At 42.6% G+C, this 71,542-nt stretch overlaps 3 protein-coding genes across 6 annotated transcripts; all 3 read right to left on the bottom strand.

Moving 5' to 3' along the window:
* Positions 1–6,237: 6,237 nt before the first annotated feature.
* On the bottom strand, positions 6,238–35,581 carry dpysl2b (dihydropyrimidinase like 2b). Of its 3 annotated transcripts, XM_076757505.1 has the most exons (15): positions 35,350–35,581; positions 34,598–35,006; positions 23,362–23,450; positions 22,556–22,740; positions 20,733–20,897; positions 19,899–19,960; positions 18,032–18,112; positions 17,758–17,826; positions 16,216–16,336; positions 15,898–16,054; positions 15,626–15,767; positions 14,555–14,725; positions 11,645–11,824; positions 11,234–11,399; positions 6,238–9,970 (listed from the first exon to the last, which is right to left on the bottom strand). In XM_076757505.1, the coding sequence occupies exons 2-15, from the start codon at positions 34,862–34,864 to the stop codon at positions 9,879–9,881; spliced, it is 1,947 nt and encodes a 648-aa protein (XP_076613620.1). In that variant the 5' UTR covers positions 34,865–35,006; positions 35,350–35,581; the 3' UTR covers positions 6,238–9,878. The 3 variants fall into 3 exon arrangements, with proteins under 3 accessions (XP_076613620.1, XP_076613619.1, XP_076613621.1); XM_076757504.1 differs by lacking the exon at positions 35,350–35,581 and having other exon boundaries at positions 34,598–35,326; XM_076757506.1 differs by lacking the exons at positions 34,598–35,006; positions 35,350–35,581 and adding an exon at positions 31,894–32,232.
* A 6,420-nt stretch (positions 35,582–42,001) lies between these two features.
* bnip3lb (BCL2 interacting protein 3 like b) lies at positions 42,002–55,178 on the bottom strand. Of its 2 annotated transcripts, XM_076757924.1 has the most exons (7): positions 54,770–54,914; positions 54,608–54,673; positions 50,738–50,969; positions 47,738–47,816; positions 47,392–47,495; positions 46,382–46,531; positions 42,002–44,477 (listed from the first exon to the last, which is right to left on the bottom strand). In XM_076757924.1, the coding sequence occupies exons 2-7, from the start codon at positions 54,663–54,665 to the stop codon at positions 44,429–44,431; spliced, it is 672 nt and encodes a 223-aa protein (XP_076614039.1). In that variant the 5' UTR covers positions 54,666–54,673; positions 54,770–54,914; the 3' UTR covers positions 42,002–44,428. The 2 variants fall into 2 exon arrangements, with proteins under 2 accessions (XP_076614039.1, XP_076614036.1); XM_076757921.1 differs by having other exon boundaries at positions 54,608–55,178.
* Positions 55,179–55,558: 380 nt separating this feature from the next.
* ppp2r2ab (protein phosphatase 2, regulatory subunit B, alpha b) lies at positions 55,559–70,634 on the bottom strand. Its single transcript, XM_076758393.1, has 10 exons — positions 70,355–70,634; positions 67,641–67,709; positions 64,279–64,376; positions 63,771–63,936; positions 62,493–62,605; positions 61,066–61,243; positions 60,733–60,897; positions 58,373–58,542; positions 57,364–57,455; positions 55,559–57,231 (listed from the first exon to the last, which is right to left on the bottom strand). Exons 1-10 carry the CDS (start codon positions 70,359–70,361, stop codon positions 56,952–56,954), a joined length of 1,338 nt encoding a protein of 445 aa, XP_076614508.1. The 5' UTR covers positions 70,362–70,634; the 3' UTR covers positions 55,559–56,951.
* Positions 70,635–71,542: the final 908 nt, after the last annotated feature.

Below are 71,542 nucleotides of genomic sequence, written 5' to 3'. Positions count from 1 at the left end.
CACATATAATTATCACTAACTGCAGCTTTTAGTTCATTGTTTCAGTTTTACACAAACAGCAACCTCTGGGGCTGAAGCCAACACTGAAGTGCCAAAAAAACTGCAGTTCTTGGAATGGCCACTTGGGTCTGGCTCCAAACTAAGTCAATCCCCATACACCCCCATTTTAAAATGCCCAAATTTACAGCAGAAATAAACATGTTTAGAGACTGGTACAAAAAACAATAGTGTTGTCTAAGCTAATTTCCCCATTAATGACAACTGTACTGTGGTGTTAGGGCAGGATTTGGACCCAATAGCAGACACGCAGACAGGGAACAAGAAGGAAAAATTGAATTTATTGTGTTGAGAATGAAGGAAAAGGGGCGAAGGGAGATATGGATTGAAGTCCAGAGAGCCTGGGGGTCGAGGCTAGTGGATAGATGGTCAACAGCCATGGACGGAGGTAGGCTGGAGACTCCAGGCATACAGGAAACGCATAGCTAGGAAGTCCAGGAATAGCAGGTGAGGCACAAGGCACTGAGGTGAAGAGCAGCTCAGGTGTGAGTACAGTGCTGAAGGCACGTGGTGGCAGAGGCACAGATGAAACTAGACAGTGATGGCTGTGGACTAGAGGGTTGAGGCAGGCGGAAGCAAGAGGCTGGAGCTGGAGATCAGTACCCGAGAACTCACTGAGCACAAAGAAAAAGACACAAGATCAAGCACTAGTAATCAACATGAGAGAAACAAAGACTAACTATAAACTTCTACTTACAGGTAGCACTAGTAAAGCAACCAGCTCTACCACAAGGCAGCAGAAACAATCTGGCAACGAGTCCTCTGCAGTCCAGAGTCTTTCTGCTGTGCTTGATTGTGATGAGTCCCAGCTGTGTGGGAACCAGCTCCCAAGCCACCTGGAGAACCACGCCCAGCCTCTGCCATGGAAGGACACACGGGAACCAAGCCCCACACCTCTCCACAGTACGCAAGAAAGCACCAGAATTTCTCACATCGCCACATGTACAGGGGATGAATTTTTATAGAACTCACTTGTTTACATGGTGGCCCATTTTATTTCTTATGGGTGCAACTGCTGACCCTCTGCGAGATAGAGGTCCCCTCCCTTTTCTCTGTCCCTCAGTCTTAAAGAGGTGGGAGGACAACCAAGAAAAGTGGCCTCACGTTGTAGTAACAAACTAAGTTAGCTTCATGTTAGCTAAAATGATACATGAATCAGTTGTGGGGCAAGTTAAGCTCTTCATGACTGCACAATTTATCAAGCTAAACTAATGCAGCAAGGGAAACGACAAGAAAAAGAGTCGACTTAAGACAGTTCAGACTGACTTTAATGAGCGCTTTACACCAAACGGTCGAGATGACGGGAGTGCCCTACAACTCTAAATCTCTCATGATGTTATTCCCACACTGGAAATTTGTCTGAGACGGTGAAATTGCTCGAAAGTCGTTTGGTGTGAGGCCAGCATAAACTTTTGGCTTAAAAAACAGCGTGTCAGAAATGAACTTGAAACCAAAAAGAGATAGTTCCAAGAGAGAAGTGACAACTTCTCAAACTATTTTCATAAACTACATGATTTTATTTTGTTGAGGAGTTGATATGTACATCAGCATATGTGGCCAAATTTACATGGATTGGCTAATTTGTGAACATACAGTACGCTGACATCGAGTTACATCTACACAGGCCTTTTCACTTTTCACACAGCTACAGATATTGTGCTAAACGACCAGTTTTCCTTTGCTTTGGGCCTCTTGTTAACATGCAGATGGATTTTTAGATCCTTCTCAAGTGCAGATTTTTCAAAACTGTGGTTTCTGTGTATCCTTGTGCGAATGTAAAACAGAGCCTTTGGCAAACAATGATGACATCACCTTAATTCATGCACGCTTATTGCTTTGTGTAATGAGCCCGACAACAACAACAATGGTGGACTCCTCTTTAGTTTATGTTTGATTAGCACTACAAGTTCTGCACCAGAAAGGTGTAAAATAACTACAAATAATGAATAATTGGCTATTATTCTTTGTGTTTTTAAGTTACGGCTGCCAAAGATAGATAAGCTCACCACACATACTCAGAATGTTCTTGTCTGCTATTTGATACTGTTGATGTAGACTTTAAAAATATCCTTATAACTGTGGTCAAGGCCTTCAATTCAATAGTCCTTTATTAGACCCGCAAGGGGAAATTCCAGTAAATTCATGCATCTTTGTCACTAAAACTTCAACATGAGCGAAGATCTAATCAGCCTGAATAACTGAAACACCTGTGTGGGCGTGCAGGTCCTCGAAGCAGAGCAAATCCTGCTGCTGTTCCACTGATAGTGAAGCGGACTCTGGATCTGGACTGATCAATACATGTGGAATGGTGTTATTGCAGAGGCTCAAGAAAATTAAGCTCCCTTAGGCTTTCTCCCATTTCTGTATTATTTCTGAGCAAATTAAAGCACACAATGAAAATTTTCCAAAAAAAACAACAAAAAAGAAGCATTTGAACGACTTTACACACTGACTCAATAAACGATTAGAATAATTAACCTCTTGCTTTCAGTGTTGGCATGTGGAGTAATTAAAGCTCACTGTGTGTGTGTGCATGGACTCGAAATAACTGATTTGAATGTTGACAGCCGTGAATGCAAATTAATTAGAAAAGACTTAAAGCCGCTGCGTGTAGGAAAGAGGTAATACCATGTAAGATGCATTTGATACTCATGCCACCGAACATTTGTTTTAAAAGCAGTCAGCTGCCATCTGGCATACTGAGTTCTCTTCCCTGGTTCATTCAAGTTGCCCTGGACTTCATTAGAATAGCTTTTACATTTTGGATATTCATGTAGTGCCTGGGCATAAAATCCCTTTATTTTGCCACAAATTCTGTCTCTGTCAAATTTGAAATGACATTTCACAGTAACTGAGCTGTGAGATGGACTCATAGGTTTGGAGTTTCTTCAGCAGTGAAGTGATGGTCCTCTCATAAAAGCATATGGAGGTAAAGAATGAGCCTGTGGTCTGTACTGTAGCCGTGGTTTGACCTCAAGCACCAAATAAAGCGCAAGTCATTTTGGTGCTCATTTCTAAAAGCCAGCCTGAGCTTGAAAAGGTCAGTACACTTGTCCAAAGGTCTGTGCACTCGTCTGGTGGGTTGTCCCATTCCATTTTATTGTGTGCACAGAATCAGGACAGCTTAAGTGTTCCACTTAAATAAATATTGAACTAACGTAAAGGTAGCAGATTTATATATAAAGCTCATGTCAGCTTTGACATTGTGTCAAAAAGGTTTGCGCTTCATGCAGACCTTTTCAGACCTTGGAAAATCAAAGGAAAAAGAAGAAAACATTGCCAAACTAGCAAACTTTTACCAACAGTCTAAATATTTCATGTAAACAAAACAATGTTAAGGGCCCACGAAAGCTTAAAAGAATGTGGGAGGCTTGGATTAAATTGTAGAAACTTTTCTCAAGTACACCGGTTATCAGACCGGCAGGTATGTAAAGGCTTAACCTTGATTCTAATGTATTAATATATTTAAAATCAGAAAATCTCATTAATTTAGTTAACACTGTAAAGCAGTTTGTTTTGATCCAATGTGCCCTAAAAAAAAGTCAGACCAGTAACTGTCTTCACAGTTTATTCATGTATTTATCGCCCTCACAAGATTAGTTTTTGCACAGCAAAGGAGGCCATTTAATTTAAGCAAAAATCAACGTAATCCCTACCGTCATACAGTCATGACAGTGGAAACAAAAGCAGTGTATTTAGCCAGACTTAGTTTACAGCGTACTGAACAGATGAAGTGGATTATGCTGCTTGAGTAGTTTAAGAACTTTCTTTTCTTTTAATCTACACTGAAAGCATGAACCAAATCTGTTGTAACAACCACAAATCTGATAGCATTCTCCCAAAATGACCAAACAGCAGATTCTTTATAACCACCTTTCATACTCAAACCAGAGTCAGGGTGACCATACCTGAATTTCCATGTGCATTAGCAGCTACATTTCCTCATAAATCCCTGCAGTTGCACTTGAATGTAATTCATAGCAGATGTGATCAGCCATGCAAGAGTCCTCTGTTGTATCTTTTTTTAGACTGCAGTTCAAACCTGAGCTGGCCGGGGCCTTTCTGTGCAGAGGCTTCAGCCCCCTCATGAGCAGGGTAAGTGTGTATAGAAAATGGGAAGATGGATGGAAGCCTTTCAGATGATAGCCAGATGATAGAAACAGTGTGGGGAAAAAGCTTTGACTTGCAACTAGTGCACCTTATTGTGTCATGACTAGACCTGGAGCAGCCACTAGAGGGCTCTGTATGGCATTACTGTGAACAAGAAGGACTGAAATATGTTGTGGCTCCTGTGGAGCACAAACACAGGATCCTCTTTGTGAAAATCTGCTTGTGGGCAGAGAACACACCTGATAAATGTGATAATATACATCATATTCAGTAATTTCACGGATGACAAATAAGACTGATCTCTCTGGAGTTTGGCTTTTTTCACCGCTTTCATTTTAAAAAGCAAGCAAGGATTAAACCCAAAGAGAAAATCCTTGGCAAATGAGAAAAAACAAATTAAACAATTCATTGAAATCTCAAACAGTTCATTCGCTCAGTCTATACTTTATCAATTTCTCTCACAATTTTTCATGTGCCTCTGAGGAAGGAACATGAAAGTGCCTCTGAAGTCAAAGAACACTTTTATGTTGGAAATAGTTTTGATTCATTACAGTGCAGGAAATTGTGGATTTCCACTTTAATGCTCTTGGGAACAGGCCTGGCAGGTAGATAGTTGATTACCACTTACAATTCCACATTTTAATTCCAGCCAATTTCAGTGTCAGTCTAACATGAATATGACTGTAATTGATTAGTGTATCTTATTATTTAGTCAATTAATGCACTAACACGAGTTATAATAAAAGCAGCAGAAGATGTGTCACAGACCATGTAACTAGTTAAATAATAAGGAAATCCCACATAGACAGGGGCGGAGGAAGTAGCGAGTGAACCAGATGACAGCACTGCCACCTAGTGTAGAAACATATAATGCATCTATTTAAGAGGGATTTACTGCATGCAGTAACAAAGAAGTTCATGATGTCTGTGATGTTACCACACTGCTGAACTATGCTTGTTAAGATAACCAGTCATTTGTGACCTGGTTTTTCTGTCAATCTGGAAACTATCCCAGCATGCAGAAGGCGGACTCCATTACGAGGCTAACAGACACGGACACGTTCACACCTACATGCAATTCAGCCTTTCCAGGTCAGCTAACCTCGATGTTTTAGGCTGTCAAAGGAAACACACTGGAACACTAAGAGAACATAAAACCTTCACACAGAAAGTCTCAGTCATGAGATGACAGCGTAGCCATTCAGCTACCATGCTGCCAACTGCACCAGAGGTGGAACTTACCATTCAACGATGTTCAAAGATTCATTGTTATTGAACTTTGTAGTTCATTTTTTTTCTAATCTTAGCGATTGTGTTACCTTGCACAGTCATCCGTTCTGTAGTTAGTTGTTTGCTGCTAGTTCAAAGTATTTCATTCAGTTCAGAGCAAAAACAAAGGCCTCAGCATGCTCCAAATGATGTGTGTAGAGTTTCTACTAGTTTCTAGTCTTACTCGAGTTTGCCTTTACATCCAGTTGGGACAATCTAATTCCTTTGAAGCACACTAAAGCCTTAAACCTTATAAGCACTGTTCTTAAGGTTAGTTTTGCAACCACCTATTGAGTACAGAGATATCCTATCATGGTTGTTTCAACCATGAAGAAAAACACTTCATAATATTTGAGCTGATATCTGTTTTCACTCACCAGAAAGTGGAGATCCAGTGAAAACACCTACTGATTCAGTCAGTGTGATAAATGATGACTCAGTATACTCACTTCACATTGAGGACTCAGTGTTAAAACATTCATCTGTACATGTGCTGAACACCTCTAAACACCCGACTACACTACACTTCCTTGAACGAGTACATGGTCCAAACTGGTTGTGATAGAACTGGGACCTCTGGGTGTCCCAGTTATCTTGTCTGATGCATCATTGATACCATCTACAGGAAAAACTAAGCAAGAAGTCATTCTGAAAAGTGGCAGATTTTGTTTGTGGTAGTTCACTACAAATGTCCTCCAAGAGTTTGTCTGTTTTGCGCTTGTTTCATTTTCAGTCTATATTTAATGACTTACAGACAGCTTCTAACATGAAACATGAAAGTCGACAAACAGAAGAAACAGATTTCATTCCTTTTTCCCTCATTTTTTAATTCTTTGAAGTCCTTGGTTTTCTTTTTTTTTTCGTTTTCTTTTTTTTCTTTTACATTACCTTCCATGGGATTTGACACTTTTTCCATATTGAGTAAGCATCCCAGAAACCCCACAGCCACCAAGACAAATACCATCACACAGTTTCACTTTCACAAAGGGGAAAGGCTTACAGAGAGGGACGGAAGGGTGCAGGGGGGCAATAAGGTGTTCAACAGCATCGACAACCTCAGAACAGAAGGAAGCTCCTCTCAGTCTGCAGCACGTTGCGTACATACATATCACTCATATATCATTAGCATAATATGGCATAGAAAAGCATCCAAGCTGACAGAGCGTTGAAGGAGTATAAGTGTGTGTTTTAGTGTGTGTAAATCGAGGAGGCATGGGACACGGCGAGGATGCCAGCATTGACAGCTGGTATTTAATATCCAAGTCAATTCTTCAGGCATGGGTGCTGCATCACAGCAACGGCTGTCTGATGTGTGTGTTTCTGGCATGGGCTACTTCTGGGGACACATTTCAGACTAAAGACCAGTTAATTGGGGACGGCTTGTCCAAATGGGGACAAAAGCCGTGTCCCCAAGTGTGAAAAAGCTGATTTTTGGATCAGCGCTTAACGTTAGGGTTAGGGTAAGTCTGCAGGACATGAATGTGAGTCTCTGTAATGTCCCCCAAAGTGATTGAAGTAGCTGTGTGTGTGTGTGTGTGTGTGTGTGTGTGTGTGTGTTTCTACAGTATTCTGTGGTGTGCTTTGGACTCTAATAGATTCTTTTCAGCAGCAAAGGACTCTGGATTCCACACAACTCAGTACAGGATCATGTAGAAATGGTGCAGCACTGTCACAGAATAATTATAAAAACGTGTGTGGGTGTGTTTGTGTGTGTGTGTGTATGTGTGTGTGCAGGCGCAAAGCTGTACTAAATAGCACCAGGTCAGGACAGGTTGCCAATGGCAACCTCCAATCTGACAAGCGTTGCCATGACAAACAAAAAGCAGAACCCTGTGAGAGCGGAGGGGTCTGTCTCCACGGCAACAGCCAGAAACAACAAATGAGCCATGGAGGGAGGGAGGGAGGGGGGGAGAAGAATGAAAGACAGATATAGACGAACTGAGAGGAAGGAGTGACACAGAAAACACAAGAATACAAGAAGCATACTATTCCTCTCACAAGAGCCACACTGTACTGAGGACTACACCTCCTTTGCTTCACCCACATGCTCTTTAGTGTGGTGGTAGTGAGTAACAGAGTGTAGACTGTGCCAATGAGAATGAAGGGAAGCTCAAATAAGTAGAAATACAATGTTTATGTCTCACCTTTGAATGCTTCAGAGACATGTTTTGGATTCTTTAAATATATCCCATTGGTAATGCTGACAGCCTTTGCCTTCTATAGGCCTGCAGCCAGATCAGAGGGGAGGGGGCATGAAAAACTGGGGTTGAAAGCACAAACACAGAGGTGGTGTAAGTTTCAATATCTACATTATGTATGTTTGTGAATGTATTCATATGTGTGAGCGAGTCAGGGGCCATTTCTAGTTCAAATGACTTCATCAAATGACAAACCAAAGACTTGTGACACCGTTTAACGTGTCCAATTATTCGCTAAAGCTAGAGCTATCTCTCAAGTGTTGCAGCAAGTAGGTCTATGAAGGAAAAGGTCTTCATCAGACTATTTAAGACCAGTCTAAAGCACAGGCTAGTCTTAATCTGCGTGTATGTAGCTGGACCCTGGTTGCGTCCATGTCAGTCTGAGCTTGTTGCTCAGTGTTGAGTTACGGAGAAGAACTGGTTGCCAAGACCTCGTTGACATAAGAACACAGGAAATCAGTTGCTTGGCCTAATGAAAACCAGATCATGCAAAAAAAACAAAAGAAGAAGAAAAAAAGAAACATATGAGCGCTCAGCACGGCCCGGAGCGACGTCACGTTCACAACAGTAAGGTGTGCTGTACAGGAGCCTGCTGTGCGTGTCCCATCCCTCACACATCAACACTGCACACTAGTCAGAAGTACATTAGCTCATGTCTACTTTCAAGCGTAAATCAATAGTGCTCAGCCCTTAGGCACCTAGTTACAGAATGACACTAAAAAGCAGTTTGACAACAAGTTAAAAACTCTAAAACATTAGAACATTTCAAGATATCGAGCATTTTTCGTCTTTACAGGGGCTCTACCGACAGAATAGGCCCCGTGAAAGCACAAAATCTGGCACCTTTGAATCGGTTAATCCTGGCTATTTTACATCTTTTTATCTTACATCCTTCACTTACCTCAATAAGAATAACAAAACAAGAAAAATCAAACTATCAGTACAACTTCTGTGGGTTCAGGCACATAAAGAGTAGAACGGAAAGAGGGATTCTGATGAGTATAAAACAGTCACATGTGGAGGAGGAGGAGGAGAAACATTCTGTATGTGAATGCACTGGTTGGTGATGGACGGTTGGACAGCTGTCAATCAAAAATTTGGACCTTTATGATTCACTGGAATGCAAACAAGCTGGGAAAATTGTAGCTGCATAGTGAATGGCACCTTCCGTGCACTACTTAAAGTTCTCTAAAAGGACGGCATTGAGAAACAATAAGGCAAGGAAAGGTTGAGGTTGAAGCGACAGCGAATACAACTTTCTCTTCCCTCTCTAAATCTTTCCTTCAATTCTCACACTCAACGACGCTCTAGTGCTCCGAGATGAGGCATAAAGCTCTACTTACTACCTGCCAAGGTTCCTCCTGCTTCATAAGAATCACAAGCTGTAAGGCAGCTGCCAAATATGGAATACGTTTTTTTCACTCATGCACCTGAGCAAAGCCACAGGTGGGAAAACATGAGGTGAAAGCCAGTGCAGGAAGAGTTAATAACCCTAATAAAAGATCAATTTTTCAAATCTTAAGGCCGTCCTCATTGTGAATATAATCAGTTGGATATTGATAGTACTGGACAGTGAAGCAATTGAAATGCAACGTAATATAAATCACAGATAATCAACAGCTTGAAGGACGCATTAGATTCTTGTCTGCTAAAGAAAGTGTAAGACTGTTCAATTTCACGCAACCTACTATTTGGCCTATCTAAGGAAAGCAAGAAAAACAGTACTGGTTTTGTACCATTTGAACTACTCCCAGAAATGAAAAGAAAGAATGAAAATACAACAGTCATCCTGCATGAAAATGATCCTCTTTTCTTAACTGCTTCAATTCAGTTTCGCCTCGCTTGATCCCTCTATTAAAACAATAGTAAAACAAATATCAAAAGGATACATGGCAGGGAGAAAGTACGGTATAAAAAAACTAAACAATGTCGTCAAAAGTGCTCAAATAAGGAGTGTTTTCATTTTTTTCATTCTTTTCTCTTTTTTCATCATATGAGGCAGACCTTTTTTTATGGTTTTTGTTTCTGACTGTGTCCTCTAGGATCAGGGTTTGGGGAGGAGGAGAGTGGGTATGTGAAACGCAGCGAAGGAGGAGGTGAAAGATCGAGGCTGACGGACAGCCCAGTCAGGTGCTGTGAAGGGTTCTGCCCCCGATGTCGTGACGTGGTTTCTTGACCCCTCAGCTCCTGTTGGCCGTCCCTCCTCAGATCTTCTTGTCCTCCTCGGCGGCCACGGCCGGAGCTCTAACCCAGGCTGGTGATGTTGGCCCTGCCACCTGGTGGCGCCACGATGCGCTGGGTGTTCCGGCGGGGAACGTTGTCGTCAATCTGAGCGCCTGTGAGATCAAGAGGAAAGCTGGCTATTCAAGGTTGTGTTTATATTCTGCAAAAATACAAAGATAACAGTTTATTGGGGGTCATTCTATAATTTTTCCAACTGGGGATTTTCCTGTTGGGCCTTGTCAACTGTACCAGAAGAGAAAAAATATTTTGTTGTTGCAATCAAAGGCGGTAACAGATGCTTGTTAGCGTGCTTGTGACCCAAACTAGCCAGCTTGCTAACTAAAAACAGAGCACATTTCAGAGCGCACGGTTGCACAACATATCATGATCTCACCACAAAACTGCAATTAACTGAAAGATAGTGTATGAAACAGCATTAGCTAAAACAATAGCTTCCTCCATTGTGGACCACAGCAGCCTGCAAGGCAACAGTCATGTGAAACACGACGTGAAAGGCTAAGTTTCAGAATTCTTACCTACTGTACGGTAAGGAAATACTCTGCTAGTCTATTTCTGTAGTCGATATTCTACTATTCTTCTTTTTTCAAAGCAAAAACTGTTCACCATGTGGGGCCTGGGGAAAGAGAAACTAACGGACTTGTACACGGGGCTGCACAAACCAAAAGGTTTTTTGGAGTATGCGCCGTGTGAGCAGCTTTCATTGTAATGAATGGGCGCCATCTTGGAGTCCAGCACCCGTGTTGTCGCCGGCACAGAGGCGTAAAAACTGTTTGCAAGTGGTCAGCAATGTGAATTCAGTTGTCAAAGTTGGATGGATTTCACATTTCTGTGCCATGAGAGAGTCTGTTTGTTTGCACTGACTCGAATCGAATCGAATTTGGTCCACACTTTCACTAACTGATGCTGCCGTGACCAGGCCCTTTGACCAGTTTCATGAATGGTGCTCTTTATGGTGACCTGAGCATAGCTTAACTCAATTCATGGATGTTTAAGGCATCAAGCAGAAGCACTACTCAAGAGTGGAGAAATACATCCTCTCCAATAAGGATGACTTAATGCTTTGTACATATAAGCCTTGAATTAAAGTTTTTTTTACTAGCCATGTATCTATAGATGAGTAAAAATGTATTTCTCTACTTTTGAGAGGACCTGCAACTTGATTCCATAACTCACATAACTAAACATTGAAAATAAATGCTCACTGTTCAGAAGACATTCATTCGAAAATGAACAGGCTCAATGAGTTTCCTTGATTTTGGGTATACGTAATAGAAAATAGAGGCATTCCTTTAATGTGTTGTCAGAATGAAGTCAGAAAAGAGAAGCAACAAAGAAAAAATGATGTCTGCACTGACCCGATAGGCTGAATCCAGACTGATGCAGGTTACGGACGGGCTGGTTGGGCTGCTTGGCAGGCGAGGTCTTGGCAGAGGACGCAGGAGTCATGGCTTTAGGTGTGACCGACACCTCGCAGACCGGACCGTCGTACAGCCCTCTGGGTACACCCCTCAGCTCAGCCAGCTGCAGTTGAAGGAAGCAGATAGAACTGTCACTGCAGTGAAAAGGAACCAGGAAATATTCCATCCTCTAAGAGGGTTGCAGGCACGTCCTGGGTCAGTCTGTAACAAGCTGCGTCACCCCTCCAGTTTCCACAAAACAATCATCAGTCATTATAAAAATTGCTAAAATGTCTGACTCTGTGTCCGCCCCTCCCTCCATCAACAACCACAGCCTCAAGAGACAAGGTTTGAAAAGCAGCATTGTACCCTGCTGCGAGCTTTTATCCTCTTGTAGACGTAGTCAGGGAAAGGTTTTCGGGCAACATAGCGTCCCGAGCCCTCGGTGGTGTGAAGGTTTCCTTCCTCCAAGACGATCTTGCCCTGGCTGATCACCACCAGAGGCCCGCCACGCACCTCCGTGCCTTCAAAGATATTGTACTCCACAGTCTGCAGAGGAGAGCAATGACGGAAAAGTACATGAAAGAAAGTATGAACATCTGGAAATAATGTTTCAAGTCAAACATCCACAAGTCTATACAAAAACAAATGCACATAACTAACTATATAGATCTTTTGGTCTGTAGTCATCATGGGTGGCTGCGCTGCTGGATAAGAGCAATGAGTTGGAAAAAGAGGGCAACACAGTACAGCCGTGTTCTAAATACTCTCATAGACTGCCTAAATTATGGATGTTACACAGGCCAAAATGCTCTCATTCTGCCTTTTCAGTCCCAAAGGGCTACTGCTTAAGTGAGGCTTACTCCTGAACTTGTATCTCAACACATTGATGACTCTGCTTCTCAAAAGCTAAATGAGCTGTCATTCTTGGTTGTAACCCCTCATTATGTGTTGTTATTATGAGGATCTAAGGACTTCCTCTGTTTTGTATTGTTGTGATGTTTTTTGTAAACTATTAATATTCTACTATTACTAGTGCTATTCTACAAATAACCTTGGGTATCCTGAAGCAGATAACGTGGAATACATCCATATTTAAAGCAAATAAGAGACTTTAAGAATCAAACCAACAGCAGCACTCCTTGGCTTCTTTGCACATTTTGCAACGTTATCCATGACATGGTGCTATGGATGTGGCATGTGTTAAAGATAGAAGTGATTTTCAGGGAGGTTTTTTTTGGATTTGAGGCAGGCTGACGTTCTGACAGCCGACAGCTGAGCTGCTGTGATGGTTTATTACAGCTGCTCGTTTCTCAAAACACAAACGCAGATATAATAAATCATCCCAATAATACCTTCAAAGCAGTGTTGCAGTGATTCACCTTCTCCTGCTGTTATAAGGTTTATGTAACCTCCCTGCAGCACATGTTGTATCTGGGAATGTTGCTGCTTTAGTTTAGTAGATTTATGGAAATCCCACTCAGGCTTTATCTGAAAAATTGCCAGAGCGACGCTGATGGACTTCCAGTTTGTGTTCACACATCATGCCACCATGTGAAATTGCCATAGTGTTTATGGATTAAAGCACACTTGTGAAAGGAGCTTAACTGATTTAACTTGAGTTAAAAGCGTTCCCTCTGACTTCTAATGCTAATAAAGAAAGCAAAGCTAATCGTTGAGGAATACCAGCTGATGTGGCACAGAGGCCTCAGTTCTACGGCCAGAGGAGGAAGCGAGGGTCGTATGGGTGGTGCGGGTGTTTGGGTGTGTGTGTGTGTGTGTGTGTGTGTGTGTGTGTGTGGAGGGTGGAGAGGTTGCTGTGTGACGAATTTGGAAGCTGGATGACTGCTCTCTCCTAAAAGCTACCGGAGCTAAGTCTGAGGTCATGGCAATCTGGTGGACTCTGAGAGCTTGAAATGAGATCACCATTAGGCCGGGCTATACTGTGACACACACACACACACACACACACACACACACTATAAATGAGCAGTTTCTCCCATGAGCACAAGCTGGTCATTTTCTGACTAAGCGGAATAAAAAGAAACCAAAGAACATGACGAGTTTCAGCAAACAGATTCCAAGAACATATATGGCAATAGTCTGTATTTCTTTCACTTACACACACACACACACACACTCACACACACACACACACACACACACACAGCAATCTGCCTGCTAACAATCAGAAACGATGTGTTCCAGTTCTCTGGCAGATTTTGAGGATGACATCACTCCCCTGACGCTGTGTGAGGCCCACACCCTGTTCAACAGTCAGAGTCAAACAGCAGAAAGTGGACTAATAAACTAGTTGCTCTGGCTGTTATCAATTACAATAACTGCATTCTTATTATGAATCATTACCACACAGTAGATGTTTTTTGTATGACTCTAAAATGTACATAATTCAGAATAATGTTGCCTTTGTGGCTTCTATGTTTGCATTACATGGCAAAAGAATGTGGACACCCCTGTTCACATGCGTTTTGTGTCTTATGGTCTAGGGCTGTTATTCATCGGGGTCTCTTAGTTTCAATGGAGGGAAGTCTTGATGGCACACACAATGTCTGTAATGGAGTTCTGAAAATTTTATTTCCTTGAAATAAGTGGAACACCAGTGGAGACTTCAACCCATTTCTAATGTAAATCAGCTGGTTTCTAGAAACAGGCTGTTTGTTGAGTGAAAATCATTTTTTGGCTGATTTTCGCTCAACAATCAACCTGTTTCTTACCTCTTCCAAGACAGTGACTTCTAGGAAGGCCTTGTTAAAACGATCAGCAGTTTCTAATTATTAAAATTGTTTCATTTGTTACATAAAAAACAACATTTTTAGGACTTAGTTATAGAAAGGATTTGATAGGATGGACATTTCTTCACTGTACTGTATAAACTGTTTCCATTACCGCTGACTGATCAAAAACATTTCATGCGTTCTTGTTGTTAATCATTTAGTATTCTGCTGAACCTTCTTTCCTCATTTAAATCCTGTTTTGTGAGGCTCTTTCAGCTCCTGCTCTGCATGAAACATGCTGACATGTTATTATCATTATCATTTCAGCTGCTCACACATTCTTAGAGCTATTACTGTTTGCATTCACAACACTGGTAACCTGAGCGACTTAGGGAGGGCAGTTGGTCTGATTGGCCACAGTCACAGAGCGTTTTACGGCTTCTGCCTCCACCTGGAGAAGTTTGCGATCACATAGAAAGGATACACCTAGTAACTTTAACATCTGACATAGAGAGGCCTCACTCTTATGGTGTGAAGTTCATACCGAGTTGTGGCTCTTGGCAGAGATAATCTTTGTTAAGTCTGGGTCCCACAGCACCAGGTCGGCGTCTGAACCCACGGCGATACGACCCTTGCGGGGGTACAGGTTGAAGATCTTGGCAGCATTGGTGCTGGTCACTGCCACAAACTGGTTTTCGTCCATCTTTCCTGTCACCTGAAATGAATCAGAGCTGAGAGTGAGAACAGTACAAGGGGAACTGTCCTAGGAGGACAGACCATCATGGAGGGACAAGCCCATTCGCGGCATGTACCACTGCCAGATAGAAGTGGCTGATATCAAGAAATCCTACCAGTGGCTTGAAAAGGCTGGACTGAAAGACAGCACAGAAGCACTAATCATGGCTGCACAAGAACAAGCCCTCAGTACAAGATCAATAGAGGCAGGGGTCTACCACACCAGACAGGACCCCAGGTGCAGCCTGTGCAAACGAGCTCCTGAAACAATTCAGCACATAGTAGCAGTGTGTAAGATGCTCGCAGGAAAGCCGACATGGAACACCATAACCAAGTGACAGGCATAGTGTACAGGAACATCTGTACTGAGTGTGAGCTGGAAGGCCGAAGGTCAAAATGGGAGACAACTCCTAAAGTGGTGGAGAATGACGGAGCCAAGATCCTGGAGGACCTCCAGATCCAGAATGACAAGATGGTAGTGGCTAACCAACCAGTCATCGTCTTGATAGACAAAGAACAGAAGAAGGCAGTAGTGATAGACGAAGCGATCCCAAGCAACAGCAACATCAAGAAGAAGGAACACAAGAAGCTTGAAAAATACCAAGGACTGAAAGAGGAGCTGGAGAAGATGTAGGGAGTAAAGGCAACAGTGGTCCCAGTGGTAATCGGAGCACTGGGGCCAGTGACCCACAAACTGGGAGAGAGGCTTCAACAGATTCCAGGAACAACATCTGAGGTCTCTGTCCCAAAGAGCGCAGTCCTAGGAACAGCTAAGATACTGCGCAGAACCCTCAAACTCTGGTAGAGGGTTTGAGTATGGGGGTGAGAGGGATTTTTTTTTTTTTTCTTAATTTATATACACATAATAGGATATACGTACCACACACTTGTCCCAGATGATAGACATCCTTTCCTCAGTGCCGTTGACGCCTTCGGGAATCAAGCTGAAGTCGTCTTTGCCCACAGCACGCTGGGCAGTGTTGAAGGGACAATGTGCACTTCCTGTCACCTGCAGGTCACCACTTGACCACAGATGGTCAAAGTACAGAAAGAGGACAGAAGAGACATTGTGTTCATTGTACAGAAAATGAAGTTGTAACAGTCCAGTATTTCACTGTATGTCCAGTTTGAATGATTGGCTCATCCTCTTACCAGGACAGCAGGGAGGTGAGATAGTCTGGTGTGGTTGGGTCGGGGCTCAGGGGAGGGGAGGTGACGTAGGCAGCTGCTTTGGCCCAGTTCTTGCTCCAATAGTGAGAGCCGTCTGTTCCCAGGCTTGCAGTGATTGGCTCTCCGTAGACCACAGTGCCTGAAAGTCCGGTCCCATTATAACACCAGACACTAACCTCCTGGAGTTTGTTTCATGTGTGTCAATGTTTGGAACTGTGCACTGAAAGTAAGTAGTCTAAAATCTAAACAGAATTTAGTTTTTATGTCAATGTTAGTGGAGTAGACAATAATGAGTCTCACCCTTCTTCCTGGCTTGAGCGATGACATCGGCAGCGCTCTTGCTCATCACTTTGGTGACATAGAGAGGACAGTTGGTCTGATTGGCCACAGTCACAGAGCGGTTTACAGCTTCTGCCTCCACCTGGAGAAGAGAGAGGTTTTCATGTGAGTGTGAGGCGGGACAACAGGAAGTGGAGGGATGACATTAGTTTGACCCTCTGTCTTTGTCCACAGTCACTGAGAATCACTGCTTCATGCTTTTCTTAAAAAAAAAATCAGCCTTTTCAAAATTCATATGATCATACGAAGAGTTAAAACTTGGGGTAGGGGTTGAAAATTATATGTCTGATAAATATAGTCCGATAAAATAAGTTAAGTGAGCTGAAAATGAGTGGAACAACTTAAATACAGTCCTTAATATTCTTTATTGTTAGACTCTATATTCTTAACAGAGTAGGTGTATACTGACAACAGGTACTCATTTTGGGCATCATACGTGCTTATTTGCCTTCTTGACAAGAATTAAGTGAGAAAATTAATACCATTCTCATCCGTACGGTTATTTTAGCTTAGCATTAAAACAGGAAACAGGGGGAAATACTTTGGTTTTTTTAGTACAAATTAAAAAGCATTAGGGGTGCTGGCAGGTGGACTTTTGTTAACTTCAGACAGAGTCAGACGAGCTCTTCCCCCCTGATTCCAGTCTTTGTGCTAAGCTAAGCTAGTGGCTGCAGATTCATATTTACTGTGGAGACAAATGAGGATCAACCTTCTCTCGGCAAGGAAGCCAAGAAGGATATTTCCCCAAATGTTAAACTGATGCATTTGTTTCCTGAAAATCTGTTTTCTACCCATAGCAACAAAAATAAGGTAAAACACTTAAGAGAACCTTGGCAACTTATTTCTAAAAAAGAGATGGCAGGATTGTGACAAACACTAACAAAATGTTCCAAGAAGAAAAAGCACTGTGGATTCTTCATTTTGTCTGTGATTTCTTTTGGATCATACTTCCTTTTTTGTGCTTTTTTTTTCTAAATAACCATAGTCTGAATCACTAAAAATAAGAATTCCAGTTACAATCAACTCATTCATCATTATGATAAGCATGCTGCAGGGGGACAGGGGATCATGTTCCCCGATACATGAAAAATTTGCATCCTCTGAATATTTGAAATGAGTCCAGTGATCAAATGCCTCCAAAGGCTAAAAGAAAGCGAATTTCCTCAGCTCAAATGTCAGTTTTGCCACATCTGGATGTTCATGCGTAACAACAATGACTCATGTAAAGTGAAACGGGGTCTTCTCTGTAACGACTCTGGGATTCTTAACAGGAAAATTCCCATTAGACATATGAAGGTGAGTTTGCAAAGGATGTTAAAGTATTTTCCAAGGCAGTGAGACACCCACAGCTTCGCAGTGAAACTGTCAAACAACATAGCACCAACAGCTGCGAAGGCTGGGAAGGTCAAATCCTCTTCGCAGGAAAAGGACTTGCAAAAACAACACTGAGATGAAGTGATTGCTCACTTCCCAAAGTCAAACCAGAAGTCTGTCTTACTGTACCTCCTCAGGACGGCTCAACACGTGTCCCTCGGGCCCAGTGATGCCCTGCTCCAGGATCCTGCGCTGCTCCTAAATACACACCATCAAGCACAAACACACACAAACAAACCAGTGGAAATGTGAGATGCTGAGTCATGTGCATGCATATTTGCCTTGAAATGCTCGAAGCTCAGAGCTTTATTTTCCTTTTGATGCCAATCTGAAGGCCAACATCCACCAGACAATCATGTCTATTTATGTCAGAACCCAGCCCTCATGGAGTGAACCGTCGTACCTCAGCGACAATGTCTCCGTTCTCAGCGTGCACCTGGGCGATGGCTCCCAGATCGCGGATCACGCTGAACACCTCGTACACCTACAGCAAAGAGGAAGACACAGCGATGTCATGTGATGCACAATGTAACGTTTTCCACTCAGCAGAGATGTTGAATTCTGGTCTTTACTGCATGTCCACGACACAGTTTTCCTTTGATTTCTGACATGTTATGTATCAGTGATGTGCGATTAGGCTAAATAAAGACCAATATTTAGTCTAGCTAAGATTACAGATGACATCAGAGTGTGATTCTTGGCTGTTTCAACACTTTTTCTGAATAAAAAATACAGAATGTCTTACACTAGTCTTCCCTTGGCTCTGCACTTGCAGTTTAGTGCTAATTAACAAACGTTAGCGTGCTAACAGACAAAACTAAGACAGCGAACAAGGTGAGCATCACACCTGCTTAACATCAGCATGTTAGCATTTAGCTCAAAGCTTCTTTACAGCCTCAGAGAGACAGAGGTTAGGATAAAAGTTATTGCAACACTCTCCAGGAGGAAATCATTTGTTGTGCTCATAATTTCCTTTAATAATACATTTTAAAATGTCAATCTTGTCATTTAAGTTTTTTCAGGTTGAGGTCAGGGAAGGCACAAATTAGCCTAAAGGTAATCACTTAGGACAAAAAATCTTTTCTTTCTCCATCAGTATATAATAATGGACACTACAGACAAGCTAATTCTCTAATTACACTGACATGTTGATGTACAATCACCCAGACAATAATCATAACCTCACTGAATATTTTTGTGCAATGAAACACGGAGGCTGATTTTCACACAGTAAGGGAGTCTCCCACACTCCGATTGTTTATTAAGGAACGCGGCAGCTTCGCGGACTGAAGGAGAACCGGCGTGTTGAGTGAGTCATCACCGCCCGGCTGCCAAACATACAACAATAAAGAGCAATCAAAGTTTGACATGGGAGAGAAAATGATAAACTCTGGCTGCAACGGGCTGCGAGCATTCCTCACACAGGTGCAAAGACCAGCACTGCTCTGTTTGAAAACAGCTTTCAAGCAGGATTAATTATTCTAACCATGAGTCAGACAGACACTTGTGGCTTTCATTACGCGTTCAGTCTCCCAAGAGAAACACACGGCTAATCAGCGCGAAACGACGCGTCGCCAAGACAAACACGCTCTCAGCGTGCTATGAGAAAATCAATGCTGTGATACAGTACGGCTTCCATGATAGAGTAGGCTACCAATCTCTAGTTATTGCTTAATGCCACTGAACAGACATGTTACCAGAAATAAGAGATTCAAGCATGGTGTTGAACATCTTGGCAGACTGAAATACATAAACTAAGTTATTCTTGTTGCTCCTCTAGCTGAGTTCTCTGTCTGGATGAAGGCAACGAGTTATGATTCAGTTCTTATTCTGGCTAATCCCTCTTTTTCCTCTACAGCAAACCGCATCTTTGCCTGTGGATTCATTTGAGTGCTGTCAGGTCTCATATCTCGCGTAACACTGATGACCATTAGGCTGACTGCAATTTGTGCAGATTCCATTTGGACTTATGTGCAGCAGCAAGCTTCGTGTCGAAGGATAATTCCAGTTTAATTAGATTTAGTGTAGGAGAAGCTGCATCTGGCCCGTCAGTCATTGTTAACAGCAGAATGCAGCGCCGCGATATGCCGAACTACCTCCAGGTCGCAGCCAAATTGAAAAAGGAAAATGTAGGAGATCATATTTCTTTTTTCATTTGATTTGATTTTGACCAAATAGCATTTACCTTCTCTAACAATGCTGTCTTCTGTGTGTCGGCAACGCATGGCTTGACAAAGAATGAAGTGAGAGGAGAAGAGAAGAAGGCCCACCTGAGCGTCAGTAAGCTGGAAAATATCCTTATAAGCCAGGTAGACGAGGAAGGAGTTGACACCTGGAAATGCAAGATGTGAAAGGGAGAGAAACAGGAAAAAAGGATGGTAAGAGACACCAGACAAACTGTAAAATGCATCCAGATTACTACAAGTAAGACGTGGTAAAACAAAGATCTGGAAACACAGTCTGAAAGCTGTACAGGGACAAAGTGGGGCTGCAACAGTGAAGCATTCAGTCGCCAATAAGTAAGATCTCTAAAGTGCTATTAGTATTGTTGGCTGTCGTGAACATTGCAGCTTCTAGAGGCAACTAGCAGAGCTCAGTCTTGTTCCTCTGTTGTGCAGTTGACTGTCATCAGGTTACTTGCCTGGGAGTTGCAATCTTTGGAAACTTTACCTACCAAAGTTGCTTTTAGTAGCTTGAAATATTCTTTCACAGCACCTACCCTGAATAAACAGAAAAGGCGCTATGCTGCCTCACATTTTGTTGTCATTTCTGGTCGTGCTGCTTCTGATCTGACGTCTAAACCAGCTTAAGATAACGTGTCAATTTTTCTTAAGTAAAATTTTTCTTAACAGAGCCCAAGATTTCATTTTATCTCTTGCTTTGGTTGAGTGGTTTTATTTTATTTATATTTTATTCATTTAGGATATTTTTAGATTTTTTCATTTCCAATGTTCTTAAGAATTAAAAGTTGATTGCTCTCTGAGAGGGTGTATTTGCATCATTATGCTATTATATTATCATTATATCAGTGGCATAAAATAATAATGCTGTTTATCGCAATTATTTCTGGGACATTATATTGCGACAGGCCTACGTGCTCGTACCATGATCCTTCACGAGCGTCTCCATCTCCTCCTGGATGCCCTTGTGCCACTCGGTGATGTCGATGTGCAGCGAGTAGTCGCAGCAGGACTTGCTGTCGGCCCACTCGCGCCACTGCTCGAAGGACGAGATGAGGCTGAGGCCAGGCTCGGGGACCACGTGGTCAACTGGACACACACACACACACAGACTGTCAGACACAAACACACTGGCTGAGAACGACTGGAGCTCACATGTGGTGGCCAAATATGTTCCAGATTTGTCTGAAGTGACCACTTCTGGAGCATATTGATCTTTGAAAGGTACCAGATGCACGACTCCTGCCTCTATGCAAACCATTATCTGCTCATGGTCTCCACCACACAGAGGCAAACTGAAGCGTATATGCTGTCAAGATGTTATTCAGACAAGATGTTTTCAGACCAGTATGGGTGAATATAATGAGCCCACATACACTGATGTGGAGGACGCAGCAGATCCAGGGGTCCTTCAGTGTAGTCGGGAGAAAATGTGCATCACATCAGGGCTGAAAATCATTAAGTACCTCAATGTGAAACGTCAGTGATCAGTGGCCCAGTCTGTGTTCAGACTGGCAGCCCACGTCTGATTTCTGCCATATCTAGACTGGATCCGGATCGGTTTCTGACCACACGGAACATGCACTCTAATCTAAAGCAGATCTGAAACCCATTCATCTCAGGTTCGAAATCTGTTTCAAATACAAATTCTGTTGGTTCATGTCTCTGCCTGGCCTCTCAAAATTGCATTTCAGACTGTCTCTGTCACTTTCCATTTTTGGTGCTATCACATCTGTGCACTTATGACGTGCACTCCCACACTGACATTCCACATTCCATTACACTTAATGTCCCGGTTGCAGACCTATGTGACCCTGCAGCAGTCAGCGTTTATCCCGGGGTGACGACGACACACGAGTCGTCTGGGAGTGTTAGTTCTGCTGTGAGTGGGAGGAGAGTTCAGCTGCTGAGGGTCAGTGTTAGAGAGGAACTTCATTTAGCTCTGTTTTCTTTTTACATTACATCGCCTCATGTTATCTTCACACCGCTGTATCGCTTGTGAATAATGTACAAATGAAATAAAGCCGGTGCTAAAATCTAGAAAAAAAATCTTCAGTTTCACCAAATCTAGCGCATAAATAACTGAATCTGGGTATTTTACCAGCTTGAAACTGGATCCAAAACAGATCTGACAATCAGAACCCAACCCTCCCAATTATAGCATGAAACAGCAGCAAGACATAGCAAAAACACAGCATGGAATATGAATTGAAAGTAGCAGAAGAGAGAAAAACACCATGAACAGATCACTGATCAATACGCTAAGATGCTAAGTTGTACGCTAACGGTGATATTCCTGTATTTGGGAAATAATTTAAGGTTGCTGACCTGACCAGCATGACTTTGGACTGTAAGAGGAAGCCTAAACAAACTCAGGGGAAATAAGTTGACCACACAAAGCAAAAACCAGGTCTGAGATTTACCTGAAACATGATGCAAACGAAAACAGACCTGCAAGAATAAGAAGCATCCATGCGCTTTGTTTAAACTAACAGCGCCAAATCCGCAGTGTCTGTGCGTCCAGGGGGAAAGTGAAGTGACTTCTGGCTCACAGCACTTCAGCAGATGGATGGTTTTATATCTTGGCTCGGTCGTGAACAGGCCTGGCACCCTTGCTGCTCTCATCAAGATATTTTCAATTAAAGCCAATCAGTGAATGACGAGTCACAGGAGGGGGAAGACACACTGCAGCACCGGCTCGGACTCACTTGCAGATAGGACGCAAAAAGGACTGCAGAATGACTTACTGATCATGGTGGTGCCTCCAGCCAGCGCCGCCTTGGTGCCCTGGTAGAAGTCGTCGGCGGACGTCATACCTCGATCGGGCATCTGGAAACGCGTGTGCACGTCGATGCCGCCCGGCATCAACATGCGGCCGTGGGCGTCGATGGTCTTCACCCCACCGGGCACAATGAGATTTTCCCCAATTTGTCTGAAGAGAACAATTTGATATATTACAAAACAAGTGCATTTTTTTTTTTTATGTCTGATGTCGCTTTGGCTGCCAAGTGGATTGTGAACTATATAAAGGGTTGCTGTAATAACCTCTTCAGTCTACACCTTTTCAGCCTGTAGACTCTCTGTCTGCTGTGTCACTGGGTTGGTCTGTTTGCAGTGTTTTGTTTGAAGTAATTACATACAGTGTTGAGAGGTTTATTCTTCATTTTCTCTGGAAACAGCAGGGAACAAAACATCTCACCTCAAGGTCCATTTATTAAGCCAACATGGACGAGAACGCCCTTAAAGCGCTCCGAAAAATGGAAAGTTAAACATCTACACTTCCGTGACAGCTGGGCAAACTCCAGCTGCTGAGGACGAGCATGTGACACCATCGAAAACTCCGGAACGGATACTAAATAGACCTTGGCGTGAAATTGTTTTCCCAATTCTGAAATAAACTCCAGTTTCAACGTTGTGTGTACAGACAGTCTATTCAAGTTTAACTATTAGCCCTTTTTTGTATTTTTTTCTGATTGTGCTGTGTTAAAAAGAGAGAGAGAATCTGTGGTTTGACTCAACCGTCAGCAGCTTGAAGAAGAACCAACACACTCACTTGATGACTCCATCCTCCATGTAGATGTCAGCACAGAAGGACTGGTCATCGTTCACGATCTTCCCTCCTTTGATCAGGAGACGGTCACTCTGGAAAGCAATAAAGATGATTAGTCACTGCACATTTATCTGTATTTAACCGCATCAAATGTCAGCTAAACTGTGGGAGCCAGACGCTGCACATCTGAACACGTGAAGACCGCTCCGGGGTTTTATGTACGCCTATAAAAATACGCTTATGAGGGCGAGTATCCGATTTGGCTCGACTGGATGCAGGATTAAGTGTATTTGATGAAAGACATTTCGGGAAATGTCACATAAAAGCAACAAAAAATAAATACTCTGAAACGGCCGAATGTACACAGCAGCCTCCGCTTGGCCTTTTTAGGATGCAGTCTGATAAGGAACACATGGCTGTGCAATGTCTTTCAGCCAATACTGGCTTTCTTCATCTCCACACACACACACACACACACACACACACACACAGATATGTGTAAACACACTCTTAATACATGGATGGAGGGGAAACAGGTGATGACAGAGGGCTGTGGTGTTGGGATCAGGACCAGGTTTGGGTGTGGACGTGTTAACAGTGACACTGATTAGAATGTGAGGCAGGGATAAGAAGAACAGATGGAGAGACTGATAAAAAGAAAGATGCAGAGAGAGATGGAGAGAGAGGACAGGGAGGAAAAAAATCTGGGGTTGGATGTGAGGAGGGGTCTGGCATTTCAACAGTTTGTTCCAAATATCAGTACAAATGACCTCAGTTAACCATTTTATTTTGTTAGGAAATAAATAAATAAAATGGTAATAGAATGAAATTAACCTTTGTTCTTTTACACAAAATAACCCCATTAAACCAACATGAATCAATCAATTTTTATTTGTTTTGGTGTTTTTTCCTCCATGATTACTGGTAGTGTGGAGTCTTACACAAGTGTTTGTTATATAAGCCTTTAGTAGTTAATAACTGCTGCAGTTAAGCTGTACAACTCTTCAGTATAAAAATGTAAATGTGCATGGTGGCTTGGACGATTATATGGAACTAATGAATGTCTACATGCAAAATAGTCTCAAGACAGAAGAACAGGCTGCTCTTGTTCAGGGAGGAGAGCAGCTTTCATCACCGCTCCTCTTTCTGCTGCTTCATTTCAGGCAGCACTGCTGCTGGAGCAACAAAATGAGGGGAAGTATTCACTGTAGCAACAATGAAGACAGGAGCCCGCCTCCAGACACACCCCTCTGTCCTCCTCATGTGGCCGAGCTGTCACAGCATCGACGTGAGAGGGGACCAATCAGAGCACAGACTGTGTAATCAATCATCCATGCCTGCTGTGCCCCTTCTTTCTGTGCAGGGGGAGGAGGAGCGGGGGTGTTCTGCCACCTCCACATCCTCCCACCCGGAGCCCCTCGCCCCCCCGTCCCTCCCTCGAGTCACCCCGGGTCATCTGTCCAAAAAGGGAGTGGCAGCTCTGGTCACAAGGACTCCGGCGTCCCCGGCTAACAAAGGCGGCTCTGTTCGAGCTGCTGCCCGGCCAGCAGCTCCGGCCCCAACAACTGCTGCTCTGCACAGGCTCCCAGTCGGAGCCCCACCCTGCACACAGGCACCGCGCTGCTCTGCAGAGCTCAGCTTTTTCAAATATTACTTAATGCTTTTGAAATGTTCTTCATCTTTCAGGACGCCTGCTAATCAGCTGAGTGGCCACAGATGTAGAATGAAATAAATCCTTGCATGCACAAGCAGGAGCAGGTGGAATTTCTTTATTCGGTACACGCTGCACACTCTGCTTCATACAGTTTATACTGTCCAGCAGCCAGGCTGGAACACGACACGCGATGTGTTCTTTACCAAGTGTATTTAGTCTGTGCATTTTTTGGTTTGGTCTTAACAATTTAGATAATCAATTAAACATCATCAAGCAAAAAGACATCAACTTGGGTTCTGGGAAAATGTTTTGTCCATTTTTCTGACAATTTACAGACTGAACGATTAGTCAGAAAAATAATGGACAGATTAATCAATAATGAAAAGAATTTACAGTTGCAAAAGCAATCTTAAAGGAGTATTTCACTAATTGAGCACTGCACACCCACAACAGCGTCAGACTTGTGATGGATTCAGCAGAAACACAGAAACTGTCTTTTTCATTCCACACCCTCATTTTAGGTGTCCAAACCCGGCGCCTACATTCCCCATAATGCAACATGACCACCAACAGTTCAATCAGAGATTTGGGTGTTTTATGCCAGCAATGATTAATGCAGCCCTGAGCTGAGGAGGAGTGAGCTACAGAGCTTTTTCAAGCTTGGGGTCTTCAGACCCAAATGAGATTGGCTCAATCTCATTCAATCCGTCAATCTCAATCAATCTCCATGCAAAGCTCCTAATATCCTAACATGTACTCTAGATATATTTTGACAGCCAGTTATTCTCAAATTCTGCCACCTGAGGTGTTCAGGACAGTCACTTTGTTTTACTCCTCGGTTGAGGCCTAGCTTAGTATAGAGCTGCAGTAAAGTGTGTCTTATCTAATCTTTTCTGTTCTTACTACAGCTGCACAGTCACCTGACCAACACATGGAGGACATGCATGTGTCATGAAGTCATATCCTCTTTGCTTAAACATCTTGTGTTGGCAGCCACACACTCACAGCTTTTCAATGAAGGGAGGAAGACACACACAAACCCACGCATACACGCGCTCGAGGCCTTCAGCTGACTGCATCAGGTCTGGAAAATGCTTTGCGGTTGTCATCTGAAAGGTGTGGCGACGCTCTGCCAGCACTGATGGAACTAATGCAAATAGATTATGTGGTAATCGTCGACCAATGTGCGGCAGACTGCTCCAGCCCAACACTGGCCTGTTCTCATCCCAACAACTGCTTTTGCGCTCCATCATGTGCCTCATGATGACTGTCATTATCACATTACGTCCTGGAGTTCGCCAACAGACTTCGGTTCTCATGTCGACACTTTTCACACAGACGCAAAGCTGCACGAGCCGAGGCTGAGACGCAAAATGGTCTTTTCAGAAACAGCTCAACTCCTCAGCTTTGATCCATAAAGACGGGCTTGTTGTCGAAAACGTCCCACTGAAAAGGTGTCTCAGAGGGTTCGCTTCAGCTGCACGACACTGAAAAGATGCTAAATTAGCGGAACAATTACTTTCCCAGAATCCAGACTCTATAATTCTCTAATTGTTTTGGAGCTCAGGGGGGTTGGAGAAAGTGTCTGGTTGTGCTGGATCAGAGCCAAAAATGACAGTGACCTCTGCTTCGTGGGAACCTCGCAGGGCTTCACAAACAGGATGTGGACAGCGCTCAGTGGGTTCACTGTTCCTAAACTGCTGTGTTTTCATTCCAGACTCCAACACTTAACCCCACTTATGTAAATAGCATACCAGCAAAACATACCATCATGTCTAGCAAGAATGCAGGAACCTCTGAAGATATCTAGTTTGCTAAATCATTCATTGATTATTTTGTTGAAGGCGAAACTTTCGTGCTGCGTCGGTTTCCTCAGAGAAAACATGCTGGTTCTTCAAAAACAGGGGGCAGGCCCCGCACGGGGGACGTAAAAGCTTTACGAGGGGTGGCCTGCATGACCACGCGGAAGAATGCAGGACGGAAATAAAGCTGAATGAATCTCTGGGGGGACAATAAAAGGCAAGTGTAGTAAAGTGCTAGCACGGCCAGCTAAATCCAGGTGAGAAACAGATGGATCACCAACAAAATCATCGCCGTGTGAGCCATTTTTAATATAAAAACATTGATTATAGCAGCTTTAAACAAACACAGGCTCTAATGCTAAAGGCTTCTGGGTATGAAATAAACTGCTACTGATGATGGAGTCTGAGAATATCGATTATTTCTCTATTACAGCCAGTCGGATGTATCATATGACTCCTGTAGTTTATTGTGCAGTACTGGAACATGTTGCATACAAACAGAGTTGCAGCGGCACACAGGTGAAAACTGAACCACTCGACGGAGGAAAAGAGGTTTCAAGGAATCAGGACAAAATCGGCTGTGGCCCAGCGAAAACCTCTGCCAGCGTTGGACGTAACCCGGCAACGTCATGTGTTGTTGTCCAAATAGAAAAGATCCTGGGAACATTTGTGAAGTCAGGTGCAGAACGCTGCCAGGTCAGACATTCAGCGCTATGATTTATGCTCGTTCTGGATTATTCAAAAAGCAGCCTGCTACCAAAAATCACCTCCATGCATGTTCAGACAACTGCTGTAAAGACGTTCGCCCACTGTTTTCTGTTTTATTTGGAACAGGACACTTTCTGTCTGACTGGCAAAGCAGGAATGAATCGAGGTCCCAGTCACATACTGTTTAACAAACTGGATACAAATATATACCTGAGTGATGTATGTGTGTGTGTGTGTGTGTGTGTGTGTGTGTATTAAGAGATCTGGATTGATACAGTGTGACCTCCATGTATATGTGCACACCCACAGTTGGAGGCTTCAGTTTTTCACACAAACTGGACTCATTCATTTCCCATACCTGCTGTGAACTCTCTGTCTGTCTCTAAGAATTCACTTAAAACTCCCCTTTGAGTATAAACTTTACTTCATAAACTTAGTTTACCCTCAAATTTTTTTTGACTATGAAAAGTTCACCTAAATTCTCTCTTCATCGATGACAAATCCACCTCAAAGTCTTCCTTTGACTGAAAAGTTCACTGAAATTCTCTCTTTAACAAGCTGAAACATTCATAAAATCTCGTCAATTCTGCCTCTCAATATGAAAATTCCTCTCTTGAACTGAAGAACGACCTTAAAATCTGTCTTCGACAATGTAAACTTCACATGAATTGGCTCTTCATCTGAACTGATTCCTTCAGCTGTATGAAAAATCCCCTCACTGACCTCTTTCTGCAGCCCGTTTCAGATTTTTCTCAACACTTTTCTCCTTTGTTCAGCTGCTGATTAATGAAAGTTCACCTTCAGTACACACACACACGCGCGGACAAACACACACACACATACTGCGCATTTTCCCCGACTCCTGGCTTTATGAATGGGGGAATTCGGGATGATAGCGAGTGTGAAAAAAGCCAGGCTGAGCTGGCGGGTGGGTGAACTGGAGAGCAGCACGCTGTGTGTGACGGGGGAGCAGACTGAGCCCCGGGCTGCTGTGCACTGTGAGATAACAGCATGGAGGGGCTGACGCGGCCTCAGCGGGTACAACACACACACTGAGCTGCCACCGGGGACGGCTGCTGTACTACAGGTATACTAGCAGACTGCCTAATGATCGCTCATCCGCTGGGGATTGAAGTCACAGAGACTTTAATCCAGGACAGTCTTATTATAGCCTCGCTCTATTTTTACCTTCCCTTAACATGGACATCAGAGGTGCATTATCTTTACTAAAGCATCATCTTTGAGGGTCTTTTTTTACTTTGACTCCATCTGTATTTATATCCTTCGCAAGTCAAGGCTCTTGTTTGGGGCAAAAATAACTTGCGCAGAAGAGATCAGCCAATTAATCGATTAGCTGATCAAGAGACGAGTGTTTGACGATTCCGATAATCTGTTGATGGTTTAGGTTATTTATCGAGCAAAAAAGTCAAACACTCTCTGGCTCCAGCTTCACAAACTTTGGTTTTGATGGTTTTCTCAGTTTAATATCATTTAAACTGCTGCAATTAATGAGTTTATTATTTTTCTGATAAATTCATTTGTTGTTTAGTCTTAGAAATGTGAAAAGAATACATCCAATGTCCAGCGTCCCACCTTCAGACTACCCAGAGATATTCCATTTACAGTGATGGAAAACTGAGAAAAACAGCAAATGTGAGAAAGTTGTCAGAGCTTAAATACCTCATCGGTGATCAAAACTGTCGAACTGACGGCTGTAAAGTGAGTATCTTTGGGTTTTGGACTCTTTGTCAGACTAAACTGAAACCTGTAGTGGCCATTTCTCACTATTTTATATTATTTTCACATTTTAAACACCAAATGATGAATCGTTCAACTCAAATAATCATTAGCTGCAGCCCTGCTGGCCTGGATGCTCGCTGCTCTCACACCTTTGAACTCTGCTCTATCAGAAATATGAAGAACAAACATGAGTCACAGACTCTCCCAACCCAGGTGGTGAACTTGTGGAGGCTCATTCATATTTGATGAGCTCTGCCTTAAGTACGTCCCTGCCTGTGCAGCTGACTTGACTCCATCTGGCCCAAACCAGTCAGCTCTACCAGCACTCCACCCATAATGACTGGAGATGGATGGATGGATGGATGGATGGATGGATGGAATACTCGAATTCAGCTTTATGTGAGATCTAAACTTGAAATGTGATTATCTTGTGCAGAAGGGCAGGGGACACACAGAGTTCCTTTGTGACTGCTGCAGCCTTTCCTGTTTAGTTTTTATTCAATTTAACCTCATTCATTTCCTCTGCAGCCTCTGTTTGGTTTAATAAAGTCGTCCACTCTTCACACCGGCGCCTGGTCAGCGGTTACAGACGCAGGTTTGGAGCTCACAAGGCTGAGACCAGCTGGAAAAAATTAAATCCACAAAGTAACTATAGGACACTCAGCAGTCATGGTCACAGGAAACACATTTATCACACCCAATACTTCACTACCCAAAACTACTTTTAAAAAAAATAATCCGTTCTGTCTCTGACCCCCTTTTTCTTTCATGCACTGTTCAAGAATAGGAAGTCTATCCATTTAGGTCTGGCTTAATCACTGCTGGGACTACAACCCCTGCTAATCCTCTGATCTCTCCACCAACCAGCTGCTGCGTCTCAAACACACTCCAGAGAGTCAAGACGAAATGATTCATCACAGAGTTTCCTTTCAAAGCTTAAATTAGCTGGCCACTGAAACAGATAAGGCATTTTGTTTCACATTTGAAAGGCAGAAAACAGAATGTTTGGACTCTTTGCTTGACCAAACAATGAACCAATAATCCAAAACTGCTGTCATTTAATATTCAATCAACTAACCGTCAGCACAGTAAGGGCTGGAACATTGTGTCTGCAGGTCCACATACACCCACACGAGCACAGGTGTCGTCAGAAGGTGTGCACATCATCTCCTCTGAGAGTCTCTTTGACCTACAGTTAGCCGGGACACCCTCCTCTGCGGACGTTCACATTTATCTTTGCAGGACTAGAAGTCCAACACTTAAATGAGCATGAACACACGGTGTCCTGTTTGATCTGAGGTGAGCTGCTGGTCAGCTCTGGTAGCTTTAGGGCAGCTGCAGGTTTGGTTCTTTTCTAATCGCGTATGAATAAGAAGGGATGGGATTTTGAGACAATGGGCCTAAGAGGCCCCTAAAAGCTGCCAGCCCACTCACATCAGGCACTCAGAGTTCCTATACTTTGAATTTGGAGAGTGGATTTTATTTTTCAGAGGGATTTTTGACTGAAATGTTCACATCAGTCATGTCACACAGAGGGTTAAGGGCCACCTTAATACTTGGACCCCTACCATCCTTGGTAGGTCTGACAGATAATGAGTATAAGGAGATGTTTTATTTAGTAATGCATCTTTCTATCTGCTCAAAGCATGCGCTCAAATTTGTAGTGAAAGCCCAGAATAAGACACAGCACTCCCTTCATGAGGCCTTTGTTCTGAGCCATTTTTGACATTTCAACCCAATTATTTCACTCCACTAAGACAGTGACCTCCTTCCTGATCAGCTCTGCCTGCATGCATCCTCCCTTCATTACACAGCTGAGAGAGAAACATGGAAGGAAATAGGACCCGCTGTCCCCTCCCTTCCCCTGGCTCCCCTCCCTTCCCCTCCCTATTCTCTACTTTCCATTCAACCACCACCACCACCACCAGCATATCTGCAGCTCCGCTATGAATTCAGGGAAATAATCTGCCCCACAGTGACACCAGTATTGTGCCATTAAATGCGCCTTTGAAAACACAATCACAAATCGAAGCCAGCTTTTCCAACGTGAAAGGAGAGCCCGGAGAGGGGAGGGTGGGGGGCAGCCGGGTGCTGAGTGTTACAGTGGATGCAGGGAAGCATTTGCCCCACCAGTTGGTGTGCAGTGATTCCCGGCCACCAGACACACCGCCTAACAAAGACCACCGGCGTGAAATCTCAACAGCCATGCATACCGTGACAAAGAACGGCAGACCGAGCGTGAATCTGCGGCACGAATGGATGTCTGAGGTTAAGCAGTGGCTCGGTTTGATCCGGAGATGAGCACTTGTCGCAAAGATGCTGCAAAAAAAGGCACATTTTCACGCTCACCACACTGTCTTTGGCCTCGCTGATTTCTCGACCCGAGCGTGCGTTTGGTCTCCGCGAGGTAGATTTCACAATCAAACCGAGACGCATCTGCAAAAATGCATTTAAGAAAGCAGCTCGTATCCTGCTGCTCCCAGCAGCTCTGGTGTGTCGAGGAGCGCAGCGGCGGCGCAGGACCATGCCGCCCCGGTGACATCCCGCACCCACACCCGCAGGCCCAGACACCGGACACCCGGCTGGATATAATCTCAGCCACTTCTACATTAAAAACGCCCCAACACTCACTGTGATGCGGGGGATGTTCTTCTTGCCCTGATAGCCAGACATCTTCGCCGGGGGTTCGTCTTGCGCTGCGCCGTGGACCGCAATCAATGCAACGGGATGTACGGATTACCGCCGCTCGCCGGTCTGAAACGAGGATGATAATGATGAGGATGACGAAGAAGAAGGCGGGATGGTCGCAGCTGATCCTTGGGAGGCCACAAAACGTAAAGAATCACTATCTCTCAACTCCGGATCGCGTCCTGGCAGCCTCCCGGTCTCCGCCGATGCACCAAACCTCTCCTTCCCAGACGGAGTCAGACAAGAGGGGAGGGAGGGACCACTGGCGAGCCTCTTCCCCATAAAAGAACCGCACGGAGCATGCGCAGAGCCTCGCCCTGCTCCATTGACAGGAGAGAGCCACTAATGCCATCAATCGCTCTCCTTGGATTAGTGAAGGCAGGGAGAGGGCACCAACTGAACAAATGAAGAAACACCCAGCAGCCATCTTAACTCCAGTTACTTCATCTGCTGTGGCCCAAAATCTGAGTTTTATTAGAGCAGAGATTGCAATCTCTGCCAGAGCACAGGACCAGAGCATCCCCAGCTCTGATGCACTACTTTCAACAACTTACTGGAATCACTGTTTCTGTCTAGTTTAAACAGTCAACACGGTTTTCAGGATGATGGGGTTTATCTTTTCCACAGTTTGAGGACAATAGAAAATTTAACAAACATCGTATGAAATAAAACTGACTTGTGTTGATGCCAGCACACACTGCAGACGCTGAGTAGAATATTTGATTTGTGACGACAGAATGAAATCAGACTGAGAAGAGTTCACTTCAGAGCAAATGAGATGCAATATCCTAATGCTTCATGCTCGATCTCTGCCCCAGTCATTAGTCATGGACAACCAATTATTTCTTCATTTAACGCAAGAATATGTGCTTGGACCGGCTTCAGTAATGTCACAGTTGCTAATATTAGCTAACCACCAGACTTCTCTGGTCACATCAGACCAGGTAAGGCTGTAACTGCAAAAGCCTTCACTGTACTGAACTGAGGAAAGGTGCATTTTATTCCTTGTGTGTTCAACTTTTCATGTGTAAGAGGATGAATGGGTTGTTTAAATTAGTGTGCGTCGCTTCAAGGGTGTACCTTTGAAAATGCTGTGTATGTTATTCAAAGTCCAGCCTTTATCTGAAGTATATACAGTCTGCCAGTGATGGAAGAAGACCTTTTACTAAAGGAGCAAGTTTGTTACAAGTAGAATTTATGCATTCAGTATTTTACTTAAGTAAAAATGACTTTAAGTACCAAAAGTAAAAGTACACATTATGCATTGTCCATTTCTGAATAATATTACATTACTGGATTATAATTAGTAATGCATTAATGTGCTCATCACTTTGCAGTAATGGTGGGGCTAATTTTAATTTATTGCTGGGTAGCTTGTGAATTTCCTCCCAGGGATCAATAAAGTTTTAGCTTCATCCTAAATTATTTGCTGATTGCAAGACATATTTTAATCTGAAGCTGCAAAATCACCAATAACTAATAAATGTAGTGGAGCAAATTCACAATATTTGCTTCTGAAAAGTAATGCAGTGAACATGTAAAGCAGCAGGAAATGGAAATACTCCATATATTACAATTGTGCTTAAATTCAGGACTGAGTAAATTCACTCAGTTACTTTCCACCACTGCAGTCTGCTTATGTCATTTTTTTTAACGCACAGTCCTAAAATGTAAGCTGATGTTCATACATACCTTCACTAGATTATTTCTTTTATTACTCATAGACAGGAGCAAATTAAGCCATCAAATGTGTATTCTGTTACCAAAGAAGAGGAGGGCAAACCTCTATACATGTAAGACTTAAAGAGCTAGAAGAGAGAGTAGGGAAAGAGCAGATTGTGTGGCTAATGCTTCCAATCAATATGCAACATGATGCCATGACACTCCATACCACTACCCAAAGCTTTTAACAGCATCCTGAGTGCTTATATATTAAGTAAAGGAAGCACTGTGTGTGCCAGGGTGTACCATGCAGCTGTAAAACCTGGACAGTGAGTTTGAACCAGCAGCAGAAAAGTTGACAGATTTTCCTGCAAGTCATGCTTGTCAGAGCAGCTCCACGCCCTCACTTCAGCTGTTAGACAACCACCAACAACATAATGCTGCAACCATGCATCACATCGCCAAAGCACCCAGAGCTGTATGTTCACATGTGTGTGTGTGTCCCACCTATAACCAGGCTAAATAATTGCTGATTTCTCCTCGTTCAGATGTTGGTGTTTACAGTTCATGTGCAGTTCATTAACACACACTCCACAGGGCTGTATTATAAGACGGCCAACAGCACTTTGCAGCAGAGGGGATCAAATCAAGAGCAATGTAAGCTGGAACTAAACAGGAGCCACTCCCTCTGGCAGCAGCTCTGCATGGTGGGCCCTCCATCCACTCTGTTACATCACAGTGCTTTCTGGGAAATGTAGTCAGGGCAAGTTGTACATCGGCTATAGGCTTAAATAAACTCGAATGAGTGTCAGAGGCTGTCAGTGGAACACTTTTAGATAAAAAATGGCGCAGGTTTGTGCAAAGATCTGAATGTTCGGTGACAGAAATAAGACAGAGAACGAGATATATAAAAGAGAGTAACATAAATTGGGAAAGAGAAGCACGGAAACACACATAATTGACGTGCAAAATAGCAGACAATTACCCTTTTATCATCCAGATTCTGTAGAGCTTCCTTCCCTGTGCTCTCCCTTATCTCCACCTTCCTCGGCTGGGAGATGTCGGTCTGCCGGTCAATGACTCGCCCGTCACTCTTGCCCCTGCACGCCGAGAGCGCATCGAAGTCTAGCGTCTTGCTGTCCGAGGAGCCTTCCACCGGGCAGAACATGCCACAGAATTTCTGCCTCGGCCTGGCGGGGCTGTCAGAGCCCATGCTCTTGAAGAAGGCTGGCACTTCCCCGGCGGTCGACATGCCTTGCAGGCGTGGGGGGGCTGTGAGGATTCTGGGGGAGTAGTTGCACAGATGCTCCGCGTCTCAGCTCCTTGTGTGTGCGTCTTTTTTTTCAGCCTGGACAGCCACCGCCTTTGCCGGTTTTCAAGCGCAGGTGGTCGCACTGTGACAAAAGCGCAAAGAAAAAAAAAATCTGTAAGGCTAATGCTGCATGAAAACACTCCCACTATAGAGAGAGAAATGCACCGTGAATCCACCTGATACCATCTGATGTGACAGTATGATATGAGAAAACCTTCCGCTGGCTCTCCTGGTCTATGATCCTCCTACAGATCAGCAAACAGTTTTGAATTGCTTACTCATGAGTCTAAATTAGCTCCTAGCCTGCAGCCGATTTCACGAGTTACAAGTCAGCATATGAGGGGAGAGAGCTATGATCTAGCTTTGTCAAAATAAAGATCCAATAGGCTACCGGAGGAGGGGGATGTTCCCCGATGAGGGATTACCTGTAGCCTGTGTGAACCCGTCCAGAGACTGGCGCTGGCAGGAGCGCATCAGATGTTACTCCGGAAATGATCAGTCCTCTCTTATCCAAAGTAAAGACTTGGTTCTGCACAGCTCTAATCCATCAGGGTACGGTGACCTGCCTGCCTTTGAGCCTGAAAGCTGTGGAATCTCGTAAATCAAATGTGTGGTGCGGTCTCGTCTGCAGCCGGTGCGTCTCTGCGGGGCGTCTCTGGCACAAAGTTGGAGGTCAAGAAGCGATCAGCACCACGGAGAGTTCCTCAAAGTCACACCCAGTCCAACAATGAAGGGCGCTGTCCCTTCAGCACCACACCCTGCGCTCCCACACACACCTCAACATATGTTTGGTTTTACTTACATACACTGTCAGCTGTCTCACTGGCAGCTTACATACCAACGCAGACGAGGATTTTAAGTCATGACATTCAGTGTGTTACACTGCAGGAAAGGACAGTGATGTGCCTGTTGTATTATTTGAGTGATTGATTAGTCATACATGGTAAAAATGATGCTATTCCATCAATATATTTAGTTTATTTCCAATAGGCTAAGACATCACATCTGCAGTTACAGACGTTAGTAATTATTTCAATTCGATTAAGAGACATATTAATAAATGGAACGATCAAAGTTTTAAAAAAGATATATTTGGTTATTATCTGTTTAAAAACTCAGGTAATCTGCTGTATAAGAAGTGTGTGGGTGTGGTTTGAACAGGTGTGACTGATAGTGAAAAAAAAGAACTGCAATAAAACGAAATGTGTCACTATCCAAATACCAAAACTATTCTAACTTTGGCAGAAAGTCACCATGAGTGATAATGTGAAGTGAAGATCCAGATGTTCTGCAGCTGCACTGAAGGAGAATAATCAGCCAGAGAGATTTTTCACCATCTGACAACCCTTGAGTTGTTCTTGTTAAAGCCATTCAGTACAACCTCATCATTTTATTAATTGAATCTTAGGACACATCTGATAATCACAGTTGTCACAGTAAATTCACATGGACAGCATCAGACCAGTTTACTGAAGGACATGATGATGTTAAATTGATCCCTGTTGGGAGGCTCAGATGTCTCTGCAGCCACATAGCACACATGGTGAAGGACAGACAGAAGGCTGAATCATGAGCAGATTATATGGAGTAGGACTGGCATGTGAGTAGAATGGACAGAAAGCAGAGTGAAGAGTCACCACATGTTATTTTCTACAAAATGATGCTATAGGCTGCATTATGGGAAATGTAGTGTTGAGTTTGACCCATAGTAAGGGGGGAAAAAAAGACAATTTCAGCTACTGCTGGTTTTATTTAGTCCATTCCTTTTTTCTCTTGTCAGTCTCTCTGCTTTATAGCTGCAGCCCTGTAGTAGTCAACATACCTCCATTGTAGCTACAACTTAAAATATTCTGCCTGGAAACATCTGTTCCAAAAAGCTTTCATTAGTAGGAGATACCATGCTTTAAATCTGTCACTTCAACGTTATTTGAATTTCTTTCTTAGTTTAATTCCCATCCTGCTTACAGAGTTTTACCACTGAAAGCAACTCGAATCTTTCACTTTCCAGCAAAAACTGTAAGCCTCACTGCACTCCTAATATTGATTGTTACCCTCCACAATCCTGCAAACTTCTGCTTAGACCAGTGTTTTCAGACTTTGCAAACATGACACTTTTTAGCATCAGATGTTTTCTTGTACAAGATCGTAATTCATTTGATGCATTTCACTCTCTGCAGAGTACTGCACCGCCTGTCTGTTACTGTCCATACATCTGTACACCACACTGCAGCTACAGCACAGGAAACCCTGAATGTGTTCAGCATGTGGAGTGAGATATGCATTTCTTGTACTTCTTGTTTCCATAATGTGGATTCCACCGACCCTCCTTAATATAAAAACACACTCAACCCAATCAGTGTCTCAACAGCAAGAGCTACTCAAGCTACTGACCACTTACTGTGCTTAGGGTTAGTGTAACTCAATTTTCAATCAGTGCTTGCATCCAAGAAGGTAAAAGATGAGATTACTGACGCACAGATGTGGTTTGATGGAGAGACACAAGTTCACCACAGAAAATCACTACTGTTACAAATAATGATATGATTCATGCTGGAGTGGGTTTGGCATGTCTCCTGTCTTAGTCCTTGACGTAAATGCTCAGAAGCATGTATTAACTAAATACAGCAACCACAATTCTTTGTTAAGGCTTCAAGTTTGTGCACATAATTCTGTCTTTTCAACTATAAATCAATCCGGACAGCATTCTTAAGGTTTGTAATTCTTCCTGGAGTCTTTGGAATATCCTCAACACACTAGAATAACATAACAGGGACATCAGAAAATGTTCTAATGAAAACAATGTATCCTATTTAGATAACAAATTATTTAATAAAGATAAGGAGCTGAGTGCCTATAATGAACAACAGCATACACACCACACAAGAGCATGAATCAGCTGTGATGAGGTTATCAGGATGTCCTCTAACAACTGGGCATAACATTATCAGTGTATCTATTATAAGTCATGCATTAAACTATTGAAGCATTACAATTTAAGTAGTAAATGAACCATATACATGTGAAAAATCACCTGACTCAAAGTAAAAGTTAGATTGCCACGCTGTGCATGATGTACATACATTAATTGTGGTTTGTAATGGACATTTTCCACTTTTACCCGAGCCTCTCACAGAACAGATAGCTGTGAGGCATAAATAAATCAGTGCTGCATGGTGATCAATAACACACAATGTTAATTCTTGACTCATACTGTAACAGACAAAACATCTCTGCACAAGTGGCCATGGAATGGAGTCCATGTCGGTCCAGTTTCCATGACAACATGGTGGGCAGCAAATGGCTTTGCTGCTAATATTTCCTCTCCCAGAGGGCTGCGAGGGCCACTCTGTGTGCGGGTGGGTGGGCGGGTGGTCATCTCTGCGGGGGAAGATGACAAAGTCTGATTTCTGAATGTCAGAGGTGGATTCTGAGAAGTGAAAATGTCAAAGGTGCAGCCACGCCCAACGACTGAGACAACGCAGTGACACCCCCCTTCCCTTCTTGCTGAAGTGTCATTCCATGAAACAAAACAAACGCCCCCCCCCCCCCCATGAGAGCAGAGACGGGGGAGTGTTAGATAATTGGAGGGGAAAGTTGGCAGCGTGCCCGATAAACAGTTGGCGGAGGCGGGGGGAGAGTCTGGTCTCTGGACAGGAAGGGCACGGTCCTGGCATCCAGGAACAGATGTAGGACAAGTAGTGAGATCAGCAGTATGAGTGGACTCTAATCTGCTGCTGCTTATAACATTAGACGATTGTTCTGTTCAGTTCACACAGCAGTTTGTCAGTCTGAATGAAGTCAGTTTAATATCTGCAGGAAAACAGATGCAGACATAAAGAAGTTGAGATTAAGCAGAATGCACCATGAAGCCAGACCTAATGATCTTAGAGAATAAGATACTTCAGGCTTCCTCCCTGATTAACCACTTAGTTGCTCTGGAACAAAAATGAGCTGTGGACCCTAAAATATCCCAACAACTATGCACGGACATACATTGTCCCAAGAAGATGATTCGACTGGTTCTGGTGATCCTGTAACTTCTTCTCCAGCGACATCATCAGGTTAAAGTTTCAACTTGTCCACAACTTTGAATTATCACCAAATCCCTGCAAAGCTAATGGCATTCACATTAGCCTCAGCTGTACTTTGTGTTTAGGACTAAGTTTCAAACACTGGCAAGCTAACATGCTAAACTAAGCTGGTGAATATGGTTACTGTTACAAGCTAAACAAATAAATATCCAAATGTCCGCAGTGTGTGATTGCAGCGTTTAGCGTGAAGCTGAAAGCACCGCTGCCCATGAGGCTACCTCACAGAGCTGCTAGCATGGCTGTTAACTACAGTTACCACAGTGCAGTGCAGCACTGGTGCATGTCTGTGGTGTCTCAGAGCTGGATCTGCTGTCAGTTAGAGAGTCAAAGGAGAACTTCTTAATAAATATCCAAAAAGCTTTTTTTCCTTTCCTTCAATACAAAACATAAATATTAAATTTGAAGGCCCAGATCTTTAAGTGTCATAGGGTGACAGAAGTGATTTCAGTTGGACTTTAACCCACGTCTTTGTTGTGGAAGACAAGTGGACATGAGTGAAGAGAGGAAACAGGCAGGAAGGAAGAAATAGACATTGATGTCAAACGCTGGATGTCACTGGCTTTGTTTCATAAATCAATATGAATTAGTAGAAATTGATTCTTGTATGTTTTATGGCTTCATGTGCTCGCAGTCTGTGTTAGCTGTTTGATCAGTTGTTTAGACTTAATAAATAAAGCATGAACACAGCCTCACATTGCCAACACTCAACAGCTGTCTGGATTTGCAGACGCAGCATCTGAAGGAGCAAATCTGGCACCATGACCACTCTGAGTACACTGAATTATTACTAACTATTGACGGACTGTCAGGACTCTGATTTCCTCCCCACGCAGTGTGTCTTTATCTGGCAGTGAAAGCTGCTGCAGCGTGGTGCTGCTGAATCCGGAGGAGATGAGGAGGAAAGTCTCCTCAACAGAGGGATGGAGCTGGCCACCACCCTGTAACCCATGGTAACACCATCCGCTGCAGTGGGAGGAGCTATGTGTCTCACTGTGTCTGGATTGGCTGGGAACAGGTGTTCTGAGGTTCCATATAGGGAATATGGAGGAGGACTGGAGGAGGCATTGTTGAGGGGGAAGCAGGGCTCAGGAGGAGTTACTTTCAGATGTGTTATTGTTTACCTGGTTGAAACTGAACACGGTGACATAATCCATCACCAGTGTCAGTAATCCCTTTTCTGTTCTTCTTCTCTTTTCAAAAACTTGAAACTACAACTGACATTTATAACTGAAAAGTGTAATTTTCTTTGTTTCACGCACAGCTGCACATGTTTTCCAATGAGAGTAACAAAAGTTTAATCTTAAATTTAGGATTAGCACTTACCTTAACATGCTCACAGCCAAGAAATAATTTGTCATTTACACTTCAGGTTTGTACGGATTAAACAAACAAGATCATGTTTATAGTGAGCTGTAGGCTTGCTCTTTAGGCTAGCTGTTTACCCCTGCCTCCAGTCTTTATGCTAAGCTACGCTAACTGTTGCATGGCTCAAGCTTTGTATTTACCTCTCATCAAACTCTCATTATTTTATAGACAAAACGGGGAATTAAAAAAGTGTTTAAACAACATGGACGCTGCAAAGAAGCACAGTGAATAACTTTTAATATCTTAATATTGTTCATTCAGAGAGGGAGAGTTATAGATGGGGTCTTAAGTCTGCTGAAAGGGGGGTGATGGGGCACAGACAGCAGAGCGATGCTGTGGTGGATAGCTTGAAGGGTGTGAAGAAGACGTTTCAAGAGAAGAATTCATTGAAAACCAGAGATGGCATGAAGCATACTGCAGGAATTACGGCGAAATGTGGGGGAGCATTTCTAAGGAAATCACAGAGGCACCCAGTGACCGTCAGCACTGCAGTGTGTCTGCCACTGGAGTGCAGTGCTTCCCCAGTCTGCTCTGTACAGCAGGTTTACTGTTGTCTACTGTCATAGAGATACGTGGATGCTGCGTTCTTCAGAAGCCTCACGGAGCCGCTTCAAACAGTTCAAATCAGTGCTGACATGGTGAAGGTCTCCCTGCTCTGGTTTCAAGCAGCTAAAACATCCAGGTCACACAGGGCCAAGGTTTGACGGAGGAGGGTTCTGCGAAGAACAACTTGATACTTCTAGAAATGTTAGTTATGACAGGAAGGGCTATAAAAAACAACAGGTTAGCTACAGCAACTGAGGACACATGCAGATTGAAAAAAAGAAGACGATAAACAATCTCAAACCAGTGGACAATTAAGATGAGCCATTCAAAAATTCTGGGCTGAATGTAGCTGTTTTTAGCTGTCCATAATAAATACATTTCATAAAAGACAAGCCCGACGTCTCCTCACCTCAGCTGTCTTCTCTCCCTAACTGATCCGAGAGCCTCCACGCTGGAGCTGACAGCTCACAGGAAGTTCCAGCGCTTCAGGAAAACTCTTGTGATTTCCTGAGAGGGCAGACGCCTCAAATCTCAGCTCCGTGTGCCAGCACACCAGACAAAAACAAAGCTTATGCTGCTGTGGATTTGAATCAGGTCCAAAACAACGGTGACCTGTGACAGCTGCTGAGAGAGACGGGGTGTGGAACCGAGGCGAGGGAAAAAACAAAGCACTTCATTTAAGGCGTATATATTTACGGTTCACAGCCAAATGATGAAACCACTTGTAAATGATGAGATAAAACAAAATGTAAACCATGTTTTGTGTCTTTTTTCCCGATCACAGTTTGCCCGTTGTTTTTCATTTTTCTGTCCACTTTCAGGACCAATTCTGATTAGATCAGTTTGACACTGGTTGCTTCTGTCAGTTTGATAACAAACTGAATATTTCATACTTTCCGGCCTGCTGGTTAAACACAATACTTTGGGTTTTGATGAGTTGCATCATTTATAACCTTACCAGATTTTACTAATCCAATGATTGCTCATCATACTGAGGCATTCAGTAATAGTAATTAAATATCCTGTGGTATACAAGTATTAAAAGATAGAAGTGTCCACATTGAAAAAGGCACACTCAGTGAGGAGCTTCATTCAGGTAATCTTTAATGACAAAATGTTTACCATTTTTTCCAATGTAGTGGGGAAAAGAAAATCAAAGCAAATGCATCATTACAATAACTACTGTTAGACCATTGCAGTCTGAGGGAAATCTCTTTCCACACCTTCCATTTCCATTTCACATTAGGCCCTGCCATCAACAATAGGGGGTTTTTATATTCACACGCTTAAACCCGATCCGTGTCAAACTCGACTCCCGCTCTGTGCGTTCACAATCTTTCTTCAACATCAGGGAAAAACAAAAAAAATAGACAACTCAAAACAAACAGGAAAGAACAATCCAACACGCTGCATGTACACACACAGGCAGACACATGTATGGCGCTCTAAACATCACAGTACCTCTGTGGCTGAGACGGACACATTACAACAGTCAGTGTTGGCCGGTCATTAGCCTGTCATAAGAGGTCAAACAAAAAGATGACGCGTCCTGAGTCGACCTGCTGGGTCAAACAGTATTTGAAGGTAAATTAGTTCATGGAGAGACTTTCTCAAAAAATCAACAGATCAATGTCCATTCCTGATGTCACAGAGCAACAGTCTTACTCTCTTTTTCGATCAAAAATGTCACCCTGCAACTTCCATGTAAAAGTAGTTCAATGTTCCCCTTAAAAACTGAAGCTCATTGTGTCATCCTGTATGTCAAAACCTGCACATCTGTCAACAAAGTAGTCAGCAACACAACAGTCAGTGGAAGGAAAAACTGCAAACGCTCTGAAAAGAGTTATTTAGTCCTGAATGACTGAAGCACCCGATCACCAGACACCCTTGTGTGTCCTGCAGAAACAAGGGAGCCGGCATTCGATGAGATCTGAACTTCTAAATCAAATATCATTTGACCCAGGTCTGGCTACGGAAGGTCCGCATGGGACAAAACTGACCCCAGTCCAGCCTCAGAGATACTGCTGTGAAGCAATCAGGCTGCAGACGTTACTGGACATTCCAGCCAAGTACCTTTGTTAACACATGAAGTAGAGCCTTGTTCAGGAAAACAAACCTCCCTTCAGTGGATTATTAGTTGCTACATGTTAAAGCGAGGATCACTTGGTACCTTCTGCCCATCCACACTCGACTGACCCTGAATCAGTTCCCTTCATCTGCAGCTTGAATAAGTATTTCAGAGTATTTTGAGAGCGTTTTGGCAAAATGTTGTGAGAGTGTGAGAATGCAGAGCACATTAACACTGGACCTTTTCTCTCAAAGACAGAAGCTTTAAAAACTATTTTCCCAACTGAAAGCAAAAGTCAATCATTTCAAGTTTAATCCTTAATGAAATCCTTTAATTTTGTAAATAAAATGACTCAAACATCCTCAAAATAAATGTCGCTAAAGCTCATGTTTCATAAATTTCATGCCGTTTAAGCTTTTTGTTACAAATTTTGATGACTTAGAAAATCTATGAAATAATCACTAACGTCGAGCCCAGTGTGGAGTAAAAGTAAGAGGGAACTGAGCGGTCAGGACCAAAGCAGCTCTATGATATGTTGCAGACAAACATGGACTGTTTGGACAGACGGTACCACTGTTAACCAAGACCCAACCACAAAATACTGTTAGACGACACACTGAGAGGAACACACTGCCTGGCTGCACGACACACATCCACACCCTGGTTTCCAGTTATTGTCACTTTGCAAAAATATTCATTCAGATGCAGAACTGAAGAGAATTCCTAGCTTCCATCACAGAAAATGTCACATAAATCTCTCTCGCGAGACTCCCCCCAGTGCAATTCACGAGCGCTTCTGGTTTGGGATGGCCACTATGGCAACTCCTTTCATCATTACAACTTCGCAGTAAACCAACACTGTTGCAAAATAAATTAAAAAAAAATGGCTACTTTCGAAAAGGCATGATCACTTTTTCAGTTCGCGTAGCCGACTCTGAATTTGGTCGAACCCTTTCGAGATCGAGTGCTGGGCTACTCGTGTAGGTGGCACAATCTGTGGTCAGTTCTAAAACTGGGTAGTCCTCCCCTGTTGTCAGATGATCAAAGGGCAAGAGTTTGGTTTGATGCTGTGACCCGCCCTGAAAGCCCACCCGTTATAAACACTGAAACCCAAACGCTGACGAAAGGGAAGTATGACCTTATTCATTCTTTGAAAAGCTTATACAAATGAGTGAAGGATATTCGGGGGGAATGGAGAGGGGATATCTTACAGACAATCGGAGAACAGCGATCAAAAAAAAGAGGGGTGGGGAAGGAGGGGAGGGAGAGGAAAAGGCAGATGCATTTCTCCTGAGAACATGTCATATCTCAGGAATGGGGAGGAGGGGTTGCAGGCGGGACAAGGGGAGGAGAGGCGGGCGTTCTTCTCGCAACAGCAAAACTCTCTCCGACAAGTCGTGGCCACTTCTCAGGCACTTCTCTTCAGCTTCAGGTTCAGAAAGAGCTGGCGGGTGGCGTGGTCAACCTCTTTCCGATGTAGACTCTGTTGAGGAGAAGGCGCACAGAGTTACATGTCACCACCCAGCCAACCATCCTCACTGCAGCCTGTCAGTGTGACTGCTACACCTCCATCATCACTGTGACAAACATCCAGCTGAGGTGGTGCAGGAGATAGAAATGCAAGGTATTTCCCCCAGGTCAGGTTCTTGGTGCTATATATATATATAAATTTGTCATTATTAGTTTCACTGTGCTTTAAAGTTTCCATCCAAATTTGAAGTGAATTTCCAAAAAAAATAAAAAATGATGCCATTTAATGTTTCCAATCTACTATCAGCAGTTGAGCACATACAGATCAATAGTTTGTGGTGCCAATTCTCCAGTCAGGTGCCTTTAAACCACTGCAGAAGAAGAGGGCTTCATTAAAAAAGCACCGTTTGAGGAAGAACAAGAGTGCTCTGATGTTACCAAGATTTATCCAGAGAGCAAAACGACATGTAAAATATAAGATGGACCTTTGACAAAGAAAAAAACGTATCAAGCAAACACATCAGTCAAATCCAAAGCATGAACAGGTCTAGCATCTTCAGTCAATGAGGCCTTGTGTCTGTGGTGCGTGAAGATTTGAACTGCATTTTGTTGCTTGTCTTGTTAAATGGATACTGTTTTCTGCTGTATTGTTGCTAAAAATGCCGCCAATTTATGTGTCATAGGAGTGCAACAACAATCACCCGAAGCTCGGTAGCAGCAAAACCAATGAGCTTGAGATGAACTGCAATACATATGGATTTTGCTGCAAAGAAGATGCAGTTAAATGTATTCAGATGACAACCAAAATCAAATCAGTTCAACCTTGTTTCCAAGTGTGTGTTTGTACCAAATTTGAAGAAATTCCCTCAAGGCCTTCCCACCATACGGTGTTAATGAGAATGGGACGGACGGACAGACAACCTGTCGCCAGTGCGGAGGGATAAAAAAAAAATGTTTAAAAAATGCCCCTTTTGTCAAAAACAAGAATAACAGCTCAGTGAGAACACCACAGTGACTGATCATGTAAATGTATAAAGTGCAGAATGGCCAGCAGGGATGCTGTGATTATGACAGTTTGTTAATGACACTCATTGAGTGCCACATCACGTACAAGAGCAGAACGCTGTTTGAGGTACCACTGCTGAAGCACAAACAGAAAGAGCTCCTGGGAATGTCGGCGCGCTCTGTTTGACGGCAGGTGTGCAGCCTTTCAGTCGCAGCTGCTCTGCCAGTTTGTCAGACAGACAGGGAGGAGGGACGCAGCTGACTTGTGTCTGTGGCTGTACAGCTCCCCCTACTGGGCTTTATGTACAGGTGGGAAATTAATACTAAAAGTCAAACACGAATTATATTGAAAACCAGAAAGATTGGTTTATGCCTCCACCAATGAGTCGCAGCTGCTTTGCGTCCATGTCTGTCCAGGCTCATATAATATATGTTGTGAAGGTTCTGAAGGAATTTTAAAAAAGTGATTCAGTGTATTTTTTGGTGAAACGGAAGTGATCACTATTTTTACATGTATGATTCCAGTGAATAATCTCCAGTGAGAAACATTCTGTCTTCACTTAGAGCCTGTTTTACAGGGTTCACAGAGGACTGATCACATGGTGCAACAACAATCACTTGAAGCTCAATATCAGCAAAAAAGCCTGTGGTGGACTTCAATGCTTCAAATATGGATGTTGCTGCACAGAAGCTACAAACTGTTAAAAGATGGATGCTTCACACACAACTTGAACCTGGCAGCAGAGAAGATCTACACAATCAGCACAGTTTCAAGGTGGACGCCGGAGATTAGTGTCACCAACTCAGTATCTGACCAAATGGGAAATATGGTCACAATCTCCCCTTCTGACCCTGTTACGTTATGTTGTGGTGTTGAATAATTGACAGGTGATCTGTGGTGTTTTCTCTTACCCCAGCCCCAGAGCCAGGATGTGTGATAGCAGCAACGAGGGTATGAAGACTTTGAGGAACTCAGCGGAGAAGATGCCTCCTTTCTTCATGGCCCCAGTCTTCCTCATGCTGAGTGTTACTGAGCGTCGAGGGTGACGGAAATGAAACTCCCTGCACAAATCACAGTCGCATGATTGACAACATGACACCTGCCAAATCTGGTAAATATGCCCTCAAGCATCCATGTTTAAATCACTTATACAGCAAACACTCTCTGGCACAATTTCTCCTCTCTGTTTTTCAAGCTCCATCTTAACATGACTTCAGCAGACATGGCGGCTGCAGCTTAAGCAGATGGAAGAGGAGGAACCTGTTCTTATTCCAGGCCTCATCCCATATATGGTTGAAGCTTTGGCAGCACAGAGGGCTGCTGATTATGTTGGCATTATTGCTGCACGCTGACACACACACACACACACACACACACACACACACACACACACACACACACACACACACACTCATACACACTCATACACACATCTGGCCCATGTTATTGCTGCTAGCCTCTGGGAGACTGGCTTTGAAAACGCTGTAGGTTTATATGTCGGGAGAGGTTAGCTGGATCATTTCAGCATCTATGAGTAACATTTGTGCATCCAATATTGTGGGTTTCTTTCCAAGTTTCATATAAAAATGATTCAAACTTATTTTGTTGACATATGTTTATGATTAATGAAATAGATGATTTCATTTCAGGGGAGCGATAACATGATGGGAAAGTCAGTGAACAGGTGCACCAGCTAAAACTGTGGCCTGATTGTGTCAAAGGCAAGAAGGAAAGGCAACTTCATACATCAATTAAGTCCAACTTCAGTCACGTCAGCATCAGTTTCATACGCAATTTGTAGCAGCTGGCTTCATGAAACTTTATTGACATAACGACTAACCGCTTTCTCAGGACAAACAAGCTGCTGTCTGTTTGGTTGCCAGGGAAGCATTGCATCGGTGTTTGCTGAGTTGAGACTTACTTGGGGGGAATGTTTTCCGGTCGACTGGACCAGTCAGCAACCCAATCTGCGTCCTTCATCAGGATGTCCATGTCCCTCTCCTTGTCCAAAGCATCTTCTTCTGACTAAAGACACAAACACGTAATTTAGGAACCTCAACCAAAACCAGTGGGAGAGAGAGTGAGTGGAACGCTGTGACACGCTGTGCAAACCAAACAAATCCACACAGGGCGTGGCAGCCATATCCATGGAAACTAAAGGCAGGCAGTTGTCATTCTCACGCACACACACCACTTCAGGGCCAGTGGTTGAGTGGTTGCCATGGCAACAGACTGATGGAGAACCCGAGAGGCGCACACGCTCTTACTTGGCTGTCTCTTCTGCCGCTCAAATCCACGTCAAATATGATCTGTCCGTCATCCTGGGGGGTGTGGGGCCGCGGGGGGCTGTGGGCGCAGACACAAACGACAAATCAGAGGTCTCCTCGTTGACGAAGTCATGAAGTTAGGCCTCCTCCTCCTCACATCATGCTGCGAAAGTCTCATGTAAGTTAACCGGCTTTATAACATGGGAATGGAAAGATTTGTTTCCGATTGACTGTTTGATACCATCGTGTGACAGGACACCACAAACAGAGTTCAGGCCAAATGTTGAACAACCATTAAAAAAAAAAATCAATGTTAAGGATATTAACAAGTAACCATAGCAACAGCGCTTCAGCTATGTGTAGGTTTTGTACAAGATGTGTGTATATGACAACTTAGACACTGCTTCTCTTTTTGCCGGAGGCCATGATATTAGTGTTTGTCTGACACAGTCAAAGTCATTTGGTTTATATATTGATATACAAAACAAACTGAATCTGAGGGACCAACACGGTCTCACAGCCAAAAAATAAACCAATATAAAATGATACAGAAAATGGAGCTACAACTTTTTTTATGATCAAGTAACTGTCTTACGCAATTTATCTAAAAGTGAATATAAATGATCCAATTACAGTTTTCAAGGGCAGCTTTTCTTCTTCTCCCATCATCAAAAAATGTTTAGGGTTTTAGCTTTAGTGGCTGTTCAGACAAAAAACAAAAAAAAAAGATGAGGGAAGATGACATATGTTGGGGTTTGAATGGACTAAGCAATTATGCACTTAACCTTAAAAAAAAAAGAATAATCAATCATTTAAAATCAATTCCAAATAAAAAAATAACCAAGGCTTACTCACAGCTCTAGTAGTTGCACTCCTTGACATGTATTGAGTGCATTCTGCCCTCCAAGCATATGTCTGCTCTGTACACACGATTTAGAGCCCCCTGCTGCTTTCATGCATCGTTATCATTGTGTGGACAGGAAGTAGATGTTTTATGGATACTCTTAAATGCAGTTTATTCCAGTGACACTCGCTCTGTGATTGTAGTAATTTAATGTGTCGACTTTACTTCTCGCATCATAACTTTGATTTCAATTAGTGTTGTTACATTTGATTTTGTTGTAAATGGGAAAATAAAAGAAGCAGCGAAAAAGCTAACATCCTGACCAGCGTGTGGTTGTGAAAGGAGTTACTGTTCACTTAATGTTACAACAACACGACTACACGAGTACAGATTGTTTACCAGTCATCCTCAGGTGACTCACTGACAGCTGATTCCGGTTCTCTGATAAGCTCGGCTTTATCTCAGGCTCGAGGAGAACACACAAGCACATGATGTGGCTGGCAGTCGAAGGGTCAGGATCTTTCTACCGTGCTCAATAAAACAAGACTCAAGAAGATGTCATTTTATTTTCCAAAGCCTCCTCAGCTACTGAGCAGCTGTCAAGTCAACATGTTGAGGGTGCAATTATGAAGGAGAAGCCACTCCTGGTTTATGGGCTCAATGTAGCTTTCCACTGGGATATCAATAAACTTTATTTGTTTACAACAAACTGAGAATAACTACATTTGATAGTTCATTTGAAAAACAAAGAGTAAAATTAAAAGTCTAGGAGCCCTGACTGCAAAGGCTTGATCACCTTTGTGTATTAATCTGAACCTTGGAACAACCAAGAAAGATGCATCTGAGGATCTCAAGGAGCGGCAGGGAATATAGAGTGATAAAAAAATCTGTTAAATATCTCTCAAGGCTTTGAAAGAGATCAATAATATCTTGCGATCGATTCTAAAAGCAACAGGGAGCCCGTGTAAGGAAGCCAGGGTCACTGTAATGTGATCATGTTTCCTCGCCTGAATCAAATCCTGGCAGCAGAGTTTTAAATGAGCTGGAGGTGGGAGAGGGATTTTTTACTGAAGCCAGAGAGCAACGAATTACAGCAGTTCAATCGACTGGTTATTAAGGCAGATTTTTGGTGGAAAGAAATGGTCTAATCCTGTGTGTTTCTGAGATGATGAAAGAAGGATTGAACCACTGATTTAACATGTTTGTATACGCTGAGCTTACACCACAATCTCTGCAATGCTGAGTTATTGACTGAGACAGAGAACCGAAGGTGTTTTCGATATTTGGATATTTGTACTACAAAGTGGATGTGAAGGCAGTTTAGCAGGCTGACAGTGTTCTGATAAGAGTTTGCAGGGTCACACCTTAGATAGACATGAGTATCGTCTGCATAAAAACAGAAACTGATATGAAGAAGAAGGTTTTATGTTTCACTTTTCATAGTAAGCTTTAAGTGGGCAATTAGCAGAGGATAAGCCATTGGGACATCTAGGCTGAAAGTTTTTTTATTGAGCAAGGGGGGATTGAGATGATTTTCCCATTATTGTGTTTCCTGCTGCAAGAAGAGAACAGAAAATTGAAGAAAATAACTGGAAATCAATGCAAATGAGCTGCTGATTGCACACCACGCTAACAAAAAAAAAAGAAAAATGGCAGCAACAACAAGAAAAGAAAGAATCTGAATAATCAGATCAGCATACAGCATGGAAGTGATTCTGTTTTGGCTTTGAAATCAAAAGGAACTTCTGAAGCAGTCTGCTGTAAACTGAATGAAAGTCAAGAGGAGCGTTGGATGGAAATCAACATCACCACGTGGCTTCCACATCTATAAACACAGGCTTGTCTGACCCCGAGAACTCATGACTTTCTTTGAACTTTTCAATCCTGGCAAAAATTCCTGTGCCCTCATCTGTATTTAATGTTAAGCAGATTAAGAAATAAAACAGCCTTTTGACTTAAACCTGCTGAATTTTGTGAGTTTCAGAGTTAAAGGACAATTAGTTTTCTATCGTGTTATTCATGCAGTTTAATTAGTTGCATTTATTTCTTTTTTCCAATAACAGGTACAAGGAGGACTGGTTGAAGAAACCCTTCAGCACAGCAGATCCTGGATTATTCTGAATAACTGCATCAAAATACCTTTAGAGGATTCTTACCTGTCGCAGGAGGAGTTACTGCGGCTCGACTCGTGCTGGGCATCCAGGAGGATCTTCTCCATGTCTCCATTGTGAATTGAGGACGAGGACGGGACGTGCTCCAGGCCCCCGACCATGGCCTCCTCTTCCTCTACCTGAGGGAGGGGAAGCAGGCCTGGTGCTGGGCCGTCTGTGCTGGCTGGTGGGGCTGATCCGGCTGTGCCCCTGTTCATCTCCAACTCCACCCAGGACCCTGTGGGAAGGAACAGACCAACATACAACTTCATTCACTCACCTCGGCCAGTACTGTGAAGGTTTCATGTTTTAGCTTTTAGGATTTTTCACCAAAACAAAAAACACAGATTCTGTCAAAAAGACTGGTTTGAACCAGATTATATGTCCCTGCCCACACACTCAATGGTTTTATTTCCAGCTACTAGTAGACACTGACAATCACAATGTATTAGACAAGGTCTCTTCTTGACAAGTGGAAAAAATAGTTTACATTCCCAGTGGCAATATCTTGCAAGAGTAAAGAAACATCGTCACATGGTGTTAAGGTAAAACTTTGACATAAGTTTTAAACATCTGGCATGGCAGTCAATTAGTCTACAAAGTAGTGCTTCAACTGAATTTACGCAAAAGGGCTGGACTGAGCATGTCAGAACAGAAATATAGCACATCATCATATAATTTGCTTTGGTTTTCAAAGGGATTCTCGTTATAAACATGCCCAGACACAAATGTCATAATCGCCTGATGAGATGGAGCCGGTGTAAAGTCATGTCACTAAACCAATAAGCCAATACCCTGGTCAGTGCAAGACCTGACGCACCCCAAGGAGCAGGCTTTTTGCTCACATTGGTGCAGCTACATATGTTCATATGTCTGTTTTTGATTATATATCCTCATCAGATGCTTTGACAAATAACTTGACTGAGAAAAGCAAGGAGCTTCCAACAAGCATTTCTCATATCAGACATCTTGATAGCAGGAAAAGCTCAAACTTATACCACTTATGATGGTTGTCTTACATTTTAGTGTCCTGGTAAGTCTGACCAGTGAGCAAACATGCACAATAACTAGACCCTGAAACTGACACAAACTGAATGTAACATCATAGTATTATTAACTACACCTGTGCTTTTGCTGCTGTGATATGTTTAGATGTCAGTGTAAAAGGCTTGCTCTCTTCTTGTTGATTAATCGGAATAAACTTGTGCAGTGACAATCTTCTTTATTTCCACATAGTGTTAGATTTCTGGCATGTTGTCTGAACTATCAGTCAGAGGAGAGAAAGTTACAGTTGAAAGACCTTTTTCAAAGAAGGTATTAAACTTGTCATAACAGCGCACAGAAAGGTGTGCTGAGATTAAGGGTGACTCCTTTGAATTTTTAGTGTACGGGTGGTCCGTTTTCTTTACGAGTAAGGGAGGTTCAAGAGGTCACAGCACTCTCACAAAGTGCAGCAAAAAAGACTTTGCTCCAAAAAAAGGGGGGTGAGAAAGAGAGGAAAGACGTCAAAATGATTTCTCGATCCTAAGCTGGGACGGGACAAGAAGACGGACAGTCTGAGCCTATCAGTCAAACAAGTTCAAGAGTAAAGCTCCATTTACTGCTGTGTGATGAAAGGGCAGTAAATGCCTGGCCGAGTATGTGCTGTGGTTCCTTGTAGACCTTGACTGTGATATATGACGCTCTCCCTGTTTGTACGTGAGCTCTGGCATGGACTGGCAGCTGTGCAGGCACAGCATGTCAGAGCTGGGTGACAAATATAGAGGAGGGGCAGGTTAGCCAGGGCATGAGTTGGGAAAATGGGGGGAAAAGTTATCTAATATCCCTTGTTGAGCAGCTTTAAAAACACTTTCTCCTTCTGTCCACACCAAAATAAAAAAGAGGAAGGCATTCCGAGCAGGTCACATGACCCCACAACAGTAAGCAAACACCTCGTTCACATGAGCTTCCACAGGACTGATTTTCACTGTTCAGGCATCAGGCCAGTTAAACCCCCTACCCCAAACGATGACCCCTCCCCCACTTAACAGGCCCGGACTCAGCACTCGCACTCATCCTGCAGATTACACGGCGGACTGGGAGCCAAGCTGCTGTCGACAGCCCATTGTCTCCGCTCCGTGGACTAAAACCACATCGCCATGGCACTGACACTCCCGAACATTCTAGCCACAGAGCGGTTATCAGCTGTTTGTGGGTTTAGAGGAAGCAGACATGATGAGACCTCTTTGATCTACTGACGCTGAGGTTCAGACAGGAGGGACGAGGGCCGAGGCTGCCTCTTGCCTGAAGATCCGCAGGTATTAGATAAAAATGTTTATGACGCTGGTGAGAGCTCCAGGAAAGGCCAAAAATAACATAGTCTCAGATCACAGAGGACACTGCTGGCCTCTCCATCTGATAAGTGCAAGGTCTTATTGTCCCCAAAGCTGTGTCTCAGAATTGACTATTGCAGTCTAATATGTCCTGGTGCACCAGAACCACCAATAAAAATCTGCTGTGAACTTTATATTTCAGAAATTATTCTGGCTCTATCACATGGAATTATGACCACTGAGTTTATCAGCCAAATGCAAAAGTAAGTGCTGGGTTAATATTGTGGTCATAAGGATTATGAAACATAATGTATGATCCCTCTGAAATGTTTGCAGCCCTTGTCCAGTTCTTTTTCCTATTGCTGACACGGGACAGACCAGATTTTTCAAGTTACGATATTCATACAAAAGGTTGCACAGACTTGAGCATAATGGCAAAACTGTCTCTAACAAGAGTAACACTTGTTGCTTTCCATCTCATAACTGAGGTAAGCTAACATGCTGCTGAATGGAGAAATACTGTCTGTAAACCAGGGGAGAACATTTTTATCATCCAGTAACAGAACACAGGCAACTTGCTTACTCCACAAGCCTTTTTTTAAAAGGTAACTATCCATAGCTGACTATCCACCCCTGTTCAAAACAAATCATGTGTCTCTTAAAATAAGAAAAGTGGCTGGAAAGTTTGATTCCTGCCCAGATTGTGGCTTTGAATCAACCAGCCACCATGTGCCGACACTGCTGTGTGCTGTAACACTTTCTCCACCTTCCTCACGTCCAAAACGTCTGACTCCTTGTCACTGTAGCCATAAATAGCTTGCCAAGTCATGGCCCCCCATAGTGTGATAAAACTTAAACCACAGCAGCTTTATATCCAGTCCCCTGAGTCAGTGTAGCAGCGCAATAAACAAGCCTTTGTTTACACCTTCAATGGCCTATGGGTCTTCAAAGAAGCCGATCCAGTTTCAGCTGTTGAAGGGTGACGTGATACATTTCCACTCATTTGAAATGATGCTGTGAAAAAAAAATTATTTGCCAAATAGTGAGTCTGTAATTTATTTTTACTTAATCCCAATTTATTTAAATAGACTGACATCTGAAAATATACTACATAAAATGATGTCGGAAGATATAAACTTGATGATATCTACACTGGCTCCTGATGTTTAAAAAGATTTAATTGACTGTATAGTCATTTACAGTAACTGTTTCTCTGGCCCCATTTTTGTCTGTTCTGACTTCTTCATCTCGCCTTGTTGACAATGCATACACCCACCTCCATCTGAATCGCTGATTGGCTTCCTTGTATGTCAGTCAAGCGTGTCGAAACGCCATTGGTGCGCCCACTGTCAATAAACACACGGAACATAGCGTCCTTACCTCTACCCTTCAATGTAGCTTCTCGGCGAAAAACCCCCCACAAATGGCAAGAATAAACTACCTTTAATGATTGAAAACCCTCAATAAACTTATTGTATACATACAACTGCATACGCCGACAGGTTCCTTGCAAATAACACACAATGACAGCCTGTTTCTGTCCAGCACTTTGCATTTAGCGTACCGTTTAGCCCGGGTTCTCCGTTGTTGTCTGTAGAAGTAGTGTTAGCAGCGTCGGACATCGTTGTGCCTGGTGAGCAGGGCGGGTTGCATAAAAGGCTCAAGTCAGTGCAAAACGCGCACTACCTTATCTGCAAACATTCAGACTTGCGATAGTACAACTGACCAGAGTGGCCTTCTGTCCCGTTTCTCAGACAGCGGCTAGCTAACGTTTAGCTACAGCTCCGCTGTGGTTTGTTTTCCGTCCGCTAACTAGTCTAAAAGCACCAGCCGCGAGCTGCTCAGACCCCCCCCACCACCGGCTGGGTGATGACGTCAGACGGTCCAGTTGATAAACAAAAGAGGGAGAGGAAGTCCAATTACATAACGAAAAAAACACCCTCACCCGCGACGACATGCATCAACTATAAGCATCGATTTTGATTGCGATAGAAAAGTGGTAGGTGGTGTCTTCAGATCCGTGCTCGCTCCGCTTGCTCATGCGGGATGAAGCGTGCGTGCACACACGTACACAGCACATGCCAGTCGAGACACGAGGCAGATGTGTGCCCAAGTCGAGCTTAATGCAAAACACATCAGCTGATCTCAGTAAACCCTCAGTGGTGCAATCACCTGAGAGCGACTGGTTTTCATTGTGTCCATGGGTCAGATAAGGGACAGGTGCACAGCTGGATTTACACCTTGAATGTCAGGTGCACGCGATTTTTATAGAAAAACACCGCACTACATGCTTAAAACAGACGCCTCTTCTTCAGCTGGATATGCCCTCATCGGTGAAAAAGCTAGTCCCGAGTTTGTTTGTGGTATAAATATGGATCCAGGTTATGTTATGATTTAGCTTCTGATGTGCAACCTCGAGGATCACAGCGTTTCAGTTACCTAACAGACAACACGTTGCATAAAATGAGAGCATAATACCGGTGAGATCCCATTAACAATGAGGCAATCACAAGGATGCAAAAAGTAGCTCATTTATTTTCTTCACTGTCAGATTAAAATTGTAGGTACACATTACTGGAGGCATCAATATAGTCTGAACTGACCACATTTTAAATATGGTGCGGAAACATCAACTGCTGCAATTTCTTGTGCAGCTTATTGTACCATCACATACAGTAGCAGTAATAATGTCTGCAGTAGTTTAAACACTTAAGTGACTTAATGCCTCAAATAATGTTTTCTGTTAGACTGCAGTCTTACACATCCAAGTACTTTAATTGGTGCAGCAAGAGGGTCCAGTGTCAAATCAAAGCTTTTCCCTGTTGTGAAGTACAGCTTCAGTGCTGTGGTACAGCATGGGAAGACAACACTTAAGATCACTCAAAAAGCTATGTGGAAGGTCCGGCTTCTTCTCACAAAATAGGACGGAACAAATCTGGTGACATTTTTACTTTTTTAATATAAATATGACAATCATAATTATCTTTGAATAGGCTATCTCTTATACCTGACTATTGTTGAACACAAAGGGAAGAAGAGGAACCAATTCACAAAAGATGTCAAGACAGAGCCAAAACAAAAAAAAAAAAAATTAAAAAAATAAAATAATTATCACCATCATCATCACAATCTCCTCTGGAGTCTGGACTTATTTGGCCTATGGCCGCCCAGACCCTGAGGCACAACGAAAGTGAGAGGGACAGCTCCTCACTGGGTGGTCTGGGCTTTCAATCTGTGAAAACACACTGCGCTGCTCAAACTCCTGGCAGCCACCGCTGAGGTGTTGCTGTCCAGTATGAGCAGTAAGGGTGTAAAGACAACTGTGAGCATAAATTTGTGACTGTTGAATATGAACGGTTTAATGAAAGGGGAAACATGAAGAGACTGAAAGAACATGATGAGAATATAACAGATGAATTAATAAAAGGTGTATATACACACAAAAAAATGTTTTTTATTAGAAAAATAAACACTACAATGGCACAGGACAATAAGGGGACATACTAAATAAGTGTTTTTCCTTTTCTACCACAGAGCCATTGGGGACAAGTTATAAAAATAATTGTGTTTGTATTCAGAATTTTAAGGAAAGTAAACTGTTTACCCATGTTAAGCCAGGGAAGAAAAGGGCAGGTGGGCTGGGGGGGAACGAAAAAAAAAAAAAAAATTGGCACAACATCACTTAAACAACAAGGCGGGTGTTACTCTGCCGCAGACAGACAGGCTGATGATGGGCAAGAGTGAGGCTTCCTCTGTCCACATCTAGAACAAAGTGGCAAAGACTAGTCACCCAGTAGCGACGGACAGGGATGCTGGTTGTCGGCGTTACCACAGATCACCCTGGAAGAGGCTGCAGGTGGGACACACGAAGTCACCCACACCAGATCTCACATAAGCTCACCCCATAGTTAATTCACTTTATCCTGGAATATGTAGAGGTTGTTGGTAGTCGCAACTGCGATGATGTTGTCCTGGGGATGCCACGCAGTGTGAAGGATCTTCTTGTTGAAGTCCAAACTGTCCACGCTGATTTCATCCTTCTTGCGTTTGCCACCAGCGCACACCTTGCGGGGCTTTAGGACCTGCATGGGCTTGCTGTTTTCTCGGGACGCCTCCAAGGTTACATCCCGCCTGTGGCCACGGTCGAACATCCGGAAAAAGTTGTTGTATGAGCCAGTCATCACCACACTGTTGGGGGGGGATTATGAGTGTGAGATTATGTGTTTGAGCCTTGAACACCATCATCGTCATTTAATTCTTAATTCAAGTTTAATTCTTCTTCATGAGGTGTTATTGTGCCTGGCCCCTGCATGTCCTCACCTGTCATTGCCATTCCAGCAGCATTCAAACTTATCAAAGATGCAGTCATTCTCGTAGAGCGAGCACAGCTTGCTCCTCAGGTACTCATGAACCTGTAATGATCAGAGGTAGGCGTGAGGAGGCTCCCTGAGGACTCACATCAACTGAACAATCCTCATTACCGCTGCACATTTGGATTTACTAATAAAACAAGGCTCAAACATACACATAAACCATCTACGTGCTTATCATCATCAAGGAGCTTTTCACAATGGAACAAACTTTGTGTACTAAAGCCTGTGCACAGCAAAACCCACATTAATGGCACCTCCTAGTGGCCATAATCTAAAATGGCAAGAAATGAATCAAAAAAGGTGTGGTCATTGTTTTAGAAAAGTCTTTTCTTTGCATTATTACCTTTCCTTAGTTTTGTGCTGTTGTGTGGGTTTGAAAATTGAACTACAACACAACATCACTACTAAGAATGAATGCACATTACCTGTTAAAGTAAATATGAAATGAGACTAAAATGGAATTTAGAGCTACATTTACAGGGTGTAGACACATTATCACATGGACAATAACACGCCTGAAATAAATACTACTTAAATGTCAGTTTTGTGACTGTGAGAGAACAATAAGTGGTTTGACTTTTGAAAAAGGTCATTATATTTACACACTGGATTAAACATAAGACATGAGACCAGGTGACTTTAAAGACAAGGATAACTCATCTCTATTTGTATGGTAAAAACATTTGCTGTGCAGCAATAAAAATAATAATGTTGTTGATATTAGAGTATTACTAACACGAGACTCTAGCAGCACAGACAAACCTGGAAAATAAAACGGGATCGTCATTAAAAGTGTTGAACTACGCCTGCTGCTCTACACTTTGTGGGGTCTGTAGCAACTTGCCCTTCGTTAATCTACTGCTAATTAAAGTGCTAAGTCACTCACAACCGGTTTACACTTGTGCAACAAACCAGACTCCACAGGGTGTTGTTGTGCATCTGTTTGCCGGTCTCACCTGATAGGTCTCCACTGGCCTATTCTCCATGTTCAAATCCCAAATCTTCACAGACAAGTAGTCTCTGGTCATCATGTAGCGTCCATTGTGGCTAAACTTAACATCTGAGATTGAGGATATGATCTCAGAGAAGAAGGAGCGATTACTGGGATCTTCTGGCTCCTCAAACACTGGACAAGAGAAAGGAAGATGATGCAAACATAAGTAAAATGAAATATAGTCCGACTGCAGTATAGATCGGTTTCTGAGCAACGTTAGCAAGACGTGCACACACATTGCAGGTAGGAAACGAGGCTGAATGACTGAGAACTTGCACAGAGATAAACCAGAGAAGCTCATTTAATACCATAAACTACACAAATCACCAAAGTAATGGATGAAAAATGGTTACAAAAAAACAAAGAAAAAATCCCAAACAGGTGTGCAGAATTTTCTGCTGTGATCTTCTGTCAATAAATAATACTTATATCTTACATTGATTGTGTGTCATGAGAGAAGCTTTGCCTGTTTACACTGTGGTCATTTAATAGAGGTTTTGCAGTAACATATCAGACGCATATGTCTGATATGTTTTGAGCAAACTGCGAGATTTTATTACATGCTGACCATACAAATTTAACATCCAGCATGAAGAAAGTTCTGTGCTCTGATGCAGCAGACATTTCCACACATGCTAATGCTGCATTCTTTCTCCAAATTTAAATGTGATGATATTTAAAGTGTACAGGGACAAACAAATACAGGTTGCAGGTCCTTTAACAGGACATGTGACATTGCTGGTGCACAGAATCTCTGATGTGGGGAGAGCACAGCCTGCAGGTCTGACTCCGATGACAGGCAGATTCTTGTCTTGTTTTCATGTATACAAGGGATAAGAGAGCCAGATCCCACATATATGAGGTTGGGAACACGAACAACACAGTGGGCTGTCAAAATTGGCCATCTTAAAAAACAACAAACAAAAAACATGTGTCTTTTAAAAGATCCACATACTCCAAAATAAACAAAATAATGTCCTATACAGTGCAGTTAACTTTTTCACTTGTTTCATCTTGACCTATGTTTCATGTTCAATCAAACTGATGTTGTGTGCAGTTTCAAATTGGTGTCGGTCCACATGTCCTGGAAGATTTCCCATGTTTTTATGTCCAAGTGACTAATGGAGACAACAATTTTTGAAAATGGTCCAGTATTGAGTGAGAGCACTGTGTCTGGCAGGCGCAACACAGGATGCAATGTAATCCCTCCAGACATTTGCGGACTGTCAATGTACGTTCACTTAAAGTGCTTGTAAGTGTCTGACAACATTACAGAAAGGATCCCTACAAAGAGCAGGGTCCTTTTTGTTTAACCAGGAACAGATGCTGTATCACCCTCGCCAAAGCCACCAGACTCGGAAAGAGTAATCTTATCAACGTGAAACACACTCGACAAAAACAAAACAAAACAAAACTCAACAAAGCCCTCCTGGTTCCTCTTCACTGTTCCAACAATCATCACCAACTCTGGTTTGGTTGACATAAACTCTTAATTCATCAAACTGGGAAAGGAGAGGATGGACGAAGAGGCTGTGAAGGAAAACAGCCTGTAGAGCCAAAATATTTTGACATCTAATTCTGGAATTATTCTCACTGACTATTATGACTTGAGAGAATTAAATATGTTAGACTTCAGCAGAAAAAAAATTTAGTTCATTACTGGACAATGGAAGCTCTGGTTTTGTGACTCCTGTCATGCAGTGCATTCAGCACAGCCACCACAGCAGTGTTGTTTCCCCCGGTCCCAACCCCGCCACAATCAGATACTAATTTACACAATCAAATGTCTGGATTTTTTCCCCAAGTCAATTCTATATATTCAAATTTAGAATATTCATTGACTGCCCTAGAATAAGCTATCGAAGAAGGACGTATATTGAATTGAATCAGTCTGCCACAAGCAGCAAAAACCTGTCTGTTAAGGAGACAGCCTTTAGTGGAGTCTCAGAGGGTGTCAGATTGTGCTGAGGGCTGAGATGCATCAGCATTTCTTTGAGCTGTTTATCATGTCAAATCTTTCCATCACTGCTCAGTCACTATTTTTCTGACTGCCAAGCTCCTGAAAAACTCCAGAGGCAGAAAGTGTGTGTTACGATGACAACCGGCAAGGGTGAGTTGTCATGTCATGGAGCTGTGACATAAAACAGAGTTTTTAATAAGGTGATTTTGATATGTATTGCTTTCTTGTATGGATAGGTTTGAAAATGTAAAATATACAAAGGTAATAAAAATGTCACCACTGCTTTTAATGTGGTGAAATGTCATTAAAGACGCATAGAGGTAGAGGAGTGGTGATTAAAAGGGACCAAAGCAGGTACTCACATTTGGAGTGCTTGTCACACAGCGCTGAAATCCTCATGTCACACAGACGGATGGTTCCTTTGCTGCTGCTGTAGACGAAGGTGTTACACTGATGAGGATGAAACTCTGCTGCTGTGATCACCTCTGTTAGCTCCTCCATGTTGGCCGGTTTAATGTCAACAATATCTGAAGAATACAGGGTTAAGAGGAATACAATAACAAACATTTTGTTCACACATCTGCACTCCAGACACTGATGTTGATCAGTCTGCCATTACATAACTGCATATTCAGATGAGTTTGATGGATTAGGCAGGTGTACAGACACAAATGTCATCACGTGTTTGAGGATACTGAAACTGCGGTCGGTGATCTCGAGGTGCCAGAGGTTGATGCGGAGGTCGTCTGCAGACAGATAGGTCTCATTGTCACTGTTGACTGAGATAGAGTTGATATGGTAGGTGTGAGCGTTGGCGAACACCCTGCGCGGACTGGCTTCTACCATGAGGTCCATGGGTATTAAAACTGGTACCTGAGATAAGAACAAACAGGAAATCATTTGAAACTCTTATCAAAGACGGCAATTAGTTTTGAAGCTCTGAAAGCTCCTTGTGGCTCATTTCTTGTCTGTCAAACACCTCAAAGACTTTAATTTCCAGAGCATCCAGACAGTGTATCACACAGCATTCTATGTACTGAACTAGCTAGATGGAATAGGAAGCAGTTAACATCCTTCTCTATATAGAATGGATTTCAGCTGCTTCCTTCAGTCATTCATCTGACGTCAAGTTTGACAAACAGATTTGCTTCTTTTTAATCCATACAGCAGTCTACACAGGACTGAAGATAATAAGAGGTGTGAAATCAGTCAGTGCTGCACTTGTTGGGCGCAGTGTGAGTGTGAAGGGCTGCTGGATGCATCACGAAGAAGAACCAGGGGAGAAATCTTTTAAAAATTAAAATGCATTCATTAAAATATAAATTACCTTTATTTAAAATTTGTGGCAACATGCGTAAAAGTATGTGTAAAAAAAGTGTAAAACGTGAGCCTTTTGGATCAATGCCTTGACAACTACAAACCCTGAAGGTGCATGATTCTGACAGGAACCCAAACATTAGCTCCAACATTTGTAGACGCACAAATTGCAAGCTGTCTGCAAGTCATCTTTGCCGTTAGCAACAGAAAAGGAAGCAAAACCAGTGGCCCTCAATGACTCGTAACACGTTTCACACTTTTGCATACAAGCGTGTCAGATTTTCCGAGTTAGAGGCACAACCATTTAGACATCATATAAAGCCCTCACACCCATCAGTTATTTTGGCTGATTTGACATCTCAGGACAGTGTTAGCATGTAAGGACAGCACTTAACTCACATTTAGCTAGGCCTGTTAGATGACTGTTAGTTTTGTCACACCTGTTAGGGCAGGAAAACTTACACCTACGTATACGATTCTCTTAAATATATAATTTGGTGATCTCAGCAAACTGCCAGCATAGTTTCACCGAAGTTCAACCTAAAAAAAAGTACAATCAGCCAGAATAACTGTGGGTATCCGGGGCAATTCATACATTTAGTATAGCCACTAGGCAGGTAATATGAGCTGTCCTACGGAAGCAAACCTACTAAACTGTGCAGCACTAATCTCTCACTATATCAAGCATCAAATACATGTGAATAGAGCTACAGATTATTTTCAGTTCCGTGTCAAAACCCTTGTCTGGCTAAATAATCCCAGCCATTTAAATGCCCTTCAGGTTGTGTTTGGCTCATGGACTGACCCGCAGTGACGTGATAGTGTTGGGGTCTTTGTAGCGTCCATCCTCCTCTTTCAGATTATAGCCCTCTGGTCTCTTGTCTCGTTCACTGATTTTCCACAACTTGATTGTTTTATCTGTCAAAAATAAAAGAAATTACATTAATAACAGCTCTGACTTTTCAAAGGACAAATGTACAGTATTAGCATACAGTGCAGGGGTCAAACAACCTGGATATGTTGCTCAGAGTCCGGCTACATTTCAGAGATATCAAATAACAGATGGCAGTACAAAAGGGGAATGGTTAAAAGGAATTTTAAGGATCTTTGAACCCTTTTACACCTGGTATTAAAATGCGATCTGTGTCCCGAAACAATATCTGCACAAGGCGAAACACATGATGATGTGAGGTGTAAATGCATTGTAATTGATCAGATCTGCATGACCACATCTGGAAGTTTTTAGCAAACCTAAAATATAGGTTATTGTTAAAATTTAGAGATCGAGCAAGTCAGAAGGCTGAAAGGAGCGCACCTCCAATTGCTGACTGTATATCTATTCAGCACCATGAAAACACCCAAAAATATGGTACTAAAGAGAACTGTGTGAAAAATGAAAGTACTATGGGTGGGAAATGAAAGACATACAGTAAGAAGTAACAGTGTGTGTGATGGTGTGTGCTGCACTCCTCTCTGCATCTGATCAGCTATTAACAAGGCATAGAGATGATATGCCAGAGGATAGATAAATTATTAATTTATCCTGTCAGAGTAGCCTACACATCAGTACTACAACACACCGGAACAAACTGACAATATTTTTTATAATGAGAGAGCAATTTAATGTATTACATTTACAAAAATTTACAAGTTGGGACAAATAATTAAGAATTTGTCATTGACAGCATTTTAAAAGGTTTTGACAGTTTTCCCTAACCCTTTGCTGATTTTATGATGATTTTAAATCTCCAGTGATACATAAGAGTTTTTAGGGAACGCCTTCATGCAGGACTATGATGGTCCAAGAAAGGTGAGGAGAGCCTGCACAGTTTGTTTGAGGCAGACAATGGAAAATATTACTAATCATTATTTCAATTACCAGGAAGATTCCCGGGTATTTTGAGAGGAATTATGTTTTCTGAACTATTAATTTGATTTCTTGTTTATATTTGACTGTGAAGTTTGAAATGGGCTTTAAGTTTCTGTGTTAAAAATGGTTTTAATGTCACCTGTTTGCATTTAAAACTAAAGTCACCACAGAAAAAAAATCTGGATATGCACTAAATGAATATCACAAACTTACCGTTAGTTGACAAGAGGAACTGGGCAGCATTCTTCTGAGGCAGCCAGCGAATCTTGTTGATCTTCTCTTCTATTTCCAAACTCTTCAAGTAGTCAAACTCGGGCTCGTGGCTCTGGAAAGTGCTGTAAACATTGTATTCGCTCCGGAACTGAGGCTGACTCTTATTCTGCCGGGAATCGGGTGAAATATCAAACAAAGATGAAAAGAGCAGACGTTAGAAGAACAAGACAGTGATGATCATTTTTGTTCTATATTTGATGAGTTTCATTCTAAAAACACATAGCCATCTCTTAGAAAGAAACAACTTCTTTCTTCTACAAAGAAATAAAACTGGCATGGGTGTAAAGCGAAACACTATTTAAAATTTAATAAATTCAATAAAACTCTTACTCTCTTTTTTTTTTTTTTTCTCTTTCCCCACTTTGAGTAATTTAGGTCAGGAGGTGAGAATTTCTAAAATGGATAGTTTGTGGGAATAAAAGAGCAGAAAACAAACTTGGAGCTGTACCTCTATTTCTTGCTGGAAAATGACTACACGCCCACCCTTGTCTCCTGTGGCCAGCAGCTCCCCTGTGTGGTTAAACTCAACTGTGGATATGATGTCCGCTGCAAAAAAAACCACAAACGTGACATTTAAGCATCTGCAGTAATGTTATTTTTAAATTGGTGAACAAAGATAAAACAACATCTCTCCAATCCTAAAGACAATAAGGAACCACTCAGTTCACTCAAATAACCCTGGATTTATCTCTCCAGGAATCAAGAGCACTAGAGAGACGAGCGTGCAGGCCGGAGATGCAGAGGGATTTGAGAGCATGTAGAGCAGATGAAAAATGATCAGTAACCTAGTTTTTTTTCCTTTTCTCCCCCCCCCCACACTCAGACAGCATTACATGTTTCCCCAGCAGCAGTATGCTGCGTTATAAACAGAAACTCTCTCACAAACACATACACGCTTACTTAACCCTTTGTTGCACACTGGAGCAGAAAGACAATGCTGCAAAAGGTTGTAACAGGAGGTCTTTGTGTGCGTCATACTCCCTGAGGCCCAAAGTAGTGGGTAATATTTCTGACCGAGAGACAAGGCTATATGAGAGGACATAGTTGAAACTGCTCATCTATTGAGCAGTGACTAACTGTTTTTCATTATCCATCAGCTGAGCATTAGTCTATAAAATGTATAAAATAATAACCAATTCCAGACCAAACCTCCTTCCTTTGCGCACAGTCATTTCCCATTCTGCACCCTATCAAGTTATTGGATATGAAGAAAAAAACTGTTTTGATTTTGAGTATATCTCCTTAAAACCATTTTTTTCATGATTAATATTTCACTGTAGGAAATGTGTGCTTTTACAAACTGATGAATTGAATTGCATTCAATTATTCAATAAAAATGGACATAACTCATGTTGTACTTTACAATGTAAGATTTCCTTATCATTTTCAGAAAGTTATGCTCTTATCTAGGAATGTATGCCTTTGTATTTTGAGGTTTAGCCACACTATTACCTGAAGCTCCTTGGTGGCTAATGTCAAAATCGAAATTGCAATGTGTAAAATGCAAGGTGTTGCAGTTTTATAGGGACAGATGCATGGCCACTGCTCCTGATATTTTGTGTGGAACTTCTGGGGGGCACGTACTCACTTCTTTAATGTTAATCCAATTTCTACTTTACAAAGGAGTTAGCAGACCAGTCCAATCAGCCAGCCATGAATGAGGAAGGGGAATGAGAGGGATAAAGTCCAGTCAGTCTCTTGAAATGACATTCGTCAACCATGATCATCCCCACTTGATATTTGGGTGAAGACAGGGGGAACGAATCCAGCACTACGATTGGTTGAACGTTCTCTTTAACTTTTCATCAGGCTAGAGACTGCTGCCTCATGCTGTTAGACTTAAGTACTGCACGTACACAGTTGAACTCACAGGTGTCATCAGTTTTACACATAGTTTAGAGTGACAAATCATACCAGCAAACTTTCATGTCAAAATGTGAAACTTCTACACAAAATGTGTACAAGCTGGAAGGTCTGCAATTGCCATTACAGGTGTAAAAACAAATACGGCCACAGCAAACAACCACCCACATTATCAAATGCATTAGTTACAAATGGAATTAGTTACTAATGAAATTCACTGTGTAAGAATAAGAATGCAGGCAAAAATGTGCCATTTTTCTCTCTCCATGGCAGGAACGTGTTAATGAGCTGAAACATGCCATACAGCTGCAGAACATCATGAGCTGAAAAACATTACAGTAAAGCATGTTGCCATTCTAGCTACATAGTCATTAGTGAACAACAGGCTACACACAAAGAGTGTTGTGATCTAATAGCCTTTTTTTCATTTGTTTGAGGATAGAAAACTTAAGACAATAGGCTATAATACCTAATGATTTGCATGAGTGGCTCTATGAAACATCTGATAAAAAACAACCCAAGAGCAACTATATATGCTAACGCACATATTCTCTCAAAGGTGCATCAAGTCTGAGGAGAATACTTTGCATGTCCTGGGGAGTAACCATCAGCCATAAATTGACAGAAAGACCAACAAAAGTAGAAAAATTAAATAAAAAATGAATAAATCAAATAAACAGAGCTTAGTTGTTCATTACAATGATGAGTTGACTGCTTTGGGACAGCAGGGGTGCCACCATAAAGTGCTCTAGCAAAAACGCCGAGTTGTCTACTTAAAAAAAAAGTTTAGAGTGTTTATAGAGAGGTGCTGATTCAACTGTATGGTCACTGTAGTATGTGGTGCTGTTGAACTGCATTGTGTTATACTGTGGTGTTTCTGTTATTTTATCCACCCCATTTAAATCAATGACAGCAAAACACCTCTCTGAAACAGTTTCTAGAAAAACATAACTTTCTTGATGGTTATGATTGATCGCAGGACTGCATTAGTTTAAGCTTCATGTGCCTAATAAACTGGCGACTGAGTGCAATGCACTGGCCAGTCAAATACATATATAAGAACACATTCAAGATAAAATTACTTACATCAGCAATGGTGTGCCACTGTGTCATTGTTTACCTTGCACTGAGACAGGGTGCTGCTGTGGTAACTCTCTAGAAATCCTGTCTAATGGGAATACAAACTACTGTGTCTTATAAGCCTTCATACTCAGGAATATTCTCTGACCTTTCCATTACCAGACATCTGGCCTGCTAAAGGCCCTGTTGTTGAATTTCCCTATAGTGGGGCCATCTGCCCTGCACCAAGAGCAACCAAGATCAGAGTCCATGATACAGGCATGGCACAAGTGGCAGCTGTCTGCAGCTCTCTGCAGGACTTTGTAGTCAGTCATCAACCTCAGTGACAAATAAGGTTACACTTCCTGTAACTGTAAGAGCCTTCCAGTGGCTTGCCAGTGGAAAGTTTTTAATGTGAACCAGCAAGAGCCGGAAGTATTTGTTTTACATTAGCTCCAATACAGCCATGGATTCAGAAGACAGGCTGCTGTATGATGAAAGCAGAAACAGACGGTAGGAGTGGAACCAAAGAGACTTATGTTAAATGGGAGCTGTGAATTTTTGAAAGTTAAATATATTGATCCTTTTAAAAATATCACTTTCTCTCTAGTCATCTGCATGATGACCAAACCTGACAAGCAAGTCAACAGACAGTCACAGTTCAGACTCATATATTGTTCTGCTGCAGGGAGAGAGCGGTTGCGGGAAGCACATTGCTGAAATGCACAGCATCACGGCTCACCACATAACGGCACGGCTAAACTGTGTGACATCTAGTTAGTGGAAATGGAACAAATGAGGAAGACACTGAGCAGCTATCGGTTTGTATTACCTAATTCCCATTGGTGCTTTACACTTAAAAATGCTCCATTTAAGCAGAACTCATACCTTCAGCTACGTCGTCATCGATGGCTCCTTTCACCTGAGAGAAGCACCACTGCATGTCACCTCCAGGTCCTGCAGAGATTAAAAAACAAACATTTAAGTAAAAATTTTGGCAGGTTCCAAGTATACTACATATAACTTAATATCAAGCTTCATGATGTTTCCCAGAATTGAACTGTACTGCGGCAGGCATCTACTATGATGTACAAGTAGCTGAGACAAACTAAGATGGCAAAGTTTAAAATTTTTTGTGGATAATGAAACATAGTGCCCAACAATAATTAACTACATGATGTGGTATATCAAACCAGTGCAATGAGAGTGTGTTTGGACTTTCCATGCTCACACAATCAAGTAGTTCAAAAATAACACCTCTGTGAAGAGTTTTGTTTCAGCATACTGTCAGTCTAGGGCAGCAAGGGATAATTGAAATGATGTTGGAACTACAAACAGATGGCAGTCCCGCTGCATGTGTGGCACACATGTGCACATATCCTCTCCACTAATAATGTCTGCAAGTCTAGCCTCAAAAGAAAAATAAAACTGATATCCAATAAGACCTTTTAATCTCTCCTAAAACTAAAATCAAGATACAGATATCCCTGAACCGTCCCACACATGATACCTGCAAGACTAGTTATGTTATAGGAAGATTCAGAAGCACAAGCAACTTGGATGTCAAAGACCTTTAACAATCAATGAATGTATAAATGCATCCACCAAATAAAAAATCTGATTTAAGCCATAATTGTTACTGTAGTTTCACACTCAGAGAGAAAGTCCACGAGCAAATTGCCTGATGAGATGTTATTTATAGAGGTTCTCCTACCTGAAATATGCTCCCAGCCAACATCAAACAGATTAAAAACAGATGCTTGTTCAAAAAGTCACCAAAGCAGGAATTGATGAGTTCGCCTAGATGTTGTTTTACTGTTGCTGTTTTGGGGACCCTTTTGTTTGTTTTCGTTTATTTTTTGGTGCCATGGGCATATGACAATTTCTTTTTGTTTGTTTCCACTCTAGACTGCTACTGTCTGCAGTTTCATGTGTAAAGTCAGTTTACTTGTTTTCTATCCTTGTATTTGGCTTGTAGTGTGCTTTTTTTGTTAACACTATGTGACTTTGTTGTTTTTTTTTATTGTTCTTGTTCTGTGCAGACCCCAGGTAAACTAGCAATCACTTTGTGAAAGCTAATGGGGATCTATATAAAGAATAAATAAAGAATGAAGAATACACTCTTGAAGCATCTAGAATAAGCCTGGGTGACAGTTACATCAGCATGAGATGCTCTCATGTCAGGTTCCTATGTTAAAAATACATCCACAAGAAATAACATGCTGCTCTGTTTGATAGTGATCAACATTTGCCTCAACAGGTTCCTCCATCAACACAGCTCATTGCACAATACAGGTTGTTGAATTCTGCATATGTTTAACTGTGATGATTGCCGTTAGTACACAATGAAAACTGGTCGGATTTGTGGATAACAATGTCCAAGATGTAGCCGAGCAGCTCTGCAGAATAATCAAGGACATTCATGAGTCACTGTAGCTTCATCATACACCCGTATTCTGAAATGAATCATGATTTAAAACAAAAAGCCAGGACAGGGTTGGTCCTGGCCAGGATAAAATGCAACACTCTCATAGATTGCCTGTAATTATTTCAGAGAGAAAAGCATAAAGCAAACAGGTGTTTAATGTTCAAATCATGTCATCAGTTCAACACAAGGATGATGTGCAACACCTCTGTCCTAAAAACCAGTGCCATTTCCCCGCCCAAATGGACCAAATATAGGTACTAGATATGTTAGAAGTGGCCTATTTTTTGCACAATGAGTAAATAACGTTACCCATCAATCTCTATCGGCTATACGGAACTAAAATCGCATACCATTTTTAATGACTAACATTCGCTGGTTAAGTGTCAGCTAATGAATGAAATGTGAAATGCTACGTAAGGCTAAACAAATCTTTGACTATATGGACCTTATTGGGGAGAGGGGGGGGGTTCCGCTTCAATATAGTTACGTTCCCAACACCCTCTTAACATCTCGGTCCTTTTTGTTAAAAATTGCAAAGAATATTGAACAGCTTGTTCAGTCTGCAGCAGGCCTGTAGTACTAGCCTGCATGTGGACAATGTCAAAGTTTGAGCTAACCTTAGCTAGCCTGGCTTGTCAAGCCAGTCATGGCATGTTTCAAGAAATTTGTGCACTGGAGTGGAAACCGCCAGCTTTGCTCTTTGGCTATTTGCGTCCTGTTTCGACATTAATCGCAGACCCAGATGACTTCAATGAGGGGTTTAAACGCCAAGTCCCGTGCACAAGGCTAAGGAACAACCGTTAAAGCCAGTTAATGTTGGGTTAGTGTCGCGGATAGCTATGTTTGGCTAACACGGTATGCAGCGTTAGCTTGCAACACAGGTCCCGGGTCGGTGATAATGGTAAACAGCTACCGTTTGCTAGCAGCAGTTGGCTAAATAGCTTTAGCCGGCAAAACAGGCCAGACTGGCGATGACACTTGAATATGCTGGCTAGCTAACGTTAGCACTAGCTAGCTAAGTAGTGTTAGCTAGCTACTGTTAGCTAAACTGACACTCGCCTAGGTTAGCGTAATCTTGCAAACGTCGGACACAGAGTTTGTTGGAAAAGACTGGCGTTGTGAAAACGCCGGGCTGTTCGTTGTGTCTATAAGTATAATGGTTAAACGGAATTACCTGCCATGTCGAGACAGACAGTGGAGCTTGCCTCAGTCAGTCACGATCCTGCTTCCCACTCCCACGCGCTGGTTCGTGGGATCTGAACTTTTCTTCCGCCGAATCTCTGCTGTCTGTGTGCGCAAACCTGAATGTCAGGCGCGAAATTAAACACTGGTCACCTTATTCTCCCCCCTTTTCTTTCCCGCTCCCCTCGCTGTTGTTCCACTCCGTGTGACAGTCACTCTGCCCCTCTGTCTCTCTTGCCGCATCCCACAAGTCACTTCTTCCCCACCCCTCTTGAGTCTCTTTCCGCACGTGAACCAAAGGGTTTGTAGAATGCGCGCTCACACAGCATGGCAGACACACGGGCACGCGCGTGCACATACATGAAGCGACATCTTGCCAGTCGGGATGGAGTATCAGTGTCTTCATCGAGCAGTAACACAGTTACTTGATACAAACTTTCCTGAGGAATTAATATATCTTGTGTAGCCAAGCACTCCAAAAAAAAAGTACAAGCCATTTTATTACTTGGTAACATTTGGTCACAGTGAACCAACTGTCTGCAACATAAGGGATACTGTCAAAAGTTGCGGTTGCATTATTTTCATATTAAAGTTCTCAAGTGAATGAAATCAATGAAAATGCATGTGCATGTTAAGTCTAAGCAGACAATACTGCACATATACTTTAACCACCAATACACAGTATGCACATAAATCACCCCTGCATACACATAACCATAAATATCTTACAGTTTGCGTTGCACTGCCATGCACTCTTGCAATGACAAGCTCATCACTTGCCCCTCACTTGAAAATTAGTTGTTTGCAAGGAGATCAAGAGCTACTGAATTCACAGACAAATTCTTAGTATGTGTCAACACACTAAACACCAATAAAATGAATTCAGATTCAGAATCTGAAATAGACAGTATTCCTGACTAAGTGAAGAACAGTGTGGATGTAGTTTCTGACTTTCCAGAAGTAAATGTACCAAAACACTCCAAAACCAGGTAAAAAAAAATACTCAACAAAAATAGTGTTTGCAGTCAGTTACTTTCCACTCTTGACACACAAACAGATCCCGATCAGAATCGTCTCCACACCTACTGAAATGACATAGAAAACAAAATACCAATCACTGCTGAGCTATACTGACATTTGTACAAATAAAGCCTTACAAGGGATGTATCCTTTCAAGTTT

Source organism: Chaetodon auriga, chromosome 19 (genome assembly GCF_051107435.1).
Source record: "Chaetodon auriga isolate fChaAug3 chromosome 19, fChaAug3.hap1, whole genome shotgun sequence".
Classification (NCBI taxonomy): domain Eukaryota; kingdom Metazoa; phylum Chordata; class Actinopteri; order Chaetodontiformes; family Chaetodontidae; genus Chaetodon; species Chaetodon auriga.
The sequence above is the reverse complement of the archived record's forward strand: the minus strand, read 5'-3'. Positions and strand labels throughout refer to the sequence as shown.

What these genes read in the sequence shown, in the direction of transcription:
- ppp2r2ab (XM_076758393.1), bottom strand. An exon ending in GTGTGACAAGCACTCCAAAT is followed by an intron (nt 58,543 to 60,732) that starts GTGAGTACCTGC and finishes TCTCTTGTCCAG; the next exon opens with TGTTTGAGGAGCCAGAAGAT. An exon ending in GGCCAGTGGAGACCTATCAG is followed by an intron (nt 57,456 to 58,372) that starts GTGAGACCGGCA and finishes TGATCATTACAG; the next exon opens with GTTCATGAGTACCTGAGGAG.
- bnip3lb (XM_076757921.1), bottom strand. Translation starts at nt 54,665, where the DNA reads ATGTCCGACGCTGCTAACACTACTTCTACAGACAACAACGGAGAACCC. An exon ending in CCGGAAAACATTCCCCCCAA is followed by an intron (nt 46,532 to 47,391) that starts GTAAGTCTCAAC and finishes TGATTTGTGCAG; the next exon opens with GGAGTTTCATTTCCGTCACC. An exon ending in ATCCTGGCTCTGGGGCTGGG is followed by an intron (nt 44,478 to 46,381) that starts GTAAGAGAAAAC and finishes TCTCCTCAACAG; the next exon opens with AGTCTACATCGGAAAGAGGT.
- dpysl2b (XM_076757505.1), bottom strand. Translation starts at nt 34,864, where the DNA reads ATGTCGACCGCCGGGGAAGTGCCAGCCTTCTTCAAGAGCATGGGCTCT. An exon ending in TGTTGAGCCGTCCTGAGGAG is followed by an intron (nt 16,337 to 17,757) that starts GTACAGTAAGAC and finishes TCTCTTCTCCAG; the next exon opens with GTGGAGGCAGAAGCTGTAAA. An exon ending in GGATAAAAGCTCGCAGCAGG is followed by an intron (nt 11,400 to 11,644) that starts GTACAATGCTGC and finishes CTTCAACTGCAG; the next exon opens with CTGGCTGAGCTGAGGGGTGT.